A 68462-nucleotide genomic window follows, 5' to 3' on the forward strand; every position below is an offset into this window, starting at 1 on the left:
TACTTTCCAACAAAGCTCATTGGCAGGAAAAATACAAGACAACGGCAGAATAGTGAGACATGCCAAGAGGGCATTTCGGATGCCATTTTGGAAAACAGTCTTAAAATAACAAGGTGAAAAAAAGAATAAAACTTTATTTTCATTTTTTACCATTGATGAGAAATATATCTTGCAGTGTGAACCATGAAATGACTTACAAGGGACACATCATGAAAACTCACTTTGTCAGTGCTGTGAGGGTCGCGCCCTGAACTATGTTATTTGATACATCTTACTGATTCAATACGACTGTGTCCATTTCTAATAATTTACTTTAAATGTACTTTAAATGTGTGTTGAAGTTGTTTATGTTTATTCAAATGTTTGAGAACATTGATTACCTGTACACATACTGACGGTAAAGGGAAGACAGTATTGTATTGACCCTTTTAGAAGAGAGCATTGTCTCTTTAAGAGAGGAGTAAAGAAGACGTGCTGTATGCAGGCTGACGACGAAAACGTATGCTTGTGTTTAAACTGGGATTTGTATAAATAAAAGTCGCAAAACCGAAGAAGGAAGTGTTTCTGGACAGTTAGTTTTAAGGGTGCAACATGTACATACATTTCAGGGACATGTGGTCCGGGGAGGCAGGTGAGGCAGAGACACTTTTATTATTTGTCCTTTCTTTCCATAGAACAGGTTGTGTATTCCACGTGTGTGTAGAATCTATTTAGTCTTAGTGATTGACAAAAACCGCAGTGAAAAAGCATGGAGGGAAGGCAAACAGTACCTCTGCCTCAATGAAGGGGGTGTGTGAGAGCCCACTTGTGAATGTTGCAGGCTCATTAATCATACCGGCCCCCATCTGAGTATCTCCACCCACGGCTTGAGAACTACACCTTTGCAAAGGTGCTCAATATGTGTCTGTGTTAGGAGAAACCCAAAATACAAGTATGTATGAAACTAAAACTAAGTGTCCCCTAGAAATAAGACCTTTTTTTTTGGAACATGGGTTGCTAAAGATGTAAGATGAAACTGACACACTTCTTAAATACATAGAAACACTGTAGCAAAAGCTACTGTTTATCATCTTTCTAGTCCACTGACATTATGACAGAGCTGAACACACTCATGCAACACCATGGCGGACGATGTTGTCTCTAAACTCTTTTCCTCCCAACACCTCTTCCCCCCCTCCCTGACCTTCATTTCTGCTCTCCTCCCTTCAGGCACCGATTTTTCTCTCCTCTTCTCTCTCTAAACCTGATTTGCCTGTCACACATCACCCTCCCTCCTTACTCAGTCCTTTTCCATCTCTTTTTGTACTCTCAATAACTGTGCTGCCTTCTTCTGACTTCGATATCTGATTCATTTGATACTCTGGGTCTTCCCTTTCAAAGTGGTGGCTCATGAGCCCAGGCTGAGTATTGCACCAACCCCTCTCCTACACATGTAGCTTCAATTGCACATGGTTGTCTGCATGGTTACCGAGCGCAGATAGAGTATGACAAGAATCCACAGTGACAGAACACATAGTGAGGGGGGAGAAGCGGCAGAGTAGGAGAGAAATTATAATGGGGATGGTTAGAAAATAAAGCAGATAGATGGAGGATGGACCAAGAGAGACATGTTTGTCCTGAGGTTCTTGAATCAGATCAAATCAGCCATGTTTTGATTAAACAAATTATGATAATCCACAGGGTTTGACAGTTACAGATCCAATTGATGAGAGCTATCTCTGAAAATACGTGGATATGACTGAGGCAATATTCTGATTATTACAACAGTCAAATATCACGTATTAAAACAAATAGCAGTCAAATATCACACTTTAAAGTCCTAATCAGAGAATATTGTTTGTCAATAACAGGCCACCAGGTTTTAGCACAACAGAGGATTGGCAGGGCACGTGTACTGTGCCGGACATAATTAGCTTGATGTTGTAAATGTAGAAGAGCAGCAAAAGTCATACTTGATTTTCAATATTATTTACTGCAGTTTTTTGTTTCATTTGGCCCATTTGGTCCTCAATAAATGTCACTTTGCAGTACAGCAGTACCATGACCTACTGTGCACTACATGCACTAAACTTAATACACTCTTCTACAGTGTTCGACTGAAAATGTATACATTCTGTAGACAGTTTTAAATACCAGAGAGGGTTGTGACTAAATAACTTCTGACTGAGAACTACATTAATTCAGACCAATTTGGAAGCATTCCTTTGAAATATTGTTTTGAGCTGTTACTAACATCATGTCATTGTTGATGATGCAGTTTTAGGTGATTTTAAAACAGCTTTTGACACCAAAAATGTTGAAATTCCTCAAAAATGTCATAATGTTTAGACGGAGCAATAAACCAAATATACTCATATACTGAGAAAATGGTCTGGAAAATGTGTGTCAATAATACGAAAGCTATTTTCCAAAGGATACGTACAGGTATTGCAGTTATGTACTTAACCCTCCTGTTTAGACATCTAGGAAAAATCTTTTAAAGTACTTTTTTTGTATGAAACTTCTTCTGCTTGCCTTGATCAGTGTAATCAACGTAAAAAAAAAAATCATGTATGGAGTTTGATGTTCCGACGTATGTGGAGTTTACACAACATGTATAAAGCAGAACTAGTGGTTATTTCCATGGTGGATGGTGGAAGCGGTATCCGTTTTATGGAGATAAGCCAAATGTAGTTCCTGGAGGAGTCGGTGAAATTCACCGAGCTGTGTGCGGCTACGGATGGTGTTATGAGGGCGTTTGATGTTCCGACATGTTTGGGACTTTCACAACAAGTATAACGCAGAAATAATGGTTATTTATTCCATGGTCGATAGCGGAAATGAAAGCTCCTTTCACGGAGAGAAGCGACTGCGATAAACCACGCCCCCTTTTTCGCATTTGGTGTAAGTACCTTCTTTTCACTCACGCGATTAAACTGAAGCGGTAAACGCGGCGCGAAAAATCGTGTTGCGTTTGGTGTGAACGCAGCATTACTCCCTCCTACCATGTTTCACCACATTTCTCACACACACAAACAAACAAACACACACACACACACACACACACACACACACACACACACACACACACACCTGTTCACTGTTCACATAAAGTTTTACACATTTCAAACTTCAAACAAAAAAATCAGGTGTTTGTTATGGGAACCATCTCTAACCTGCTTCATGTGCCCATCGCCCCAGGTGAACCACACCTTCCAGACTAAACAATGCTTATCTTCCCACTTTTACCTTTATTGGCCCGGGAACACTAAAGTAAGGGATTCTTTCATGTTTCTCCTAATAAATATGGTACTATAGGATTTCTAATAGACTGACTGAGACACTGACTGAGTGACACACACATTTCATCCCAATCTCAGACGCACGCACACTCTCTTTCTAACTACCCCACCTGTGCGAGAAATACAGATACTATTTTGAAAGGAACCTTTTTTTTCCCGCAGGAAAACTCTGAAGATGAAGACCATAAAGTTTACTTTCAATATAAATCCTTGTGACTCATTTGGCTTAATTTTGAGTGAGCGGGTCAATATGACCCTGAACAGCAGAGGTGTCTGATCTCTATTCATCTACATCACCCCATGAAAAAATAAAAATTATAAAATGCAAATAAAATTTAGGAAAAAATACCTGTTATGGTAGAATAATGCAATTTATATCAAGGTTTTTCCAATATAACATATGTTTCATTCAAACGAGTGAGTTAGCCTAATTGAACTATGATGTATGGAGGGGTGAATGAATCCATTCCACTAAAAACTGATTGAATTGTTAGTAATGGTGTTGGTAATGAGGTACAAACTATATTTATTAGGATTTATTGGTTTCTGACAACCTTTGGATGATTCAACACACATCATTGCTGTACCTAAGAAACAAAAATAACAGGGGGCTTAACCATTTAGCAACAGTCTTTCATTCAAAATGTAATGTATCAATATACTGGTATACTATTGATTGAGGAATTTTGACAGGGCTATTGCACAAAATAATCCAAGAGCAGAAGAGAAGTCTGAGAGCGGATGTTCCACAAGCACTCAGAAGTAGCCTGAGTGCGAGAAGAAGGGCTGAAGCTGGAGTGCAGGAAATCTGTGCAAGCAACAATATATCTGTATGCAAGCATCCAGTTTAAGCAGAAGCAGAGAAAATCTAAGGGCTATTTGAGAGTGAGGACAGGGTATTGAGGGAAACCAATCAATTATCATGCTCTCAAATTTAAAGACCATGCTCTTGAAAAAAAAAAAAATACAGTATTTTTTTTTAAAGTGAGTTTTCTAAATATATTTTTTCATACCGTAAAAAAAGAAACTGGCTCAGCCGGTTGGAAAAATCTTAAGCTTCAGATCACATGTGGATGCTTATTTCATCCAAACTATTCCCAAAATAGATATATAGTATATCAGAGAGAGAGAGACCAAAGGTGATGGATTATGCCATTATCTACAAATAGGTTTCTGCCCCCAAATTTGTCATATTCCTGACCTTGGCTGCGGAGATGAATAGTACCCTGAACTCGTCATGTCACCAAACTAGTCGGCTCTATCTTCCTACTGTCCTGTTACAACCATAAAATACCTCACAGGAATCCCAATCCCTGCAGTGTAAGATTTTAATTTCAGTTGAATAAATAAGTGTGTAGTACTCAATGCAGTACTGCATATTGCACTGAAGCCCAATGGGATCAAGATAATGGATTTGTTATTAGATCAAGCAAAATTGCAGTGCAGAAAATTATCCTTTCAAACTCCTAAAAGACTTCATGATTGAATAAGTTCCTGTTGAATAAACTTTGTTTGTACTCAAATTATATCTGTCCTGTATGCTAGAGATAACTTTATGCACTATGTTATTTAGTTTAAAAAAGCAACAGAAGATGTAATGCAAAAAAAGAAGCGCATTTAAGATAATGCTTTATAGTCATCACACACCCCAGAAAACTAAAACAGTGTCGTGTAGCTTGTCCTTTTACACAGCAGCCCCATTTTATCCAGGGCAGCTCTCACTACTTAAGTTCCCTTTTACAGGGCTAATCAGGATTAAACTGCTATAGGGATGTGATCATGTTCAGACAGAAAGAGAGCGGTTAAGGATGCACAAGGACAGTTGTTTTTAAAGGCACTATTTGAAGTTGCACACGTTACTCACACGTGTTAGTGCTCATTTGTATGACCTTCTGCTGGTAATATTAACATCCATGCAGGACGTACATCATTAACTTGCAGATTCCAATGTATTTTAAATACTGGTTACACAATTGGTGTTAAAGCCTACCATTTAATAGTTAATTGACGTCAGAAAATCTGCCTCTCGAACATGTTAATGTAAACATTGGACGTTACATATTGGCGAGATTGACTTTCTGCCTTCCTTTTAACTACCAATGTTATCTAATTCCTTCCTTTCTTCCCTTCTCGTTCTTATTCTTCATGCACCTTCTGTTGCTCTTTCTCAGCTTGCCATCACCACAGCAGTGAGGAGAAAAGGTGGTGTCGTCGTAATAAATTATAGCATTGGGCATTTCATGGGGGCATCAGTGTAAAATGCTTTGCAGTACCAGTGCAAAATCCATTTTTCTGGCACGGTTGTCTCCAGTGGAGAATAGCCTGCAAACCCTTTGGTGCCACATTCTCTCCATTCAGCTACATTTGTCATGCATCGTGCAGCAGGTAATGTGGTCTTTAAATGCCATAATGTGGGCGTTTATATGTATATGTCGAGTCAATGTGGTGGATTTTTAGCTCAAATGTGGGTGGGAAACAATCAAGTCAAGTTTCACACATGGAGTGGTGCTCAAAACAAGAATGGACACAATTCATCCACAACCACAGATTTAAAGGATAGGTTCACAATTTTTCAAGTGTGTTTCAAAGCAATTATCAGATGCCCATTGAAACAAATGTGGCGTTGACTTTCTGAGTTCGACAAAGCAAGTGGGTATCTTCGAAAGTTACAGGCTTTATAGTGAACGTAGCAGTTTAGTAATACGTGTTACTGTCTCTCCGTGTCATGCCTCAGCGACTGCGGGTTTGGACACAAAGCAGGACAAAGCAGATGAACATAAATGTGTGTCTCCAGTTGTAGTCAAAAACACAAACAGTGGTCAGCAAACCAGGCAGGCAAAAAACAATAGGCAAACTTATCAAGGTAGAAGTCCAGGGTACAGGCAGAATATAATGCAGCCGGACAGCAGGCAGAGGAAAAGGCTGGAAAACTTAATTGTGTAAGACCACAATAGGTGGAAATGGGCTGATGTATATGCACTGCAAGGGTAAATAGGGGAAATGGGAACAGGAGAGCAGGTGGGTGGGGTAGTTAGATGATGAAGGAATAGAGGGAACAGGCATTATTGCATGTCAGGAGGAAGTGGCAGGGTCTGAAACAACACTAGAGTTAGTATGCAGGTAAATGAACAGGCTGGGAGAAAAAATGGAAAGAATCGAGTTGATATGGTGACGCTGCATAACTCAGCATGAAAACACTGGAAACGAGGACATTTTGTACTAAAAGGACTCTAACATTGGGAGACACCTACTTGATGACTTCTTATCACTTTCATTGAAAGCACATTAGGAAGGGATCTTTAAATGGCTGGGTTAAACAGGGGAGATGATAAAAGTTTCACGTTTGGCACCAGACAGAGAGTTAACTTTTAAATAGTTGTTTCCAAACATATTGTTTCACATTCATGTCATATTGTTTCATGTCATGCATTCATGATATTTTGCAACATGTTTAAGTACATATTGTGAACAGTAGTCTTATATATAAATTATATTGTATAGTGTCTCTTGCTGTAAGCATGTCTAGGATCACATAGGTTGTCTGTTTCAATATGAATCTTACAGACCTGACCCATACGGCAGTGCATCAGTCTTGTCATCTCAAAATAACTGTTGTGTGTCTCGGCAAGATGCAGTCAATGACAGTATAAAAAGGTGTTTTAAGAAAGTGGGACTCACCTCAAGAGATCCTCGAGCAAGCAGCCATGACTAGCACCCAAAATATGATGCAGTTTGCTGCAACAGAATGTGAGATTAGCCGTGGACAGACACAGAGGTGCACACTCACTCAGTCACATACATCATCAAAGACTCCTTGGAGAAAAATACATTTAAAAAAAACACACCACGAGGTCCATCAAGTAGATTTAGTGGTATTATCATGCAGAAAAGATGGACATAAATGCTTTACATACACTAATGAAGTGTTCCCACCTTCTTGTCTGTCACGTGTAACATCTGAGGAGCTCCATACACTATGGCTGTCATTTGTTTTTCCTGCATTTGAGTCTCTGTTTCTCTGAGCCTCTCTCCTTGTCTTCTCTCTGTCTGATCTTCGCCTACTCGTTTCCTTTTTCACATTGTTCCACCAGATGTCTACTTTGAAATGTCAACTTCTCCTCCCTTTCAGATTTTCAATGAAACTCTGAGAAGAGGATATATAGAGCAGGTCGGTGGCTTCATCTTCCTTTCCACTCTCATCTCATCAGTTTTACATAAATATTTGTTAGTCTATCTTTGCCTCTATCTGTTTCTATCTTGCTATTTTTATCCTGCTATTTCTTCCTGTCTATCCTTTTGGTCTCCCCCATCGCTTTTCTGTCCTTTACTTTGTCTTTCACTTCCTCACACAGCTCTTAGCTGCACTAACGAAAGGATGACTGATGTAGCGGTTGGCTGGGAGATGGAGCCTGTCATTTATTTTCCGTTTTTCTGCGGGGCTACCCTCGGGCCACACTCACTTCGACCACAGACGTCACCATGAGTGCTTTTAGTCCATGCTGAACTAGCACACATGCGCACGGTACTGCATCTATACATATGCACGAATGGACTACATTACTATTATATGTTCAATCTTCCCGAAAGCAGTTAAAAACCAGGATGTGTCATATGTTTAGAGACCGTGGGTATTTTTAACAGCGGCAATGTGAAGCACCACTACAAGACAAAGCACACATCTTTTAAGCAAACGTACCCACTCACATCCGAAATGAAGGCACAGACAACATATACCTAAGAGCCCATTATGATCAGAATTCTAACATAACATTTTTAACTGTCCAACAAGGATGTTAACAGAGAGGGGAATAGAGCTGAAACAATTGGTTTCCATAACCATAGATATAGTCCCTGGACACAATTTTCTCTTTTTAGAAGATACAAATAATATAATATCAAGGCTTTTTTGGGTGACATCACTTAACACCTGAATTTGAAGCTGCAAGACAATTCAGTTCAGTTACTTTTTCTAAAATGAAGTACTTTATTTTAAGATGCAATCCAGTCCTTATGTTACTTGAAATGAGAGATCATTCATTTATTATTAGAGTAAGTATTATTTATAATTCATCCAGTTAAGTTTGAAAACTGACGATAAATATTGTTGAGTTAATATTTAATTGAACTTTCTAAATTTGAAAGGAGAGTCAGTTGTTGACCACAGACAGACGTTAAAACAACTTTTAAGCTACTTCAACATTCATGGGACTAAATCATGGCGCAGGTTAGACATTATTGTGATGTGCCGGATCTTTGCATGAGGAAATTCCCTCGAACTGGACTTCGTTGAATTTCAATTGAACACCCCTGGACACTACACACACATACTGCCATCCTGCTGTTGCCTCTGACAGACTGATGTTTCCTGGTGTCCCATGGAGCGGGAGTCAAAACAATACCCTCTAATTGAATTCCCTGTGTTGCTCTCTGTTGAAGGGCATGTGATCCTTTGGAGCATTAGCTTGTCTGTCTGTCTGTCTGTCTGTCTTTCTTCCTTCTATATGTCTTTTTACCTGCCCTCTCTCTTTTCCAACCCCCTTTCTCCAAGAGGTTGCTTTTGTCAGCGTTCACTATTTGCATGAGTGACTGGTATGGCAAACATGTATAAGTTAAGGCATCTCTGCTGGGTAAAATTGTTTAAATCTTTGTGTTCATTTCTCTGCCTGTGGTCATGTGTGCAAATTTGTGCCAATGCACACATTTATTTCTATGTGCAGATATTTGTGTATTGTATATGTCTGTGTCCTCTGAGCGCTGAATGACACCTCAGCCAGTCGGTCTCCTCCATGCCTCATCGCTCTTCTTTGTTTTTCTGTTCGTCTGACTGACATGTCATCCTCAAAAGATGTTTGCATCGCCTCGGAACTCTAGATTGGACACGCTTGCTCAATCCCAGCCTGGGCTGTGTTTGAAGAGAGACAGGCAGTTTGGTTCTGGTTTATTTATAGTCTTCCGCACTTGTTCACACTGAGGAGACTATGTTTTGATAAGACATTCCACACAGGGAGATCAGGCCCTCAATAGTTACACATTATCTGTTATATTTCTTTTAATGTTCTCGGATTGGTGAGGGGAGTCAAATCGGGTCTGGAAAGTTTCCCCATTATAGGGAGACTTGCTGGAGCTTAATGTTTGTTGTTAATGTTTGTTCTTAAACAGAATCACAGCACGCCACATTGCATTTGGGTACAACGTAAGCAAATAGTAACTAAGCTAATAATGTAATGTAAGTAGGTTACTTTGAACTAACACATAAACGGGCAGGCAAGGACCTCTTGTTCATCAGCATCAGTCACTTTAAAATGTAAAATAATCCAGGTCATAATTCCAGGAGGCTGAAAGGCACAACTGAGCTTGACGAAAGAGCTTGAATGTTGACTCAAACAGATATTCCCAGGGAATTAATTCCATGTTCTTATTTTTATTAGTTTTTCAACCACTCGATCAGCATCTTTCTAGAGATGGCAATCTCCAGAGATTTTTTGATAAAGTATTGGACGGTTGCAATGACTTATAGTATAGACATTGATAGTATCCAAGATACTCATGACTGTGGTGATCCCCTGACTATTGCACTATTGTATGGATTGCAGAGAAAGTCGGTAAACACATTCATTTCCTCATCAGAATGAATTTTATTTACTTTGTCCTTCGCTTAACTTTTCACAAGGTCAGTATTTTGATTCTTTCAATACTTTTGTTCATAACTAAATACTTGCAAAACCAATGGCATTCCCATCCACCTCAACTGTACTTAATGCTGAGTGCAAAAAGTTCCATTCTAACACAAAACTTTAAGATGCTGAACATGGTCAACATTGTATATGTATATATATATATATATGGCCGTAGACTCTGAAATTAACACTATGATCATTCAAAGTGCTGAGGTTTGCGGTTGGAAACCTGCACACATTATGTCAATGAGCGCAATAACGATAAAATGGTATGCAGTGAAACATTCCGCTACTCCGAGAAATTTGAAGGCATCTTCAGGCTTTGACTACTCTTCTCTTCTCCCAATGGAGGCAGTTCAGTTTTTATTTTATAGCGATAAGGTGGGTGGCAAAGTAATATAATTTACATAATCCAAAACAACACATTAAGCATGCAGTTTTTCCTGTACAATGCAATGTAACTCTCAAAGAACACTGCATGTGGGTGGGGGCAAGAGAGGAGTGAGGGATGAGGACAGGTGAAAAAGAGCAGTTACCCACCCGCCTGTAAGGAAAATCCTCTGCTCATATCTCTAAATGACGACTGTGACAGGCACACACACTCATCTAGAGGTCTGTGATAAGGTAATCCATTTACTGGGGGGGTGGGGTTAGTATCCTGCTAACGTGCTGAATGATGGAAACCATCTTTCATCTTTCAACTCTCTCCACCTGTATATGTATAACTGTCTCTCTTTCACACACAAACACAGTTTATCATTCGAAAGGATTAATCAGCTTATGAGTATATGTACTGTAGGTGGTGAGAAGAAAACTCAACCTCACAAAGATAAGCAGTTGAATATTTTAGCTTCAGCCAGCAGGCAGGTGTAATGTAATTCAATCACAGTTCTAATTTAATTCTGTACATGGTTCTCTGGAGGTTGCACATTATTCAAGGGCATGAAGCAGAGAAACATTTACACACACACACACACACACACACACACACACACACACACACACACACACACACACACACACACACACACACACATACACACACACACACACACACACACACACACACACACAGAACCAGAACATACAGAAACACACCATGACAGATGGACTAAATGGCTAAATTCAAAGATTTCCAAAAATAGACTAAATGTCAGAGGCCCCTCTTCTGTGACATACATGTGTTTGTTTGTGTGTGGGTGCATGCGATAATGAGCTCCACAGAGCATGGACATGGAAGCCGATTGACTAGTGTTCCATTCAGAGGACCTTACTCTGAAAAACATGTAACAGACAGCCTGTAGGTTAATCTCTTGATAATTCTTGAAGCAGTGAATCTGGTTTTCATCACTCTATGTGAATACGTGATTGGAAAAACCCACATCGACAAATAAAAAGCAATAGTTGAAAGGGCCACTTGAACATTGACTGACTACACTGGAGGACAAACAGAACAACGGTAAGGATACTCAGCATGTTCTTAAATTAGATCATAATTACTTCAACCACCATGACAGCTGTCACGTTAGAAATAGATGATTCATCAGACCACATTATTGTTTTTCATTGCTCATAGGTTCAGGTTTGCACCCCAGACACAGCTCAGAGGCCCTGGGAGTCAAGAGTATCAGTATCTGTGTGATGGGACTGCTATTCAGATTTCTCATTGCACAGTGAAATGACGTAAAGATATTCAAGCAAACTAAAGGAATGACCGAAACATTGACTTCAAAGTTGCCACAAGAAAGAAGCCATCATGACACCTTCAAACAAAGTGTCTATCCCCTCAGGGTTTCTGCTGGACGTTTAGAATTAGTGCTCCGTATTGACAATATAGCAGGGAGAAATAAATCCAGACCGTATTCTGAAAAACACAGAGCAGACAGCCTGCAGCTTGATTGTAATTCTTAGGAAATCCAGATATTGAATCAGGTTTCATCACTGGGTGAAGACGTGATTAGGAAAATCAGCAATCACAAACCAATGGTTGAATAAACATTAAAAGCATTCTCAGGATGCACTTAAATTGGGAAATAATAATAATAATATACTTTAATCAAATATGATCGTAATTGCCGTCATGTTATTTATTAACACTGTAAAGGCCACTAGCAAACTTCATCCAGCCGGGCTATGTGCCAATAAATAAATGATGGTCTTTCTCTTAAAAACACAGAACAGTCCACCCATGTAAACATTATAATTGGAGTGATGGCTGGCTCCTATTATTGGCCACAATAGTCAGCAGACATGCAGCTAATATGTTTGGAGACCAGATGAAGAATGTCTCTGGACCACGTCTGAAACTGCTACTAAAGTCTAGCATGTGAGCAATGAGGGAGGAGAGGACAGATGGAGCTAGGGAGGGAGTGTGGAGAGGGCTTGAGGATGGAGAAGACAAATCCCAAAGACTTCGCATCACTCGTTTGCACACTAACTCTCTCTCTCTCTTCCTCCCTGCATCATTTCAACCCCCTATGCACCGCACACCTACTTATTTTTCCCCACTTACTAAGGCACTGCAGACTTTTGACATGTAGTAATCACACACACACACACACACACACACACACACACACACACACACACACACACACACACACACACACACACACACACACACACGTTGGTTGTGCCAGATGAAAGAACACCTACATCAATGGCAGGACTGTGGAAGCATGTGTCGTAGAGATAAAAGCTCTATGCAATACAAGCCAGCCTGTTACAACCCTTCATATCATATAAGCTATGAAGCGGAGACAAACTACACAAACATACAGTATACACACACTTATAAGTCACGTGATAGTAGGTATAGAGAGACATATAGAAGACATGCGGTGCAGAAAAGCTAATGTGACAGGACTGACAGATTGGAAATGGCCTGTAGGAGTTGCCTGAGATGATGTGCAGAAACAGAGTTATTGACTAAGACTACATCATGATGCAACGAACCGATAATGTAGACTAAATATTAACGAGTGTGTTTCCCATGCATGCAAAATCAATGGTACATAAATCATTAACAACAGCGTAAATAAGAGTGTGACATTGGCAGGAACGCAGGTATGAAGCCAGATAGTAAATTAAAAGTAATACCTGATTTAGATATTTTATGTTTTTATCAAGGATATCCATCAAATTGCAAAATCCGAGATGTTATGCTGACATACTTGCCGAATAAGTAAGATGCCACTTTCCACAGCGTATTTCCTGGCCTACATGTTGACTGACAGTTGTTTTTAAACCTTCATTTATCCCAGTCAATGCAGCACATTTGACCTTTTACAGCAACCAGTCCTGCACAGATACCAGCTGATTGTACAGAGATATTACAGGGCCCAAGCCCCAGAGCTTAAAGTGAAGCATCATTCTGTCAGAGCTGCATGGCATCTACCCTCCTATGTCACATCAGCCAGCAGTAAATAGAGTGGATAATGAGAAGTTAATCTCCAGGGACAGTGTTAGGTCTCGTCTGCAATGACAGTTTCCACCAGTCTGTGCTGTTATGTGGAGCAACAGAATATTTTTGGAGTCTTATGGAATAATTTATTTTTATTTTTAGTTGGGGCTGTTTTGAATTCAGTGTCCTATGCAAATGCAAATGTAAATGACAATAAATTTAAAAAAATGCTGCCATGCCAGTTGTCATTTCCTGAAACTGCAGCCCGCATTTACATTAACCTGATCCGAATGGCAACAAACGGTTCTTCTAACGTGGTGTTTTGTTGTGTTTTGCTTTGACATTATGAGTAGCAAACAAATTCTAAAATAATTCACTGCACACTTTTAAAACAAATCTAATTATGTTGTGTTGAAAGCTCATATAAAAGCTGTATACATTTGTACATGTTTGTACATTATATTCAGTACAAAAATAGGCTATAAAACAAAACAAGTTCATGGGACACTTTGGAAATTCTTTCCGAGGCTACACATACTCTCATGTATGTGTGCTAAAAATGGAGATGAAGCCAGGATACGTTAAGTTTAGCACAAAGACTGGAAGTTAGTTTAAACCATAGCAAAACATTCATTATAAACTGTGATTTCACACACAGAAGTCACTGCCACTGTTGACCAAGAAATAGCATACAAGCGTTTCCCAAAATGTTGAACTATTCCTTTAAGAAAATAATACGTGCATGAGACAAAATCAATAACTCTTCAATATTTATGATGCATAAAGGAATTGGACCTGCGTTTTCTTCAAGGACAACTTCAGTTCACTTGTTTTTGCACTATAGCATACAGTTCATCAGCTGTGTGTCTGATATTTGACTATCTTCATAGGGCAAAGAAGTCTTAGAGGAATGAAGGAGGGAGGAATGTAGTTCACTGGTTTTAAATGGAAATTATGTTTCCATCTGGTGACTGAGGAGGCCTGAAGGACACTGGTATTTTCAAAACCATATTTGAATTGTTTGTGCACATTTGGGAATATTATCAGCTCGGACTATACCATCATCAAACTTGTTTGATGTTATTTCTATCAACAATCAGATACATCACAACTGGCAACTGCGATGAAGATGTAAATGTTTTGAGTGGAAAAATAGATGACTTATCAGATCACAAAAAAAATGTCATTGCTCATGGGTTTTAGGTTTACACCCCTCACCTCCATGGATGAATTTCTGAGAGAGCCAACCATATACAGATCATAGGCCCTGGGGGTCAAGGGGCCCCTACAAGAAGCGTCTCTCTGTGAAGTGACTGCTATTAAGATTCTTCATTGCACAGTGAAATGGCAAAAAGACCTTCTGGCCTAAACATTCACTTTGAAGTTGTCACAAGAAATAAGCCATCATGACACCTTCAAATGGAGTGTTTATCCCCTCAGGTTTTCTGTTGGACATTTAGGGCTCCGTACTGACATCATGCAATATTGGTCCTCCCAGCCAGCAGGTAGAAATCAAGGACCCTTCCTTTCATAATCCATGCTCACATGAAAAATATGCATGTTTTTATAGGACGAAGATTTTAAAAAGCCAGTGGTATAATGTGATAATTTGTGTGTCTGTATGGGAACTCCACAGGGGCTGAAAGAGATGGTGGCAAATTACACGTCTACAAGGACAGCGAGACGTGAATAATGCAGCATCATGGCACGATGAGTACTATGCAGGAGCTGACTTGAGATTTGCTGACTTTGGGACATTCAAACAAGAATGAGTGACATTCAACTGAGAGGCGCATCTGTTTGTTTGAACGCCCTAAAAAATGCAAGTGTTTTATTATAGAGGTATTTAATACTCACAATTGTAGGATGCCCAGGATTATTTTGGCACTCTCCCCTGCACACTAGGTAGATAAATTGAGACTATTCCCGCAGTATATTTTAAGGTATACTTCTGTGGAAGAAATTATCCGGATAATAATTTATTTTTTATTCACAAGTTTGCTCTCTTTGAACAATAAGGATGTGTGTTTTTTCTCTTCAAGAAACCTTATAAACTATTTGGCTTATGTTTCTTGCCTCACATTGCTTCAGCTCCCATATAAATGTGGTCAGACCTCCCTTGAAGTTGACACGTACCCCTAATTTAAATTTTAACTTTGAAGTCGAATTTGGTGTTTCTGCCTAGTTACATATAAACGGTTTCATCATTTAGTTAAAATGTATAAATCCATTCTTCGCCTCTGGGTAGTATGTCCAAAATTAACATTGGACCAATACTAATCTGCAGCTATTGATATAAGCAATGTCTGAATTAATTAATTAAAACTGCTTTAATGTTTTCAAACATGAATTTTTCTAAAATACATCCAAATAATTGTAAACATTGCCCATATTTGTTTATTTCAATTAATGCCAGAGTAAATAAAGCCATCTGTCTTATTTTCTAGTTCTGGTTGCTGCCACGTTTTAATGACCTCAAAGGACCGACAGCTTACATGGTGAAAAAAATAATTATCCTCCCTTTTCTTGTCATCCAAGGAATTTAAGGATAAATTCTTTAGCAGAGAGGAATACAGTCCTGGCGTGGAACAAAAACTACAAAAGCAAGCAAATCTCTAGTATTATAATCCTTGTGTATGGTGGTGGTTTTTCAAGTCAAATCATTCCTACAATGAAATCCTCCTGAGGAGCTGAGCGGTGTCAACCATTTCCAAGCTTCCATCATCACACAAACACACAACCCAAATCAGGACAACTGCACTCAGTGGCAGAGCCTACCGACTCCCATACAAACTGCCAAGGCTTCTACAGCTGCAGCTGCAGGCGAACCAGCAGCTGAATGCACCCCGCCTCCCTCCACGATGACGATGGTGTGTGTGTGTGTGTGTGAGAGAGAGAGAGACAGAATGAAAAAAACAGAGAGAGACATAGGAAGGGCAAGGATTAAACAAAAGAGTATCACAGAGAAAGTTATATGAAGAGAGAGACAGAGACAGAGAGAGAAGGAGAGAGAGAGAGAGAGACAGAGAGAGTGTGAGTCAAGTGTGTGTTATGTAAACCCCAGGTGGGGCTTGTTGTCCTGGATAGAAGTATCACCAGGGGGACAACTGCTCCAGCTTTGCCGGTCCCTCCACACCTCTCTCTTCCCTTCTCTCGCCTCTCTTTATTCACAAACATACACACTAGCAGCAGTCGGGAAGAAGGAAAATAAGTAAAAGAGGGCAAAGGGAGGAGAACAAATGAAATTATTGAGGAGAAAGGGGGAATGGAGGGAAGGCAAGAATGGAAAGACCATCGAGAGGAAATGCATTCAGGAGGTATAGAGACGACAGAGAGGAAAAAGGGAAGTGAAATCCATTAAAAAGGCATATCAGAAATGTCCGTGTGTGGTGTGGGAAAGCACAAACACGCACACCTTCAGCTGGTTGTTTTGCAGTCACGTGGGAAGCTTGGCAGGGCATGATCTATCCCCCCCGAGCTGTGTTTTGTATGTTATCTGTTTACTGGTGGTTACTGTGTACCAATAACACCGCGCAATAAGCACAATCATGGGGAAAGCCTTTTCGGATGCATACTGCATATATCACACACATTTCCACACCCACACTAACACAGCTCCCGGAGGGGCTGTTGTCGATAACAGCCTGTACTCTACACCTGATGCGTCTGTGGGAATCGTCGTCTCCATGCTGAAACAGCAGGAAAGAACATCAGCAGAAGAGTTTTATGGTCCCTGTCCGACTGCTGACTTAGGATGGGCTTCACTGTTCCAAATCTTGACCTCTACGACTGCTGTGGAAATCCCAACTCTGACCTTAGATCAGCACTTGAGACCTAGCAGCTGTGGGAATATAAAGCAGGAGTCCAGATATGGGACAACACTGCCCCCTAAAGGTTCAGTCGTGGAAGTGTGTATCCGGTAGATGACGTAAGCCAGGCTGTGTCAGTGTGTGTGACGATACAGTGAACATTCAAGATGGAAATAGGTTTGAGGTTTAACTGTAAGCACACACAAGAGTTCCTTGTTTCATTCGTTGTATTTGGGGTTTTGTTCCATGAAACAGCAGTAAATCCAATGTGACATAATTAAAGGGTCAGTCCACCCCAAATTAGATAACAAATAGCTTAAACTGACTCATTAATAGTAGAAATGTGGGGCTGACTGGGCATACATTATGAATTGCTTAGGCAGGATAAAACTGCCTTTTATGGGGGCTTGGGAGAACATTTATACGTTCCTTGTTATGGTAGCTAGTACCTCGGAAAGAGCCGTTTGAAAATAAGTAAAGATAAATAAATGTGTAAATATAGATATAAAGTTTGAAAGAACATGTAGGACATTTTAAGGGTGTATTTGATTTGCAAAGCAAATAGCTTTCCAATCTACCAACTGAATTTAAAGCTATTGATGCTGAAGCAATAACATTTGGTCATTGCACAGGGAGGGAGAGATGTTACCACGGCGCCCGAAGGCAGCTTCGCTCGAGGCAGATCCTGCTCACTAACAACCCCCAGGTGGCTTTGAGCAGTGGAGCTGCAGCAAGATTTATCCAACTAGGGCTGCTCAGGAAACACTGGGGCCTAATGCAGACATAAGTAAGATACTGCTGACCTTATTACCACGTGGAACTTATAGTATGTCACAGCTGTCGTGCAACTAATGAGGATTTTTACTTCAACACGTAAGTGAGGACTGAAAATAAAACTTGTAAACAGCAACTAACATCGCAGGGATACCAGCTATTGTAGCATACCAGGGTTAGTTGTATTGATCTGTACCAGTAAATTGTAAATTTACAACAACAAAATTGAAGAAAAAAAGATAAATGTATATGTGAAGAATTGCAATCATTTATGCAGCAGATTAACAGTCAGTAAAATATAATTATATTGTATTATTCACATCCTGTCTCTCCCTTTTGAGACCAAATCCATTTTTCTCTTTTTCGGCAGCTGCCAGGTAGGGGACCACATCCGTAAGAGTTAACACATTACATATTTGCCCTTTAAGGACCTATCTGCTTTGTGTAGAAATAACATTTTCCACACTCGTTCTCGTTGCTCGGCATTTCGGGTTCAGGGAACCACAGCAATCAGAGCTGGATTGATAATATGATTGAATGCCTGAGGTGAACTAAAGAACAGAGGGATAAAAGAATATCAGAAATATGGAAAGGGGCTTTATTATCATCAGACTTTACTTGAACTGTTGACCGTAATCGCAGCAATGCAGCGGCCTGTTTGCCGGGTAATCAGACAAGTGGTTCTGCATACTGAACGGACTTGCACAATAGTTTTCATTCCACACTCTGAAATGAAGAAAACAACTCTCGAAATCAATGAGGCTTTTCTTTCACCAACCAAACCAAACCAAATGGCTGAGCACACTCAGCTTTTATGGGGTTCTCCTGCTTTACTTGGAGTTAGTTTTAAATGTGATGCTGAAAATTAGATTCAGTAGTCTGATTTGTTGATAGTGTCCCGAATGTTGAGTCATGTCCCATGTCAGTTCACAATTTGTTCATCAAGGTGTAGAAAGTTTTATGTTTCCTCACTTCATCGCCCCCTCATGCCTGGTGACCTTTGGAATGCGAGGCAACAAATTAAAGGGTCGGTTCGCCCAAATTACTTTTCTCACTTCATTTGTCACACTTTCTATAAATATTGTCACTGTGAGCTTCATTGAAGTACTGCCTTTTTGGAGTTGGGATGGAATTAATTGCGTGTTAGAAATAAAGATAGGCTTTCCACCTGCTTTTCACCCAACTCAAAATGTAGCTGATGAGTTCTTGCCTCTGCAAGAAAAGTTAAATATTGCTCCCGAGTCTATTTATAATATCCGCTCTAAAAAGAGGCCAAACAGCAGTATAACGGTATAGGTTTTAATTACAGCCCCTACACACTGATTCAGACTTCACAGCTCTTCTGTTTGCTGTTTATTGCGAAATGAAAGGTCAACCTTTCCAGACTTCTTTAAAAGTTGTAGGATAGGCTTGATTCACTGTCCAAGTCATTCTTAAGGGCATTTAAAACCTTTTGGTATTGATCATTTGTGCTATTCATACAGCACGTCTTGCAGTTGGCCATCCCCCGTCTCTGTTGCATTGGGAAAGGACAGGCCTCGTTTACTGGCTTGAGTTTCTTCACGAGCATTCGAGGGCAGTGGACACATGATAGGTCTGTGTCTTCATCCTCTGCTTCATCTCTCTTATCATCTGACATACAGCCAGAGGGTAACAGCAACACACTGTGGTCCAGTCCTCACACACACTTCCCTGGGGATAAACATGCGGACGGGCACGCACATACGTACATGAAAACACACAGAGAAGAAGCACACGTGTAGACACAACAATGCAGCAGGAACACGTCCAGAACCATGAGGTGCAGTACATGAAAGGACATGAAAACAGAAATTCACTCGCACGACTTAAAAGTGAACCATTTGAGTGCATTTAGTGATGTTATTGAATTGATTATCTACTGGTAGCTTCCGGTTTTCCATTTATTGTGGTGTCCAAAAAAAACATAGTTTTTTAAGTCTTCTTATTGGTGTGTTCAAGGACACTCTGACATGAAATCGCCACTTGCTATTGACACGCATGTTTTTTGCCCTTGACTAATAGGGTACACACACTCACCCGTATCTTGTACCGCTCCCTGATCCCAACTCGCATGGCAAAAGTGGATCCCGGTAGCAGAGGCATGCAGAGGCATTCGCCATACTGGTGCGCTAAACTCAGGTCTAAACAGCACGGCACCAGAGCACCGAGGACACCTGCAAGCACAGGGTAAGCACAATGTGTGTGTGTGTGTGATGTCTGTTTGCTAGTGACAGACCAAAATCCCACATAAAAGGTTTCTGAGTTGCAAGGCTAAACGAAAAAGAAATAAAAATTATAAAAGAAATACGCCATTAAGTTTTGATTGGTGTGGTAGAGCCCCGTGCTTGTGAGAGAACGGCTTCTGTCGGTGATTTCATGTTACATGTGGTCTTGTCTCCGCGGACGTCAAGCAGGCCGGTGGTCCAGTCTCCTCCCGTCTGTGTGATGGTGGTGATGGTTGTCGTGGTGATGCCGAGACCGGGCTGTGTGAGTACTGGGTCTGTCACTGCAGGGACATTGTTTGACCTCAAGTCTACTTCCCTTCCTGTGGTGCAGCCCCCCACGTTCTTCTCTTGAAACGCCGACGCTGAGCCTTGGCTGACTGACAGCCTTGGTCTGAAATTAGATTTTTTTTTTATATCACATATTTGTCTTTAGATAGATGGCTGATAAATGAATCATGGCGTGTCAAGCCTCTAACTGATGCTTTGCCTTAGGCTTAATGTTAAATTAGTCTTAATTTAGAAAATTCATTTTGTATTGCTTTTATTTTGTTTCATTTCAGGTGGCCTAATATAAAAGTGTACACTATTATCCCACAAGTATTGTCCTCCCACTAGTTGTAATAATTATTCATTCCTGCAGTCAAGTGTTTATTAAGGCCTTCAGTAACACTTAAATCACTACAAATGTTTTAGAATATTTTAGAATGCAGCAATAATGAATTTAAGAAATGTTACTGTTTGATCTGCATTATCATAGAGACATAAAAATAGAAAAAGATTAAGAAGAAACAAAAAAAAAACAGAGGAAGAAAAGTGAGCTGTTTGCTGTAATTCCGTTGTACTCAGTGGTGACAACAGTGTGTACCGGTAGAGACAAGAAAAAGCACTTACTGGTGTGTGACTGTCATCTGCTCCATTACTAGAAGCTGCTGGCATCCAGAGAGGGGTGAGGAGAGGAGGAGAGAGAGGACAGGGTGAGCAGGGGAGTCAGCAGGAATGAGGAGGTGGAGTGACACCTCCCCAGTGAGAGGGTGTGTGTCGGAACAGATAAACCAGCAGTCGAATGGTTCGGCCAGAAGCTGTGTGACAGAGATAAGTCTTGTAGTTGCCTTCTGTCTGTGACTTCGCTCCGCCCCCGCTAATGCAGCGAATGCAAAGAGGGCAGATGCACATCGGGGTGCATGAACATGAATGTCTAGCATGAAATAATCAGATGCGAGTGCAATCATACACTTAAGGTGAACCCACCAGCAGCAGGTCGGAACAAGCTGATATCTTGACACGAGTGATTACTTATTTACAGGATTAGGCTGAAACAAAGATACGCAGCGCATCTAAAATATCAAATTATGGATGTTGAATAAAAGCTCAAACACATTACGTCAATTCTAACAGTTTGTTTGACCTATGATATTCAAAGACATGCATCATTTAACACCCCAAAATCCTAACAGCATACGGATACACTTACCGGCAGATAGAGGCTGAAACACAGACTCATGCAGGAGAGAGCTGGGAAGTGAAAGATGCGTTTTACAACCAAAGAAATACCAGTGGCTCATATTTAGAGGGGATTGTCTGCGTTCATGCATTTCCTGCTCTGACTTTAACCTTTAAATTTAGACTGATGGTGTGTGTGTGGGTAAAAGAATAGAGAAGTGAGGGGAGCTTTACGTGGTGGAAGGACATATAGTGCAACCATTGAGGCCCAGACCGTTCACTCACATTCACAGTGGGTCTCAACCCAAAATGGTCTTGTCTAGCTCCTTCTCAGAATAAAAAAGGGAAACCTATTAAGGTGTCGATACTTTGTAGGCTGTGCATCATAGAAAGTATTACCAAAAGGATCACGGTTGAATGAAATCTTTGAAATAAAAATGTTGCTGATTTACATAACATTTTTTTGGCAGATGTTTAACTCAGTGATCCCTGTTGGAAAGCCTTTGAGGCAGAGAGCCGTAGAGCCAAACCCCGGGAACAACTCTGAAATAATACAGCAATAAAGATGTGATAGATACATTAACTTGAAAATATATTCATGAACAATGGCTTCTTTTTTAACGCAGGTGGAACATGACGCCTGGATATTTACTCACTCGCAAGTTGACCTGCAGCGAGCACCCTTTTTCACGTGATGTCGGTTTTACTGTTTCAGGTGACCGGAAATGTTGCTTTCCTGCCGGGACCTAGTTGTTGCCAGGCAACCAGCGGAGGCTAATTAGTGATCTTAAGGGGTGCTGGGAGGGAGACGTGGTGACCTTTGAACTGAGCCCTGTTTCCAGTCTGTATGCTAAGCTAGCCGGCTGCAGGCTTCACACACACACAAATATATATCATTTTGGGTAGTACCAATCATATCTAATACTCAGCAACAAAGTTGTATTTCCCTAAATGTATAACATTTCTTAAAAAATAAGTGTCTTGACAAATAAGAAACATTTTAGTTTTGCTAATTGTTCTGATTTATTCACTCGACTAAAGCATTTGTTGGCTTTTTCCTCTTGTTTGCATATCCCCACCCTAAATCACCAATAGGTTTTGCCAATGGATGTCTCCATACCAAATTCTTACAACCTCTAACCCCCCACATCTTGACTTGCTGCACATCGTCCAGAATATTGCTCACAATGCGGGATGATCCGCTTCCTCACTGAATAGGAAAACATCCAATGGCTTTACCGAAACCATTACTCACAAAAGTTGTATTCTTGTGGGAAACTTTAGTCTTATTTATGTCCCTCGAAAAAAGGAAACCCGCACGGAGAGGGTCGCACCAAACAATAAACAAGGAGGCTGAATATTTCATAAGTTTTATTATTTCTCTGGAAAGCACAAGTGAGACAAGTCCCATCCACTGCTAGAAAATAGGAAAGCTGTCTGACAGGATGACAAAACATGAGGGAATGGTATGCCTCACCTTCAATGTATAAAACACCACAGCAGACACATTACCATCTAAATGAAAACAACAGGCATTCAGGAGGATGCAGGAGCAGTCTCACAATTGAATATAATATGTGGTTGGCCAGTGAAATAAGATTGTTGTTCATGCCCTTCAGAAAAAAAATGATCCAAGAGCATAATTATACAGATTATTTATTGTGCGTCATATCAAATAGGAAAAAAAAAAGTCATTAAGAGATCCAATTTAAAACAGACAATGAAAAGACGAAACAGATTACAAATCCTGTTATCCTCCGATACAAAATCCTTAAGGGAAAGTATAGGGTATTTTCAAAACTGCTTGTTTTTTTCATTAAATAACCTAATTGTAATACTAAAAACAGCCTCCGATTTTCTACCATCTCTTTTTTGCACAGGCCAAAACCAGATCCAGATGTACATGTTTTTATAAGAGGACAGAAGCCAACTCTTGAGGTCCCATTAGTTTCAGATGCTCACATCCACAGAAACATGAATTACAAAACATACATAATGTTTGTGTCAGTGTTCTATGGCTTAGAGTCAAAATTACCCCTTTTTTTGTCAACAATTAATGACGCATTTTAACCTTTCACAAATAATTCACCGCTGAATTTGTCAACATATGTTTGTGTGTATGAGAGAGAGAGAATTTAACTCTAATGAACCAGATAAACCAGAGAGTTCCCGATGTCCACAGTGAGGCCGTTGTCGGCCAGAGTGACCCTTTTCTCCTCCAGATTGATGTTGAACACCGACTTGTTGGAGATGGGCAGTTTGCCCTGTTCCTCAAGTCCCAAGACGGGCACCCGGCGAGGCCCCAGCACAGGGTCCTCGTACCTCATCAACTTTACTCTGGACAGATCTGGTGGAGGGGAGGCAGGCAGAGTCAGAGAGGTGTGTGTTTGTGTGTGTGAGAGAGATAAATGGAGGAATTACACACTAAGAGAGCATGTGTTGGAGGCGAGACACATAGGAGGTATGAAAAAGATGCCAGGGAAAGAGTGCAAAGAATGTTAAAGGTAATGAGAGTAGTGAGTGATGAGGAAATGGAGAATCAGAGCAGAGAGGGAAGATGTAGATGAGGACAAGAGAGGAGAGGATGGATGAAGAAGTTACAGGCAGAAAGGAGAGAACAGGCTACGGAGCAAATTGGCTCACACATTGAACCGGAGCTCTGGATGGGATTGTTTTCATAATCCCACTCCCGCAGGATTTCTGACCTTTACGTCAGCCATTGGTTTGTGCATTGCCGTTTTGAACCCTCGAGATTGACGCTTTGATCTTCGCCAAATTGGATAACGGCCGTCGACATCTTGGCTTTTTGCATCTAGTGAACGGAACTGACCATATTTGGACTGTGGAGGACTGACGCCATGGTAGAGACACTATATATGGTTCTGGTAGCGACCTGACAATCACAAGTTGCTCGCCCTAAAGCATACCCTGCTTTATAGTCTATTTTACTCAAAATGGGACCATCACTTACTAAATAAACATGCTGTAATCAAGACTTGAAACTAGCGATCGTTTACTACAATGTTAACTGTACAATCAGACTTATTTGCAACCTTCATTCTTGTTTATACAGACTAATTTGGGGTTCTTAACCATAGTTTATGAATTTCTGCTGCATATCCATCCATCTTACTCACCTTTAATGAGTCTGTTGACCTTGGCCAACCTACGGATGATGCCGTCTCCGCTGTCTCCTTGTCGGATATCAACCGTTGTAGAAAACTGGCCATTACACGGCTGAGGGTTGACCAGGGACACACACACTCCAGGCTGGGGAAATGGAGGCACAACACAAGCACTCAATTTAATTGTCGTTATTTAAGTGTGCAAACACATATTTCATTCATCAGGGAGACACAAACACTCTTATAGAAGGGATGCACACAGGTAAACAAGCACCTACAGCGATAAACACATAAAAACATGAACATATTGCGAATTTGCAAACACAATAAGTTCACAAAATCTGATAAATAGGTGGCTGAAAAAGAAGCGTAGACCTGCCCTCTAATACAGACTCACTCACTCTGCTTTAAAAGCAACCAACAGAGCCCAAAGCATTTACCTCTGATCTGAAAATACAGAATGGTTTCCCTGGGCAACAGTCCTCCTTCACTTTGTCGTCACCCTCAGATGCAAACAAGATGTCAATCTGTTCCAACTGTAGAGGATGTGAAAAACAACGATTATCAGCCGAGATCAATCCACCATAGGATAGTGTGTATACAGGCGTGTTTGGTATGCACACTGGCAAACACTGGTGGCGTTAATCTGGCTCCTGCAGAGATCAGAGACACAACATCTGGCTTCGTCGCATGGCGTTTCAGTTTGAGATGGCACAGATTAACAGTATTGTAAACTAGTTAAACACAGGGAATACAAAGTAAGTAAGTTGAACCCCAGTAATAGTGTTAAGTAATACATCACTCTTTTTCAGTTATTCTTCTCTGTTGCAGCTTTTTTTATTATTTTTAGCTATGATCTATCAGAAACATTAGAAATGGATTCAGGGTATTAGTTTGACGTATATTATGTGTAGTTTTCTTTCTGCGGTTAAATATGTGCTGGTTTGGCAGAAGTATCTTCGGGACTCAGGTTTTACTTTGACTAAACTAAGCCTCTTTGCAGACAAAAGTATTAAGGGCTTTGCTGACTGACAACTGAGCTCGGGACAGTCTCAACTAACTTTTGCAAAAGTAGCGAAACTCGGCTTTAAAGCGGAGATATTTTACAGGAAACCAAAATGCTGCAACTGCATGTTACAGCTTGACATTTTGATGACAAACAAAACCGACTCAAGTGAACTTGTTCCGTTTATTGCTCACATTTGAGAGGATACTGAATCACAATATATTGCAAGAGCAGATTTTTGCTGCTTGGGGTTGTTGACTAACAAATGTAGTATTGTATCCCGATTTTTAACTCTGCACTTAAACATGCAGACCTCTCAGGTGTGTTTTTAGCTGGGACAGACATTTTTAGACTGAATGGTATGTCTGATTTTAGGAGTGATCCCAAAACATACCTCGAGAGAATTGGTTAAGTAGACCAGATTGTCCATCAAAACTACCCGCTCATCAAACTCCAGCTCCAGATCCAAGACCCTTGGCCCGTTCTTCTCCAGGTTCTCCTGCAGAACCCAAATAGTCAGAATCAATTATACAACATAAATGATGGACATGAATTTTTCCTGAGAAACGAATAGGAAGTTGACATTGCTAAATAAAAAAACAAGACAGCAGTTGAAGAAGCAGCAGAAGATTAAGAGGGAATGCAATATGTCAGACACCTAATGAAGAAATCAGGTTTGATAGGTTTAATATATAATACAGAATTATGGGGATAAGATAATAGTCATGGTAATGCTGCCATAATGAGATTCTTTTGTAATATTTACCAACTTGTCATGCCCAAATGTATCGAGTGAATGCTGTTATTTGATCAAAAGAGACACCGTAACTAGACTTGATGAAATTTGCAATTTGATAGGAATTTAATATAATCTGAAAGCAAATCAGCCAAAATGTGAAAGGTGGGAATAAGAATTGTGGACAAAGAGTGCTGCCAAGCTGTACTGGGAAAAACATTTTCATTTTCATGAACGTAGCAAACATACATAAGAACAAGTCGAGTCAGCCTGTCAAAAGCATTTTTTGTACTGTTTCAATCAAGAGTAAGCATCTAAGACATTTCTTTTGAATTTCCATGTACCACTGTTGTTCAAACAATATTGGCTACAATTTTGTCATTGTTAAACACAAAGAAGAAGAAGAAGAAGAAGAATAAGAGAAAACAGCATTTGATGATGCATACTCCAATCTTTCAAAAGAAGTACCAGGACAGACTTTGGACCACAAAAAACAAAGATAAGCCACAGTGAGGAGTTTCTTGGGTGGTAAACAAACTCAATGCAGAGCTAAAAAGGTAAATGTGTAGAATACGGACATTAAATCAAATATATAAAAAAGATGAGTGAATATGCACTAATTAACATTTTAGACTCTATAGAGCGATGGAGAATCAGTATGTGCCTTTACACAGACACAAATGCAATGTTCCCTTAGGTTTACCTTGATCATAGCTACAAAAGGCATGACTCTCTTCATGTATTTCTTCAGGTCAGGCAGGGCTCCCAACTCAGTCGCGATCACTTTGTTGTCTGGAAGGGCTCCGTTGTTGCTCTGGAAAGACAAAGAGAGAAAAGAAAAAAACGCCGCCAGGTAAACATACAACCGACCAGAAACATAGACACAGATGGATGTACTAGGTGAACTATATAGAATCACTTAAGTGATCATTTAAAACACAAGGGCAATTATTTCAGTGCATCACTATGCCATGGACACCTGTGCTTTTACATGTAATGAATGTGCAAATGTATGTATGTATGACTGTTTGTTAGTTTGTCACCTTGTAGTGCTTGCCGAGCAGAGATAAGGCACTGTGCTGCCATGGAGGGTAGCTCTTGGCAACATAGATGTTGCAGTGGGAAGGCTTGGCTGGGGGCTTTGAGTTGCTTTTCTGTTGGGAAGAAACCAGCATAAAAAAAAGGAGCATTTCAGATTCATTTTGGTTATCAATGGTCAGGTAAAGGACTCTGATGGTTTTTCCTTTTATTCAACACAGTGACAGCATATATGTCGGAGGTGGGCGGCCTCAACAGAAGCAAACAGTGAATTTTGATTAATCCAGAGCAGAGTGTATGTGTGTGTTCGTTCTTCTACAATGAAGACGAGCTGTGAATTTATTTTATGCAACAGCATTCTACTGCATTCAAGTCTACTGCTTGCATTTGGGTTTCCACCAACGGATCTTACTGCAAATGTATGTTACTACTATGAATTGAACTTCAGAATTAGATAAAGCTGCTTAAAAGGACATTAAAACCAAAAAAAAACCTTCATACAACCTTTATTGCATCAATGCTGTTAAAAAAAAAAGATCCTGTTGCTTAAACTCTTAGTGTGCATTGGTGAAGTTTTATGTTCACAGGTCGCACAAAAGGACATTATAGTGTGGAAAAATGAATTATCACTCTCACTTTAAGTCATTAATCAATGGATTCCTAAAATCTATTTTTAAAGGCTTTCGCGCATTCGCAAATGCATATGATTTGATATGGAAAATGTCCAATAATGGTTCCAGCTAGGGAGAGGTTAGGGTAAGAGACTCGTTTGCCAATTAAATCTATCTGCCTCCTTGACATAAATGTATGATAACAGCATTATTATTCATTATTATTATTATGATAAAAAGACAGCCGCCTCCATCTTTCCCTTTTTCTTCCTCGTCATTATCCTTCCATCTTGCCTCCATGGTAACAAAACATTTACAGCAATTCAATAACAGCGGTCTGGAAGCCTGCGATATCGCCTCTTTCAAATCTTGTCAATACTTGTTTTGCTTTTTTCCCCAGCTGCCTCGAGCCACTTATCGAAGAGCCAAACTGCTAACAAACAATAGACTAACTTTCCTGCTGTGAACAGAACACCGACTTAAGGGATAGTTTGGATTCTTTGGAGTAGAGATATATACGAGGTACTTTGTGTATTTATAAAAGGGAAAGACAATTTTAGTCATATAGACCAATAATACAAATAACCGTAGACTTATATCCTGAGAACTGCCATACACAAATGCCATGGCAAAAATAAAAAGGGCAACACCGATAATCTACAAATGCGAAGTGTCGAACTGTGAAGTACAGACGATTGAAAAGGTTATTCTTACATATTTTGTATGCATGGTTAAAACGGGGTCAGTGAATCTGGCCTGGGAATGGAAAATACACAGAGCAGCAAATAGACCTCATCTATATGCACAGTTTTCCAAAGGAATATATATATATATATATATATATATATATATATATATATATATATATATATATATATAATAATATATAATATAATATAATACACACATACATAAAGTTATATATTTTTTTATCCAGTTACAAGCAGATGAAATGCATATATTTGTTACACTCCAAGTCATATTAATACCTCCTTCCTTTATAATTTAATATTAAGTTTGGGTTCTTGGTTTTAGTTAATCTAATACTTTAATAAGTGATTTAACATGATTCAAAAGTTAAAAAGCAGATTGTCAGCAGATATGATGAAATGCTATTGAACATCAACTCTACTTTCAGCATCCTGCGTGACATTTTCAAGTTGTTTTATTGTTTTCCGCCTCATTGTGCTCCTCGTTACACAACTGTTAAACAACACCTGAGGCAGAAAAGACTGACTCAACACTGCTTCCGATTTAATTATCAAAACTTAATGCACTTTCAGACAAGTTTTGAATTTCATATCAACTATTAAAAAAAAGAAAGCAATCAATTGTGAAATCAATATTAATTTTCAGAATTGCTTTAAAACGGCGTTGACGTGCAGTGGTAGTGAAGCATGTGAAACAACACAGACCCATTTCTTACTTTGTTTTTGGGGGGCTGCATGTATGCCTTCAGTCTCAGCCGGAGGTCATGTGCGGTCTCCATCAGGTACTGAGAAGAACGGATCAGGATCTCATCTACTGGACCTGCCACAGGCCACGATGCCTTCATCAGAGAACTGGTCTATTGGGGGAGGAGGAAAAAGGGAAGTCTGATGACTGAAGGAGAAAGATAATGCATGTCAAGAAGTGGGGAATGTTTTTTTTTTTTGGTGGCGAACCAAATAGCAAAACTAGGCAAACACCACCTCTGAGTAAGAATGACGGATGGATGCGTGTACCACCATGTCCACCAAATCGCTCTTAGCTCTTTAGCTAGCGGCGCTGAACACATGATTGGAGAAAACCTGGTCGCCTAGCAACAACAAAAAGCCCCACAACCAACCGAATAAAAAAAAAATCTCCAGAGCAGCAGCACTCTTTCATATTCATAAATTCCAGTGTTAAAAATACTCTCGGCTCTCTGCTGTGCTGTTGGGGGCGTGCAAAAGTGATTGCATTCCTTTCACACTGATGCAGATGAAGCCTATAGTGTGAAGGCAGGCTGCTGGTGGACATGTACGCCAACAGATGTGTGCATTAGTTCAGACCAACAGTACATAAAGTATATCATCTTAGCTCGTTGATCCCATGTGTATTCATGAATGTAAATGAACACAGGAAGATAATTGCTTATTTCACACAATATTTCTCTTTTACTCGCAAGTATAAAAGGGAGATAAAAACGAGGGACCAATGGGACGAGAGGATGAAAGACACATTTGAACCCACAGTCAAAGTAAACAGGCAACGCGTAACATGAAACCCACATTATGAGGCCAAACCCATATTCTCTTACCTTGCCAAGCAGACCCCAAGTATATTCACAAAGGTGTGGGCAGATGGGGGCCAGCAGCAGAGTTTGCCTCTCTATGAACTGAAAGACGAGATCCTTGTGCATGCCCTCGATAGCCAGCTCACGATATTTATCTTTGGCTGCCTGCATACATAAACAGTTTAAAAAGTCATTGTCATGTTATTATGGTAGTTCTAAATTATGCCAGTGAATTCACCACCTGGTCAGGATCAAATATGAATCCTCAATCATGTTAAGTTCTCCCTACTGCAGTATTTTTTTATATTATAAAACTTTTATGGAGGATGAAAAGCATGCTTAATTTAAACGTGCCTTAGATAGACATTTTAGAATGGACATTTTATTTACCTGGAACTCAAAAAAGCCACTCTTCAGAGCCTCCTTGTACATCATCCGGTCATAGTGCTGCTCCGTCTTCAAGATGCCTGCATTCATCTCGCTAGACAGACGGGACACAACATCCATACAATCAGTTTGCCAAGCCAGTAAACCGTTCACTTGTTCAGTGCTGGAAAGTACAGTTAAGTAGAGTTAAAAAAGGTCAGGATTCTCCGAGGGCACAATCCAAACTCTGAAGGACTGGCTTACTTCTACTTGCCTGGTTTCATTGAGTGCCACCTGGCCACACAGTATATATTATTCTTACGTTAAAGTGGATATAGAGTACAGATGAAATTATTTGTAGACTCATTGAATAGTTGACTATAAATAAAATCAATGTTAATAATAGATTATTCTCTTAATTGATAGTTCCAATAATAATTTCAAACTTCCGTGTCTGGGTCTTAGGAGGGGCATTTTATCTTACTTTGACACTTTAGATTTAACAATTGAAAATAAAAAAATTATTTGATTTAATTAATGTCATAATCAATCATTGCTACATCTGTTGACATGTCAAATACTTCGTTGTTCAAGGTTGTGCTCATCAAATATGAAATTCAGCTCTAAATTCCCTGTCTCTTTGATCTAAAAAAAAACATGTATGGCCTTGCTTACATCCCGATATCCTGAATAATTTATGAGAGCTATGCAGTATATCTTGGTACCTTCAATACCACCCAGTCTCAATGAATACTTGCATCTACCTGTCAAAGACCCGATCGTTGAAAGTGTCCGCAGGTCCTGTCCTCAGGTTGTTCTGGTTGGCAATCATCTCCTTGACCCACTCCACCCAGGTGTAGAGGCGCAGGATGCCAGCGTCAGCCATGGTCTCCACAAAGTTTGCATCCTCCACCGTGTCCCCAGCATCAGCTAAAGCCAGACGCATACCTGAAAGAGGAAACGCTCAAGTGTGTTAAAAAAAACAAACACTGTATAGGTCCCTTTATTAGTAAACATTTAAACACGAAACATAGTTTACACAACAGGAGTTAATACTTTCCAAATAGTTTTAAGAAATCTTATCTATAAATGTATCTGTCGGGTTAATGACTCATGAATCATCTTGGCTTCATCAAACACAAAGTTGAGTACTACACGCTACCAGTCCTTGCTGTGGAGACATTGGTACAGCTGTCTATTTATAAGGCATTGGTAGGTATATGTATTTTAATTGTGCTTTTGTATATATTTTATTCTATTAAATGTTTTTGTACTATCTGGACCTTGAGTCTGAAATAAAAGTTTGATTGTTGATTGATAGCTAGCTTCTTTACTCTTCTGCAAAATACTTTGACAACCAGGTGAGGTTCAGAGTATTCCAGTCTGAGAGAACTTCAAGTACCAAGCATACTCCAAGCTCTTAGACAGGGAGTCTACTTAATACATCCATCTGCTGTCAGTCCATGTCATTTCTTTTACTCCCACAGCAGGGCGGCTTCTATAGACGCCAACAACACGTCTATCTATTATTCAGCTCGTTCTGAACATAAAAAACAGAGAGAGTAGAAACAACAACAAAAAAGGATGAATCAACTAATCCTGAGGTATACTGAGGGCAGGAGGAATACCAGGTTAATCTATGTCTTTACCAGGTATAGATAAAAACGATCAGATAACTATAGCTAGAAAACACCGCTAAAACCAAGTAAACATGGAGATGAACAGACTCAAACTCTCCAAAATGGATTATCATTAATTATGCCTCAAGAGGACCCACTTCACTCCCCACAAACATAGGGGTTTTGTTTAAAAATAAATGTTCACTGTGCATTAAGTCTTATTCTTGGTCTCACAACTCCTCAGTGAAAACCATGTCGTCCTCTCATGTTCCCATAAATATTTGATTAAGAGTCTATATTTTTCTTCTCCACTCTATATATTGTCTCGTGGAGAGAGCATCAGCAGGTACTGACTTACTGGAATGACGATCATGCAAAAGCATTATAAGTCCCGATTGATTGGAACCTTTCTATTGAAAAAAACATAATAAAGCTTCTAGACCTCAATAACTTGCCTTTGATGGGGAGATAAGGTTGCATATGAACTGCCTTCTGTTACACCTTGATTAAAGCATAGATACAACTATAAAGGAAGTCATCTCTGTCTGTGTGTCCTTCGCATATCTCGAGAACAGCTCATCCGATCTACATCACCTCCACTAATGAAATCCATGCTCTACTTAAGAACCACAGTGGGTATGTCAAAGCAAGTCACTATAAAACACCTATTTGTTAAAAACCTCTGCATTTCACGACAATGTTTTTTTCTGAAGTAGAAGTAGTTATTTAGTAGGATACAGATATACAGCATATTTTGTATGCGCTTTGGTGGCCTTTGTAAGTTATGTCAGGGTACAATGAGTTAGAAGAGTGGATATTTGGGCCCCAGGCAGTTGCCTTCCTTGCCCAACAGCAAAGTTTGCAACTGGTGTTTTTTCCCCCCCCATGAACCAGAGTGTATATTAACAATGTTTCTGACCGTAAAGTTTAGTTTTTACTTTCCGTAGTAAGGCTGGTGCGAGGAACGCACGCCACGTGATCAGGGCTTGCACGAAGTGGTCATGGCGCTTGGTAGTGCACCTTTGAATTGTTGTAATTTGGCGGGCGCGATCATGTGACTATTTACGTGTCTAGGGATTATACAAAGATGGCCAATTCGTTTTTTTGATGCTACAGAAACAGGAAGTCTTAAATACCTTTATTTGCATATATATTTGGGAGCCAAATCAAATTGTCTACAGGATATTCAACCTTTGGTTCTTTATAAATGCATGTAAATCTTGACTTCTTGCTTCACAGGGCTTGAACAAAGGCAAATCGTAGTTCATAAATATAAATTATGAGATTACAGATAATTACAATCTCTCCTTAGCATTGTGGAGGTTGTTTCAATGCTTTTTGCCAGTTACATCGACAGTCTATGCATTACACTCAGTCTTTTTGATTATTCACAGTTGAAGACGTTTCTATGCCCTCTGGCGTTTGAGAATAATACAACAAATGGCGCGGCACATTGAGGCTTAATGGCTCAGCGAATGCTCGGAGCTCGTGCGCCATCTACGGAGGCTCGCGCTACGGTGCCAAGCTTGAGTATCAATAAAGCTTAAGAGGCGATGACGTGGGTGTGTGACACAACTACTGTATTTCATGGCTCGGGACAAGGAAGCACAATGTTGAGTGTGAAGTTGTTTGTATGAGCAATCTGCAAGTAGCAACACCAAATGTCAAGCGTTTGGCCCGGTCTAAACAGGCACTTTTTAAACGAGCACTGCATAAATTATAAATTAGTACAGAAACTCATTACTTAAAGTCCCAAAAAAGGGATCCGATAATTACAATAGCTCATATCACCCAATAACAACACCTCAACTATCTTATGAAGATTGGGCGTTTTCTAATTATCTTCAGAACAGGATAATAGATGCATATATTATAACCAAGACTAATGGCTCATGCACTCTGAAAACACTTTGTAATCAGTTCTAAAAGTACACCTGATGTGTTTTGTCTCCCACGTTTCAATGAAACATGACAGATAAGAGAGTAAACAATCAGAAACAGAACACAGGACGAAGATCAATCAAGAAAAAAAAGTGAGTGTACCGTCCGCTGAGAACTTGTCAACAGCTTGGCAGAGCGTGAGGAAGTTTCCAGTTGATTTGGACATCTGGTGAACAGAAAACAGATGTTAGCAGCCAACATCTTTCAAGCATGCCCACCCACACAAGTTCATTACAATGCTTACTGGAATAAACCATCAAGTCACAGACCGTTGGTGTTTAAATCAACAGCCGTATTTCAAATTCTTAACAGCATCAAACACTAGTTAATTACCGGCACATAAGAAGAGAGGTGTTTAAATACAAAGCTTTACAGCAAAATATTAAATTAATATTGTATTCAATGTATTAATAATGCAGACAAAATACCACATCAGATGGAACCTGACCTTTTCTCCTGAGATTATAATCTTAAATTAAGAGATTCACATGAAGATATGTCCCAATATTAATAGTTGACACACCTTTTCAGAGTTGAGGAGCAGATGTCCGTTGGCTCGCACTGCTTGTGGCCACTTTCCACTGTGGACGAGAGAGAATGTTCTCATTGGTGTCATCTTCAATATAATCAAGTTCACCCTTATCCAACGCTCACTTTTAAAAATCAAATGAATTATAGTACATGCTAGGAATGTTTTGTTTGCTCCTTCTCTCCGTACTGGTCAATCGAGCGGGCAAACTCACTTGTCTTTGGGCCACATCGCCACATGGTTGTACAGGTAGTAAGACAGGTGGTTGGGCACCAGGTCTTTGCCAGACACACGGACGTCCACGGGGTACCAGTACTCAAACTCCCTCCTAAGCCGCTGAAGACGCTCTTTAGGGATGTCTGTCTTTGGGAAAGGGGACGTCTTGAAGAATATGAAGTCCCACACATCTCTGGTCATCTGCTCTGGCCTGTGGAGCAAAGAAAACAATCAAAGAAGGCAAAAAGAGGGATGTATTGGAATGAAGCAAGATCAAGAGAAGTAATTAAGTGTAGCATTTGACAGTGTTATCATTTTACCTCAGATTTGAGAATACTTAATTGATTTTCTAATCGTTTCTGAAATGCCGCATTTGTCATTGAGTGGACATTTTTTCTATTAATTACATTTTCTGGAAGAATACAAATAAATCGTCGACCTTGTCTGCAAAGAAACACCTGTCGTTTGATATTACATTTAGTTCCCACATTTTTCCCCACTGAGCCTACCCATCTCTATTGTTGTTTGAAGCCAGAAAGAGAAGGGCGAGGGAAGGAGAGGAGGCAGAGGGAATCAGTTCGGTCTTAATCCTCGTTTAATCTTGTGTGTGTGTCGTGTGTGTTGTGTCCGTACTTGATGCCCAGTGGTGAGGCTCCCTGTCCATTGAGCACACCCCCCTGGAGAAGGTGTGCTACGGTGTAGTAAGCCATGTAGATGGTGGAGTCTGATAGTGACTCAATCAGCCAATGCTCGTCCCAAGGCAGCCGCGTTCCTATGGTAACCAGGAGGTGTACACGCACATACACAGAGGGAAGACACACATGCACACAAACACGGGAGAGAAAGCAAAAAAAAAGACACAAAATTATTAAGAAAGACAATTGTCTCCTCTGAGCCGACACAATCTCTTGTTGCATTTACCATCTTGTCAAGCTGGTTAAATTCTGGTGCCAAGGAAAACATTAACAGAATGGAATAAGTCCTGTGCATCATTGTGCAATTCTTGACAAATAAGCTTAGAATTCAATCTTTTTTTAATCAAAAACTAAACTCAACAATTCTTCACTCGCTGATTTGCAGCTTGTCCTCAAATTACAATTTTGGTAACTTTAAAAAGTGTGTGGAGGGTGGGACATTAGTCAGCCAGCCTTAAATGCACTAAGCCCATGTTTCAGTTTTTTCATTGAGCTCCTATTGAGATCTTTTATCTGCTTTCGATGGTTAAAAAAAATAAATAAACAGAATTACTGCTAGCTTGAGCAGTAATAACATTTTTGCAAACAGGGGCAACATAAATAATACCTGAAAAACATAAAAAATATAAAATCTTAATACAATTAAATAGAAAATAAACACACAATTTAACTTAAATAATATTTTTTTTTTTAAACATCAAGAGGTTTTTTTTTTTTACACATTGAATATACTTTGTGACTGGGGTACAGTCTGTGTCTGCCTTGTGGGTTTCTCTGCATGAAAAACAGAATCTACATTACATAAATCACTTGCGTCTTTACTTTTAATCTTTCAGTGTATGAACTATGTTTGTTGAAGAAGAAAGTACACATTTAAGTTTGTTTTGCTTCTACAAGTGAGTGAGACAGAAAATAAATCTGCACAACATGTACCATGTAGTACAATTATGTTGCCTCACAGTCTGTCTGGTATGCTGGTTGGTGAAACTTTGTGCTTCATAATCTGAAAATGTGTGGGGAGATTTCTACAGTAGGAGTCTACAACAGGCCTAGACGACTGCACTGTGTGCCAGCTGGCCCCCAGTCTGCATCTATTCCTGCATGAACAGAAAGGCAGACTAGGTGCTTTGCCATCAGTCCTCTGTCTCCATCTATAGACCAAAAACATCAGTCACTTAAATAAAGTCCTGTTCATCTTGTCTAGGTTGTGCAATACAATAAACTATATTGCACTTTAAATATGCAGCAACAGAGTTGTATATGTCACCTACATTAACAACAGTCATGATACAATCATTCACACACAAAAATCAAGAGATAAACGCTCACCAAGTCCATAGGTACGAGAGCAGGCATGCTCCTGTAGCCAGGCCAGAGTTGCCTCAAAGTTTCTCCTGGTCTCTTCACAAAATCTGTGTGGTGTTGTGCAAAATAGGGCATATAATAAAGCCACAGGAAGTAGTGGTCTATGCTTTTAGACTTTGGCATGACTAGATTGGTTTTACTTTTTCAATATGATAGTTACAGGCAACAGAGTAATTTAATTTGTTTTGTACACTCCATACTAGATTGTTTAGACCTTCAGGAGGAGCACCTCACAAGCATGGACAAACACTGCACAGAGCAAAATATGACAGGGAAGGGAATTGGGTACATCAGAGCAGAGGTCAGTGTCTTACGTCTCCAAAGTTTTGAGGGCTTCGTTAGCCTTTTGCTTCCACTCTGCATTCCCATAGTCCAAATACCTGGAAGACACATTAGCATGCTGCTAAACAAAGAAATCCCAGGAGGCATGAGACTTTCTCCGCCTCAAAATAAAAACCATCTCCAATCATCTTAGTCATAAATTATTAAAATGTTTTGTTTCCAGCATTTACCAAAAAAGCTACCTTAAAAAAGAATATTCACTTACATTCCACTAGTTCCATCACACTACAATGCAGTTTCAGAGCCACTCTAATAATGTTGTCCTGTTACAAATGAACACACCGTAACCTTTAAAGTATGAAGATTTTAGTGTTTAGAATTGACGTGGCACTCACCACTGGTCACAGAGAGCCACCACGCATTCATCAACTGAACGCGACATGACCTGTTTTTCTGGCTCCATGTAGATCATGGCCTCGCCCTGTGAAAGATTGGTAAAGCGCCAACAACATTCCAGGTAAATATAGATCAACCATCTATCATACATGGCACACAATTCATTAACAGTGCAGCTCACAAACATAATTCAGGATTAACTCTGAATTTAAAGTGTTATTTTAATGTAGTTTATTTTGAATTCTTAAAAAAAGGAAACAAAGAATGTCTTACTCTCTCCACCATCATCTTCTGGATGGGTTTTTTGACATCCTGGACCTTCTGCCCCTTGAAGCCATCGACCAGCATGATCTAAGGCAGGAATTCAGTCACACACATTTAATTAATAGTGATGCATTTATTTCACAGTTTTGACAGTTCAGTCAACAAGAAGTGGGTCATATCTCTGCAGTGTATTCAACAATCATACATTATCATGAACTGCTCAGTGGGATGACACATACTCAGTGTACATACTGTATGATGTGTGCTGCTGGGTGGCCCCCTGCAGTGTGTACATTTACATTATTAGTGTTCAAATATACAATCAGCTGACAGTGAAGGTATGACTTGAATACTATCATGATATTGTTATAGACTAAATATAAATTATATGCCCATATCTGTGACATCTACAAATTCAGCTTGCCGTTATGCAGAGTATTTCATAGTAGACAGAACCAAACTGTCTGAGGGCAACACATAGCCAATAGCCAGTCAATTATTAATTTAGTCAACCCTGAAGTTGTGAATCCCTTTTTGTGTCTTGTCGCTACATCATACAAGCTTCAAACCTAGTTAAATCACAAAGGGGATTGCATTTTTCTGACCTATAGATGTATTTCTACTTAATACCCACTCAGTCGACTTACCCCTTCATAAAATCCCTTCAGGTAGACTTTCTCCTTGGCCTCGGCCAGCTTCTCCTTATCATTCTGGCTCTGGATCTTCAACTCATCACACAACAGAGGAGCGGATAGGTTACCATAACCTGGTATCTCTATGATGGGGATCTGATATGTGCACACACAAATACAAAACTCACACATTAAGGCTCCATTAGCCATCTTGGACTGAATTTGTTCAATGCAACAATCAAAGAGATCATGCTTACAGGCTCAAAAGGCAACACCATCTTGTCCTCGATTCCATACTTCTCCCGCAGAGCCTGTTGAAAATACAAGCATTAGGAGGCACTTTAATCAAACGTTTCAAAAATCTAAATTTCCAAATTGCACTTTAAGTTTCAGATGTGCTCTGTTTCTTGAGTTTCTCTGCATTAGATTTCACCTGAGGTATGAAGGCTTCCTGAATGGCAGCAGAGTAGAGATTTCCTCACCTGCTTTTTCTTGAGGTCTCTGAGAGCAGCGATGTCATCAGGAGCATCAGAAGGCACACTGGTAACTATCCCTGTACCTGATAAAAACATTGACAAGGCAAAAAGGCCAACACATACAATGTATTAATGCACGCCAGGTAGTATACGTCTCATTTACATGATACACATTCAGTGCTATTGCCACCACATTTCCTCAAATGTCGAGCAGCTACACTGGAGCAACTAACTAACTGTGAAGAACAAATAAACCTGATCTGAAAACAAAAAATGTCCCTGGCCATCACAGATTCACCCTACCTCATTGTTTTCCATGACCCATAAAACTATGACACACTGGACACTTATTGAAAAAATTCCAATTAAGGCTATTTACAAAACAATTCTCAACAGAACACATGAAGCCACTTAAGACAAACTACACCCCTGAAGCACCACAGACCTGAAAAATAGATAGTGCTGACTTCTAACAGAATAGAGGCCCTCTGGGTGCAATTAGATTAATTTAATATGTTTACAAATGTTTTCCCTCAGCTTAAAAAAAAAAAGCAGCCATCCTTTGACATCACAGCACTCAATACATTTTATGCGACATTGGCCTGCTATTATGAAACTTTTCTAAAAGCTCCTCCAATTATATCGAAGACAAGGATGGATAAGGGATAAAGCTCAATGCAGATTTTCCGCGGAAAGTAATACCGTAAGCAATATGGAGCATGAATAAATTATCTTTATTTAAAACACTGACATATATAAATACATTAGCGCATTTTAAGCAGCTTGTGTTGAACTACTCACCAACTGTCCGATACATTTCACTCAAGTTGGCACATAAAAAAACAAAGAAAAGTGTCTCCAGCTAAAGGTAATCTGACTGCTGTGAGTGACACTGGCAAAGAAACCTTTGAACAACGAAGCCACTTTAACCAATGTGAAACATTTCTGCCTTGAAATAACAATGCTAAATTCAATCAGCGCAACCACTTTGAATAAATTAATTTCTGCTATTGTTTTCTGAACTTCTTGACTCGTACCTTTGTCCTCCTTGATGGTGAGCATGGGCAAAGCATAGATGATCTTATAGGAGGTCAGAGGAGCACTCATGGCACAGCCAAGGATATCCTAGAAGGAGAAAAGAAATGTGCAAATCCTGGTTTAATTTCCACTGTAAATACATATCCTGATCGTGTTTGGCAAATGTGCCTTGCTTCTTCCCAGTATTTCAAAGGAATCAATTTTGCAAGTGGTTTGCACCATGGCCATGAAACCTTGTGCCTGATATGAATTAGAATGTATTTGCAGCTGAAAGCAAGAAACACAAAAAGTTAGTACCTGTCCCAGTATTTCCATGACCACAGGGACCACTCCATTCTCTTTGGTGAAGCCCTGGAAAGACATGTTCCTGGCAGACCTGCTGGTGCAGATGAAGATGTCCCCGCTGGTTGTCTCAAAGGCAACATACTTCATGTCGGGCCTTACCCAGCAGTTTGTCTGACCGAACATGGTCTCTGGTCTCAGAGTGGCAGCAACCACGTAGATGTTTTTGCCTTTCATGGCGCTGTGAGGAGGATAGCATTAGTGCTTTACTTCAGTCTTAAATTAGGACTTGGTAGTACAGTGTTTATTAAAATGAGAATTATAGTTAAGTGCATGTAAAACGTGTCTGTGGTGTAGAGACTGTCTGTTAAAAGTCAGTGTCAGGGATTGTAATTTGTTACCTGCTATAAAAGACTTTGGCCTTGAATTTTGCCGTGTAGGGTTCAATTATTTTCATCTTGATGAGAGTGTACTCCTGAGGTCCAACTCCCTGCAGGTGAAGACAAAATGGTAGTTGAAAGACAAAGAACAAAATACAGCTCTAAAAATTGTCTCAAATCAAAAGTGAAAGGCCATTTTAAAAAGGATTTGTTTTTTTGCTCAGTTGAATATGTGGAATTTTCAACATCCCCAATAAACTGCAGTTAGAGGCCAAATGGTAAGTCGAATAAAATCACTAATAATCACAAAGTCAAGTGTTTTGGATGCAAAGTAGTTTGGTAAATTAAGGAACAATCATTTTTAAATTTGCAAAATTGTGAAAACACAGATCCTTTTAATGTCTAATGTTAACAATTGATTATATATAGTCATATCACAATGTTGATTTTCACAACCAACCCATAATTTCATTGAGCAAGGTAAATTTACCTCTCCTGTCTGCCGGTCATGGTCCATGCATGGCTGGCCATCCTTGGGGGAGAAGATGGTATACCTGCAGAGGAGTCGGGGACAGTCACAATATATTAGTGAAAGAACATACAATGCCAAATGCAAATGAAACTGCATTAGACTAAAAAGGCAAACTTAAAAGATCAAGTTACCTACTAGTGTTTTAACTTTAAATATTTCCTTTGCTTTTACCCCATGGAAAGAAATGACATTGGTACAGGACATTGTTTTTGGCAAAACGGTTCAACTAATCCTGAAAGCAACAAAGACAAAGTGTACAACATTTTCATACGACATAATGTCGGGCACTTTCTACTTTACTTACGTTACAGTGCTACAGAGAAAGTTAAACAGTTACACGGTAACTCCTAAACCATCTCACCTTTTGCCAAACTTGATCTTTTTTCTCTCCTTTAGTGTGATGAACTGCCACCTGACGAATGAGTCATAAAAGGGGTTCACATCAGTGGTGATGAATGAACGCCTCCAGTCCACCTGTGAAGTGATGACAAGTAACAAGGATTTAAGCACAATCGACTAAATGAATAACGTGATGATCCTCAAGGTCGATTAATTCTGGCAAATTCTAGGTATACAAACAAAAGGATAACTCACTTTAGTGTATACCTCTTAACACATATGCTTAGATAACTTAGCCCTATGACATTTCCAGAAGGTTCAATCGTAAATTGTACACTATAAAAAAGTAATGTAGAATCAAAGCATATTTATGGAGTCATAGGCACAGAAAGAAAACAAACTCAGATGTTCGCTAGAGTTACATGTAAACAATTAGTCACCTTGACTCCCATCAGTTTGAGATCTTTAACAGCCTGAGGCGGAAAGTAGTCCAGCCAGTGTTCAGCATTGGCAAACTTGGTTATCTCCTGGTCCTTCAGGCCCAGAGACCTCATAATGTCCCACTGGAAAGTGGCGGATCCGGATTTGGCCACTGCTTTACTCTAACAGAGGAATTACAAAAAAAAAAAAAAAGAGATGAAAAATAATGCAAATTGAACACCCTTAGTTAGTGACTGTGACTGGCCGTTGTCCCTGCAGGTGTGCAGGTGGACGTGGCAGACAGGGTCGTCAGGAGAGTGGGGACACCTGCGCTCGTTAAGGGCAATGAGCTAAAAGGCCCTTGGGTTTGTTGCTCTCACTCTCTCTGCTGGTGTTGGGAACACGGTTTGTCCTAAATTTGGCAAGTTAATAAATATTTTTTTCTGTTAAACCGCTCATTGTGTCCGTGTCCCCCTTCTTTTGTCATGGCTGTGCGGCCCGGTTCTTGAAAAACAAACTGTATTTTTCTACATTCCCTACGTGAAAATTGTCATCAGTCAGTTTCCTCGAATCCTGACCTTCTTGCCCTTTGATTTGTCCTTGATGATGAATTCATCAGATGTCTCTGGCTTCTCTTTCTCCTCCTCATCTGGAAACTGTGGAGGGTTTCCATATAGCTCCACCTCCCTCTTCAGCTTATCCGCACAGGCCTGGTGGAAACAATATGAATAAAAGAAAGAAAAGGCAGTGTTTGTGAGAGGGTTGAAGATGCAGTAGTAGTAAAAAAGTAGAATATCAGTACTATTTGTCTTTGCAATTACACACATGTGTATGTGATGGACTAAAAATAAAACAATAACACTAACTTTGATTGGCATTCCTGTGCAGTGCAGCCCGAATGGAAAGAGGCATTTCTTCCCTTTCAGAGTCTGGTACCCAACAGCAAACTACGAAAAAAAAGTACCGTCAGTGATCATAATCATCAATATGTCATGTCATGTCATAGGTGCAGACTGAAGGAGTTCATTTTGTATGAAAACTTACCTCACACTTTGACAAGCTGAATGTGTGACCGAGGTGCAATCGGCCATTCATGTAAGGGTAGGGGAAGGTGACGAAGAATTTGTTTTTGCTGGAAGGAAAAATGTAAGTTTCATCAATTTATGTGAGGGTTACAACACAGGGCAACCCTTGGTTTCAAAGACTCACCCCGAACGACTGAATTTCAGAGCTTCACTCACACAGCTTCTTTTAAATGGCAAAAAGACACATTATGTACCTACTATAAAACCTATTTAATTACATCAGGAAGAGATCAATTGAAGGAAGTACACCTGCAAAAAAATGCTCTGGCATTGCTGAGAACAGCAATCTATGAGAATTGTTTTCGTAAGATATGGTCTTACATGCCTCAAGTGTGTAAAAGAGAGTGCCGAACAACTTTTGGAAATTAACATATGGTCCTTCTTCATAATAACAGATACTCACTTTGTGCTTTCCCCAACTGTTGTCGGTGCATCACATTCAAATGCCTTCTCCTTCTCCCATTTCTCCTGGATCTCTATCTCAATCTTTCTCAAGAAGTCCAACTTTGCTGTTCCCTTCCTCTCCTAGAATGCAATGGCGTGCAAGATTATAGATCAGAAGAGAAAATGCAGTACAGCAATAGCTGCAATTCAAATGAATAACTGATCTGATAACAAAAACACACTTTAAAGAAACTCTTAAGTACCCCAACATATAATGTAATAGATTAGAATAAAACACAATAACAACAAACAAGAAAACAGCTGTAATCTAGCTGATTTCTTTTAGGTATGCAGTTGACTCGACAACTAGCTAGCTAGCTTATGTTAGCTAACGTAGCTACTTGCGCCAGTAAGTTAATGAAGCCACTTCCTACAAACCAGCATTAACTACTTTAAACTGTAGACAAATGGAGCTTACGACCCACCGTCATTTCGACCCAAACTGCGAGCAATTAGGATAATTGTTCTATTGTTTAGACAGAAGAAACAGTACAAGTAGTTTCCAGTTTGACAAGAGAAACCCACGCCACCGGTGCCTGGCTGACGACACACACAAGCAGCGTCTTGCATAGCATTCTGGGAAATGCAGTCCGAAGAACTTTTCAGGAATCGTATTGTTACATATCTAGTAAACTATGATTTATATTCACGTGGTATTTGTTTTTTTGGGGTTGATCTTACATATTTTAATAAACAACTGGCCTAATACGCCGCTGATCTGAATTTCATGAACATCGCTGAATATAATGACACGACACGATTTCAACGTCCTGCGTTACGATAATTCAACTTGTGTTGCCATGCCGTAAAGCACTTCGGTCCGACCTGCCAGTGAAGAGGGACAGAACAGAAGGCCTTAAAGCTTATAAATTTATAGACGATGAAAGCAGGGTTATCGAAACGCACTTTCATTTTATAGACAGTATTATAGTCTTTCTCACAATGCTCATAGAGAATGTTGAAGCCCTGAAGTCGTGGCTGGCAAAACTCCTGGAACCAATGTGAGTGTTGAATTGAAATGGCATTTCGCTTGCATGGTACGTAGCTGCGTTAGCTAGCGAGCCGGAGCCAGTGGGTTAGCCAGGCATCAATGGGGGACTTGCTAGAATCTGATGGCGAATTCTTGCACGAGTTAGCAAAACCACCATTGCCGCTAGCTGGCTTTCTATAGAAAAAGAGACTGTGGGACTTCTCATCAACTGACGTTGAAGGCATTAATGTTGTGCACGACATTAAGGGTTTTGTCGCGCAGTTATTTTCGGTTAGTTAGGCACGTTGTTGGCCCACGATGATGTGACTTTACTGCAGCTTCTGTCGCGAGCTATCAAGCCACAACAAATAACTTGCACGCTGATGGAGTTACTTGCGATTAAAACAAGTGCTGACTCTTTTGAGTTATACATTTTATGTTTTACAACTTAATAAGAACTGTGCTCCATTGAGTTACCATAGTTACACACACACACACTTATTCGTAGTGCTTCTCTTTCAATATATAGCTAAATCATGGCATTGTGTTGTAATGAAGAGGACACATATGTTGTCCGAAAACGTGCACAGATGGATCCATTGGTGAATTTACGTATTTACCAAAGTGATTAAAGATGAGTTGGTGCATAGACTGGGAGGTGGTGTTGTGCACACAGATACTATAACAGTTGCCTAATGTCTTAACAAATAAAAGCATGCTCTCACGTTATCAACTTTACAAAAAATACTCTCACTGACAGCTTAGTTTTAGGCACAGTGATCATTGACCTTATTGGTTCCTTAAGTTTAAATGGTAGTAAAGGTAGTTTTGCGAGTGTATATTTAGCCATTTAGTTATGTAACTAGTAAATTATATATTAGCTTGAAGTTGTCATGAGTGTTTTCCTGTGGCTATGTATGATTGTGATGTTTTGGGATGAGGTTTGGCTGCCATTTTTGTAATGTATTTGTAGCAATGTTTTACAATGCAGGTATGGTTAGGGTTTCACTTAGTACTGACTACCTTTAGGTTTTGTTTTGGATATTTCTGCATGCAGGGTTGGGCACCAGTGGATGACAGACCTCACTGGCATATAGTATATTGCAGTTAATTTAACTATGAATTTAAATTTTTTTTTTTGTCTCCCCTATTTGAATAATTAAGACGTTTTGGCCAAATCTTCATTTCTTCTTAGCCTTTTTCATTGTGTTAAGGTAAAATTCTGGATTGCTGAATTTAAGAATGTTTAATTGATCCTACAGATGTGATGCTGACCCCTCTGCATTAGCGAACTATGTGGTGGCTCTTGTTAAGAAGGACAAATCGGAGAAAGATCTGAAAGCACTGTGTGCTGATCAGCTTGATGTCTTCCTACAAAAAGGTATGAATGCCATGTCACACAAATCTTCTCTGTGAATGTGACTGAATGAAACATGCAGTTTTTGCCCTCCACTTTTGTTGGTCAAGAAAATTGTGCAGAAGGTTTTTCTCTGGCAGAGATTTCTATTATTAAGCTAACAAGCTGACTTATTTTAGTTACTTTAAGTTATACATTTACTACCCGTGGATCCCAAACATGTTAACCAGAGCGTGTGTTGCACCATTATATATTCACTTTACTTTTAATTGCTCAATACAATCACTGTATTTGATTGGGTGTCTCGGCGATAACTTTATTTCATGTTGAGAACTCAGGTCTTTTAAAATTACAGTTTGGTTCTGTGGCCTGCAACATCATCCTAGTTTTTGTTTTGAAATTTAAATTCCTTGACACTTTAATCATTCCTGAACTAAAGCACAGAGCAAGCCCACACATTAAGTTACTAAGTCTCAAGCCTATAGCAACCTGTAATCTTTAGAAGATTGTACTTGAATACATGCTTCAAATTACCTCTTTTTAATTAACTTTTTTTGTGTGGACTTTGGATATATTTAGTTCAGCCAGTAGCAGATAATCCTTCAGGAGGAATTTCAGTAACTGTTATGCCTGAAGGCCAATAGTCCCTTTTCACAACAGCCTTTTTTACATAGCAAGGTAAAAACAAGGGTAATTGATCAAATTCATTACTGTCCCATTCTATTTAGTGGGTCACAGCCATTCATTCCAGTGAGCCAGCATGCACAATCCCAGGCCCCCTGCCCACCGAAATTTAACAGGACCATAATTAATGTTATAAATTGCTCATTCAGAGGAAATTGGCAAAACTGCACATAATTCAGTCAAAGACTAAATCTATTCACATGATTCTTGTTATCTTCGCAGAGACAACAGGATTTGTCGATAAACTTTTTGAAAGTCTGACAACCAAGAACTACCTTGGAAATCCTGTTGCCAAGGAAGTACCGAAAGAAGAAGTCAAACCACCTGTAGTCAAAGCTGATGGTGTGGAGGTAAGAAGAGCTGGGGCCTGTGTCCATATTGCATCATCTTCTGGCAGAATAACGTTCGCAGAGCGCTGCAGAGTGCTTCATCCCAGAGTTTTATCGGAAAAGCATGTTGAGCACTTTTTTGTATTGTTTCTATGACAAAAATAATTTAACAACATGTCACCGTTGTTGTTGCTTTTATACTTTGTATAGATGAGTTTTTCAATGCTCAATCTGACAGCCATAACAAGGAAGGAGGACAGTGCAAAGAAAGTACAACACTAATGAGCAACATTGTGTCTGGCTGGCCGAACTGCTCCCATAACTGACCTTAAATTTTTGCTATTTATTTTGTAGAGCCCAAAATTACAAATTTGCCTCAGGGGGCTTTACAATCTGTATATATGTATGTGTGTGTGTGTGTGTATATATATATATATATATATATATATATATATATATATATATATATATATATATATATATATATATATATATATATATATATATATATATATATATATATATATATATATATATATATATATATATATATATATATACACACACACACACACACACACACACACACACACACACACACACACACACACACACACACACACACACACACACACACACAACATCCATTGGCACAGGACCCCCCCATACCCCCACACCCCTCCTTTAACAGAAAGAAAAAAAAAAAAGGAAGGTCAGCGTCTGTCTGACATATATAAAGCTGAGGATAGACAAACGTGGCTAAAACAAGCCTCCTTTTTCTACAGTGACATCACCAGCCCGTTTCTGAAAAGTTCAGAGATTTTCAACTAGAAATGCACACAGTTAAAAGGCGGAGTGCTCAGAAAAAGGAAAGTGGGTGCAACAATTTTTTCCTCTAGGCAGCTGCATGTGTTTGCAAACGTGACATGGACAGAGACCCTTCGTGTAACATGTATCGGCTACAATAACACTCTAAAAATGAATAGCTTGCCACGCAGCAAAGTGTTTTTGAAGTACTTTTGTGGTTAAGTCGGTAGTGCATATCCCAGCAAATGGTGATTCCATATAAAGGACTTGAGATCAATGAATTTCTCATTGTATATTATAGAACACTGTGTATATACATCTTCTGATTTAAAAACACAAAATAGAGAAGAGTTTACAACAAGTAAATGTTTTTCCCCCTCAAGGCTGAAACTCAAGAGGAAGATAGAGAAAACAGGCGGAGAAGAAGTCCTCTGAGAAACCGCGCTGACTTCAATGATGCCAGGTATGGCTGTGCCTTTCAGAACGGCTTAATGTCGAAGCAGATACTATTCTGACACAAGACAGCTAGTGCCTTGATTCTAGTCTCAGTCAGGCACAAACTTCTAATAAACAGGTCCTTCCTTTCTTACTGCTGATGAAAGCAGTGACAATTAGAACATTGTTTTGCATTTTCTAGTTGTGTACAGATATAAACGTGTGGCTATATTTGCATGGTTACTTTAAAATCCCATGAGTCCTGCTTTTAGCTTGATGAAGGCCCTGGTGTCCAGTAGCCGGTCTCTTGACTATAACACACCGTGTCGGTAACGGATAGGACAAAACAATAACTGTCATGCTAACTTTTAGAACAACAGTTGATGTGTTTAGTGAGCTTTGGTCTGTGATTTATTTTCTTTAGCATTAAGACAGTGAACAAACATAATCATGCTCATACTCACCACTTTCTCTGTCTTTATGATGTTTATTCATTCTGATCAATTTTATTTTTCCTGTGCTTTCACTGTGTAAAGTTAATAAAACTCAACACTTCCTGTAGATTTTGAAGACTGAGATCCTTTTAGGGAATTAACAGGATTATGCTGTAATTGTTTTAATATAAAATACATTAAGAAACATTCTGAGTTTTCATTAACAGCAAGCTTCAGCGATCAGACAGAAGAGAGGCCTTTTCACTTTTTAAGATATGATTTGAATACACTTACAACCAGCTACATCCCTCCTAAATATGTATATTGGACATTCAAAACAGGCAGACAAATAATTATTGAAATATAATCCTTCTAACTCATCAACCACACAGGGGCCGCGATGACAGGAGGCGGGATGAGCGCAAGCGCCGCGACTTCGATCGGCACGCGAAAAGCGGAAGCGAATCCACCCGCGAGCGGGAGCGGCACGAGCGCCGACGGGGCAGCCCCCGTGGGAGGAGCTACAGCCGAAGCCCCAGCCGGAGCAGGAGTGGCAGCCGAGGAAAGAGCAGGGACAGGGAGCACAGAGGAGGCAGAGGTGAGAATGTTCCCCCACAACCAATGAAAACGGCTCAGGGGGGATCAGACCCAGGAGAAGTTCCTGAAGCTCCTGTCGGCACAGTTGAACTGTGCAGAAGTGACGCAGAAGTGCTGCTGAAGACATCCTCAGTGTGAAATGCACAGAGGCGCTTCAGGTTTTTCAGAGTAGACTAAACGGAGTTCTGGATGTAGCTGTTTGTATTATATTCTATTGGATTGTTGGTCACTGTTGGCTAGGAGGTTTTTTTTATCGATAAGGAACAATGTGGACTACTTTGAAATTACATCAGTGGGGATTCAACAACACAGCCTGGAATTGGCCATACACCCCACAAGGTTACGGTAATCTACACTAGTCTTTAAAGCTTAAAATTGTTCAGGCTTTGAATTTCTTCTATGGTCCAGGAATCTATTCTTAAATGTATTTGTGTTCTGTGGTTGTCTTTAACAGACTTCAAGTCAAAGTTTGAGTTGGAAAGGAAGGATACAGACTGCTTCAACTCTTCCAACACATCTGGCTCGCAGCAGCAGCAGCACCCATCGCCTCTCCTGCCCCTGCCCACATCTCTGCACCCGTTTTCCTCATCGTCGTCCACTGGAGTCTCAGTAGGGGGTCTTCCCGGGGGTCTCCCCGTAGTAACACCGGCTCACCTGCCTGATAGCACTACAGACAGCTGGTCTGGCTACTATAACTCCCAGAGGCAGGATGGCGTCCTCAAGCCATTTAGCAACAAGAGCATTTCGCTCAAACAGCGCTGCAGGGATTACGACGGTAGGAACCGAGATAATCATAATTTCCTCAATGCTTTTGATTTCTGCTTTTTTATCAAACATTTGATGTGGTCATTGTGTACGGTTTGCTGTGTAACCGTTACCATTATCTTCCCGTGAGGGTTATTGATTGCCTTGTTTAGTCTCATCACTAATGACCACTGTTAGACACTCCCTGACTTCTCCCCAGTGAAAGGCAGGAAAGCAAGCAGGCTCGCACTCACCTCACCCCAGAGACACACAAGGGTTTAAACTTACCCGCTGTCCCTAAAGCACACTGCTATCTGCCACAGTGCTCAAACACTGCCACTAGGGACCCAGTTTCTTAATGAGACTGTGGGGTAAATACATGTACTCTGTCTTTGCGCCTTTGAACTTGGACAAGCTTTCATCTTTTTTATTCATATTGCACTTTTCATTTGTTCTAATATTCCTTTCAGTCATATTTTTGTGAATTAATTTGACTTCCGGGGCCAAACCCCTGAGAAGGATTACAGTAGGTTACCTCGGTGCCTAGAGCATGTTTTTGACATGTATCTCCATGTCTCACACAGAAAAGGGATTTTGTGTACGTGGTGACCTTTGTCCATTCGACCACGGAAACGACCCTCTCATTGTTGACGATGTCAATCTACCGAACATGATTCCGTTCCCTCCTCCACCTGTCATGCCCCCTGCTGGCCTGCCCATGCCCCCAATCACTGAGCCACCCCCTCCCCTCCGGATGCCTGTGATGCCACCCTTTGGCCAGCCTCCACCCCCAGGTGTATTTCCTATGAGTGGTAAGTAGTACAACCACACTGGTGCATGAAGTGCGACTCCTAGAAATCACATATGGGGTGCCACTTGTTGTGACTGGCTACATTTCCAATGGCTAGTGCAATTGTGAAAGCAACTGGTGGCTTTTGAGTTATACAAACCCCTGCTGCTAGATACAAGTTTAATAAACAAGCATTTGATAAACAATTCTTGAGATAAACAGGTACAAATGCACTACCATTTTGTGTACGTTAAAGGTTTTGTTCTGGAAATCAAGCTTTGCTTCATAACGTGTCAGTATCCGTTTTTTGTAGAGACTACATTATGTGTGAAAACACACTTAACATAGTATTCACACTCAACCATAGAGAGTGTTTTGTTCTTGCCGGCTAGAAGGAAAAATACTTTCACTCGGCTGCTTTTCTTCTTACATGCCATCCTGTCTAATGCTATTGATTCTTGAACTTATGTTCTTAGTGTGAAGTCTGTTTTCTGGTAAACTATACATCTGATTAAATACCCCTGTTTAAGCCAACTTTACTGCAAACTGTGCGGCATGAAAAATGTTTTAGTAGCTCAAACAAATGATTCACTGTCATACCTGCGATATACCTGACGCATGCGCTTGGACTTGTACCCTTCCTTTAGGACCCCCACTGATGGCAACCAGTGGCATTGATAACCCCAACCACCAACCGGCAATCACTTCTTCTCCTCCTATCCGACCACCTGGTGTGGGGCTACCGCTTACTCATCCTCCTCCTCTTCCACCTCCACCCTCGTCCTCATCGGTGTCTCTTCGTCCCCAATATGTCCAGTCTGAATGTAAGCAGGGATGCTTTTTGTATTCAGATTAGGAAATGATGCTTGTGATGCACTATTATATTTCTTCATGCTGCAGTAACGGCGGTTGACCACATGGTCGCACTGTTTATTAACTTAACACAAAGTAGCTATGAGCAATTAACATGAACTCTGCCACATCTTATTGTATTGTGTGCTTTTCTCACACTTCAGCTCATGAATAATTCCAATTCAACACAAAACAGAGGTCTATTTTGAGTTGGTTAAAAACTTTTTTGTGAAACTTAGTGTCTCGGGATAAGAATTATCATCTTGTGATATATATTTTCTTCTATTAGTGTAATTATATTATTACTGCTTGATTTCATTGTGTAATTTCAGTCTATCTTCCTTGTTTTGTTTTTTTGTATTTAAAGTTAGTTTTTTCACATTTGTATGGCTGTTAAAACATTTTCATATTCCCTCTAAGCCTGTGTGTTTGTATTTATGTTGGTTCATTAGATAACTATGATCCAGAGGGCTATAACCCAGAATCGCCAGGCCTGACTGCAGCAGGTCGCAACCCGTACCGTCAGTTCATTCCCCGGGTGCAGACACAGCGCTCCAACCTTATCGGCCTCACCTCCAACGAAGGACAAGGATCCAGAGGTAGCTATTGGCCTTCTTAGTAATACTCCTGGGTAATGGGCACTGTTGGACTGATATTTAATCGGGAAAGTATGAATACTTGTCCAAACAAAAGTTCTGCAGAAAATTGCAAAAGCTCCGTTTTTTTTCTGTGTTTATCTTCTAGCTGCCAACATCGTGATTCAGACGGAGCCCGCCACTGCAGCCAGCACTCCTGCAAATAACCTCTCCCGTTTCAACACAGAGCAGGACAGCAGGAAGAGAACCATGTTACCCAGTACTGCTGAGGCAACAACAGTTAAAAAACCCTGGATGGAGAAGTAAGTTTTTTTTTAAAGATGCCCCCGTTTTAAAAATTTCAATCCAAAATAAAATTTTACAATTTGAAAGAGAGAACAGTTTAAGCTTGGATCGCATGTAAACTGTACTGCATCAGGATGATGTGCAAAGAGCCCATCACACAAATACCCATACCGCCCTCTTTTTTGTGGTAAAAGTAATGGGAGCCTTGTTTCAAGCTAAGGTGACTCATAGTTCAAGAGCCCATCTTTTGTGTCTGTTGTGGGAAGAAGGTGCACACAAACCTCATCACCATGACTATGTTGCTTCATTTGCAAAGAGTCTACTTGTAATCTATCTTAAGTGTCAACCAGGTTGACATATGTTACTAGTAATTCGTATGGGGTTAGGAACTTTAATATGAAGGCAGAAACTCAAACCTCAGGTCTTGAATCTGGGTTGCATTTCACTGCCATCATCATCAATATTGTGAACGGTCTCGCTCAAAATGTTGATTAGCTTGTCTGCTTTTATTACAAATACTCTGGCAAACTTCAGATGTCAGCATCAGTCTTCTTCTCATTTCAGGCCAAGCTTTAACAACCAACATAAGAACACTTTTCCCAAGCGGTATCATTATGTGAACACCAAGTTGGAGGTGCGCAAGATCCCACGTGATCTCAACAACATCACCAAGCTCAATGAGCACTTCAGCAAGTTTGGAACCATCGTCAATATCCAGGTAAAATGCATCACTTGCTGCTTTGCCCCAGTGCCTTAGGCAGAGGTCACTGAGAAAACCAAGTGTCAGTTGACCAAAATAGACCATTACTACTATACTTTCCTGAATACGCCACAGTTAAATCATACAAGTCTTATACAGCATGATCAGAACTAACAGCATGACATAGCCTGGCACGGTGGCCATATAAACCACAGATGGCAACGTCAGCATAAAATAACCCAATAAATGATATTATTATATTGATATTAATATGATATATTATATCCAGCTTGGAAACACCATTCACGTGTTAAAGGAAAACATTGGCTGTACATTGAATGAAAGAGAAGGGGCTGCTCGAAATCTGGCATTTGCAAAATTCACTTCTCCAAAACATATGCCCTGACGTATCAAAAAGCAAGAAACAAGACATTTTTGTATTGGTCGTAGTCAAATAATTTGACCTATGCCCACCCACTAAGCATACCTGCAAACGGCAACATTTGAAATAAAAATAATAATTTTGACATGTATAGGTACGATTTTAGTTTTAGAAGAAATAGTAATAGTCTAATTTATCAGCAAGTAAAGCAGAAATAATTGTAATTTAGCTCTTTTTTTTTTTTTTAAGACGGTCAGGATTCAGTGCAATATTCACACATGTTGCATGACAAAATGCAACAGGACGATATGTGACTCACATGCACCTTTTTAGACTCAACACAACATGGAATAAGACTATTTATATAACTTTGTAAATTGAGTGTTTTATATGATTTTTAATTAGTTTACATGTAAAGATTTATGGCAGATAGCGGCTCAGATTGGACAAAAAGTGCCATAATGTTACAGATCTAACTGTTCATAAGAAAACTAAGGTTTTTACTCAGATTTTATGTATATGGTGGTGTGTTCTTTATACTATAACAGTTTTCCTAAAATTAGAATAAAGACATTGCAATGTATTACCTTGCTTACAGTATCACAATATCTTGCAATGTATATATTAAATTGTTCGACTCTGCAATTAGTTTCGTCATTTACAGATACCTAATCTGCACGCTCTGCTAAATCCAGGTGGTGTTTGGCGGAGACCCAGAGGCGGCGTTAATACAGTACACACAGAATGAAGAAGCCAGGCGGGCCATATCCAGCATCGAGGCGGTCCTCAACAACCGCTTCATCCGTGTATATTGGCACCGCGAGCCCGGCACCAACGCAACAGGCCTTCAGCAGCAGCAGCAGCAGCAGGAGCAGAGTTCAAGCAGCCAGGTGGCCGGATCAGCACCATGCCAGACGCTGCAGCACAGCAACATGCATACGGTTCGTATTAAGAGAGGAAACAAACAGAAGTCCATCATCTTTTAATACTGATCTCTTCGTCTCGCCACACGTCTGCAACCTTTCATCAGATTAACTTTTTTCTTCTCCCTTTTCTTTCATCAGCAGGGGATAAAGCAGCATAGTCCAGCCGCCTATGTGTTGAACAAGACTGTACCCAAGCATCGTATGCCAGGGTTTCCAGCTACAATCAAGCCTGACAGCCTGAACCAAGACGCTTTCACTGTACGTTTTTGGTCTCTACGCCAGTGTAGGGCTGTGCGATATACCGGTTGAACCGGTATACCGGTTCAACCGGTATACCGGTTTCAGTTTTCTGTGCGGTATGAATTTTTCACATACCGTCATACGGTCGCCGCTGTTTGGCAGGCAGCAACATTTAATGTTCACAGCTTGAAGCTGAAGGAGCAGCAGACCGAGCTACTTACGTCTCATGTTAACTCAGTTGACTCAGGGTGTGCAAGAAATGACATCGCCAAAAGGCATGCTGGGTAAATTACACAGCCCACACAGGAAGACTTTTCTTGTGCAGGAAGAAGTCTTTTCCTGTGCAGCAAAGTGGGCGGGCTTTACCCATCATGCCTTTTGGCGATGTCATTTCTTGCACACCCTCAAGAGTCAACGTCTATCCGTGAGACGTAAGTAGCTCAGACCGCTGTACACGCATCTGTGACTGTAAACATTAAATGTTGCTGCCTGCCGAAGAATGACACTAGTCCTTACGGCCTCGCATGCGCCAGTAGTATCAAGGGATTCCCCTGGGTCCTAAGTCCCTCCATGTTTAGCTCCCTATGTACCAATCAAAACTGCTGCTGGCCAGTTGTGAGTGAGTGGTGAATAACGATGGCGGTAGCGGTCCTTTTCGGCGTCAATAAATTAATGTATTTATTTGGGGAAAAAATACCGTGAAACCGCCAGAATCTTACAAAATACCGTGATATGAATTTGTGGCCATACCGCCCAGCCCTGCACCAGTGTCTGTCCGGTGATGCCAGACCTGGGTGGACTGGCAATTCAAAATAATACTACACTTTTACATCTTCAGCAGAATCAGAACCAAGAATGCACTCTTGCGCGTGTTTATTGCAGCTGTAGACGCGCTCATTCTGGAGACTTAAATGTGCTTCTCAATCTATCGCTCACTCTCTGTGACACTTAGGTGGCGCCTGCACTGATGAACACCCAGAAGAGCCCTTACACTTCCCCAGCCCTCAAGTCATCCTCAAAGAGCTTTGGGAAAACGGGAAAAGCACTAGAAGCACAGGAAGTCCTCAAGAAGAAACAGGCATGCAGCTTAATTTTTTTATACGTATTTTGACCTGTACGAGAATAGCAGAGCTGGGAGTAACCTTTTATTTCCTCTCTGAGGCCACTAGTGAGAAACAGGCTACCATTGAGGAATAAAATTTCCCCAACAGCAAATGTCATATTTTTTACCTCAGTGAATGTATTTTATTTATTGTTTTTTTTTCTCCATTTAGGAGACATTAAAACTCCAGCAGGACATGAGAAAGAAGAAGCAAGAGATGTTGAAGACACAGATTGAGTGCCAGAAGGTAAGACCGGCCTTAAACCAGTCCATCTCGTCTTTTTTTTCGGTGATCTGTCTCCCTCCACTTCATCTCTTCTACGATCGTTTACACTTTCTTCTCTCACTGCTTGTCCTTCTATCTCTAGGCCTTGATAAACCGCCTGGAGAAGAACCGAGGGATGAAACCTGAGGAGCGAGCCAACACCATGAAGACGCTAAAGGATCTGACGGAGAAGATCGCACATCTGCAGAATGAAATGAACCCCGTCTCCCAGGTAGCCAGTGCTAAAGCAAACCACGGCCAGTCAAAGACAAAGACTGATGTAAGTTTGGTCGGGAGCTTGGCGGTTATGCTTCATGTCCTTTACACCGAGACAGAAGTGAAGTTCTGTCCTCCCACTGTAGATGTACAGTATCAGAATCAGCTTTATTGGTCATCTGTGTGTACACATGCATGGAATTTGAATCCGGTTACACTCTTTGTACATATTATATACAAATAAGCAAGAAAAATATTAAAAAAGACATTAAAGACAACAGAGTAGAACACGGAAACTAAGCATCAACATTAATATATAACTAATATGTACAATATAATATATATAAACAATGAATGTATGTTGAAACTCTTTATCAGTCTTTTATTGCTTTTATGTATTTTTTTTCTGAATTAAGTGTATTTTATTTGACATGATATGTGACCAGGCCCAGAAGGAATTGCTGGATGCTGAGCTGGACTTTCACAAGAAGATGAGCTCTGGAGAGGATACAACAGACCTCAAGAGAAAACTGGGACAGTTACAGGTGGAGGTAATACACACACACCCCTGCAAACTTGTCACCTTTCGGCAAAAATCGCCGTTTTGAAATGAAAATATGTCATCCACGTGAATCGTATAGATCTGAAGCGTTTTTGTTTTGGGGAGGGGGGGGGGGGGGGTCAACTGGCCGCCCAGCGTTTCTGAGTTTCTGACACGGGGAAAAGCTGATGATGTGATCTTCGCAAATAGAACATCTTTGATGTGTCGAGTCTTGGCCAATCAGCGTTAAAATGTCTACAGCGGCTTCATTTCCCTCCCGGCAGTTTTTTAATAGCAAGCTAGTCAGCTTGTTAGCTAACGTTTTTGGGAGAGACTGCGAGTGCGATTACTGGCAGCGGCGAGTCCGTGGCAGCGTGTGGCGTCAGCCAGGTGCAGGAGAGCGGCGAGTCAGCGGCGACTCAGCGCACTGGCAGTTCTACCTACCGACACCTGACTACATAAGGAGAGGACAAGTGAAGATTTTATCCAACTTATATTTTAATTGAAAAACAAGTGGCCGAAATGAGTTTCCTCCGTAGGGTGGCCGGGCTCCTGTTTATATTCAAAGGTTAAGGTCTACGTGTAGAAAAAAAAGTGTATCCTCCAGTTAATTATAATCTATATAGTTATGCGGTTATAATCACTGTCACACTCGAGAGAGGTGTGCATGTTCAGATTTACCTGGTGGAAAGATTATTCCAGTGTTTATCTTAGACCAAAGTAAAATGGTATAACAGTATGACATAATGTGGTCAAAATAAAAAGGCTGGTACATTTTACATATTATGGCATATAAGTGTAATATTATGAAGTGAAATGTAGTAGTAGCAGCAAAACAATATTCAGTATAGTACAGCAGTATTGCATATTGTAAGTGTTAAGTCTACAAAAATACTATATATATTTATTTGTACACTTAGGTATTGACAAAAAAAAGAAGAAAACCCATAATGATCATAGTTTGTCAGTATCTCGGCGAGTGACGTTTGCTTGCCGCTGTTCGACACTGACTCTCCGTCACTGCACTCTGTCGTTTTTTACATGTCTCTCACACACACACAAAAGGTACTTGAATCTGTGAATCTGTTTCCTGAGGCTGTTCATCATAAAATGAATTTTGAAGAAAGGAAAAAAAAAAAGTCTCTCAGCGACATCCAAAGCTGTTAGTCGGCTCAGACTTGGCCCACATCTCAAGCACACAATCACAGACGAGGTCGGCTGTGTCACAAGATCAGCCTAACAAGAACATAGCTTTTGTTAGCAACTCCCTGTCTGGCATGTTTTTCTCCCCCTCTGCCCCTGTGGGTCTTAAATTAGCTAGTTATTAAAAATGCATATCCAACCCCCACATCCAACCCCCACATCCAAACCCAACCCTCCTTCTGCACATTAAACTGCAGCCACTTAAGCAAGCCCAGAGGAACAGTCGCTAACGAAGCTAAATCAGACACCGGTCCTACTCTGATGGAGCCCGCTTCATTAAAGTTTGAGCTGCTGGTCCTTGTAGAAAATTGTGGGGTGACAATTAGAGGGAGAAGTGAGCATGGGACAAATGGATGAGAGTGGTTGTGGGGCTGTGGAATGCTTGGGAAGCAAGGAGATGCCACTTTAAAAATGTAGGAGTGACAACTAATGGTAAAGGGCAGAGAGTGACGGAGGAGGATGCAAGAAAATGTTTAAGCTCTTAGGATAAGATATAATTTTTAAGTTGTTTATTGTATGAATTAAGATTGTATTATGCTAGACACATGATAAGCAAACACAATGTAGTTTACATTGCAAAGCACAACACATCGGCACAATTTTTCCACATCTGTTCGTAGTGATTATTTTAACACAGCCAGGTGGCTCCCATTACTCTTCTGTGTCTGTTGGGGGAAAAGGTGGCAGCCAATCAGTTGTTTTATAACATTGAACCTCCCAATCTGTCTTCCTTTAGGCGACTCGGTTGGGTCTGATCCGACCCCCAGCGGGTCGAGGTCGTGGCCGAGGGAAGATGGCGCTGGAGCCCGGTTCGGCGTATGTGGGCCGCGGCAGGGGACGAAGCCGGGAGATGATGGCTCGAGGCGGGACCGTGAACCGTATGGTGGTTGACCACAGACCCAGGGCCCTTTTTATTTTGGGGGTCACGCAGGAGGAGAAGGAGGAGCTAATGCCACACTTTGTGGTGAGGACTGCGTTACACTGTTCTGTATAATTTAGTTACCGCGAGTTGAACTAATAACTGTTAGGCAGAGAACTGCATTGATTACTGAAGAATTGCACTGAAATGAATACTGATTTTTTTTTTTTTTTTTTTAACGTTAGAATTTTGGTGAGATTGAAGATGTCCGTGACCAAGACGCAAACAGTGTTGTCATGACCTTTAAGACGCGAAGCGAAGCAGAGAATGTAAGTCATATTACGGGAAACCAGACCAGTCCACCTTTCCCCTTTCTTTCTGCCTTTTCTTATCACCTAAAATGATTATAAATAGGAACTTACTAAATAAATATATAATACGTTTTTTTTCTGGTTTAACTGGAACAAAAGCAATGGAAACTTTAAGTATAACTTGCAACTGTCCTCCTTTTGTGTTCTAGGCAGCTAACCAGGGAGCTAAGTTCAAAGGTCGTGTGCTGCAGATTTCCTGGTACAAGCCTAAGACGCCTTTGGTTACAACAGAGCCGGAGGAGGAAGAGGCTAAAGATGAGGACAATACGGTATGTCACGCACCACTGGCTTCATGCGTTGTCATCAGTAAGCTATAGCCACCTAGAAACCATGAAGTCCATTTACAATACATCTGGAGATGGTGGGATAAGTTTCGAAAGTTTTAGTTATATTCACAGATTTTACTTGTACATTTCTTTCCAGTGCTTCTAAATCTTTCACTGCTGCTCCCAATGGAAAATCAGGGCAAGCCTCTCAGTACTAAGAGCATCTTAGCCCTTTGAGTAAAACTGCATTACTGTCAGGTGAAATCCTCATACTGTATTTTCATGTGTTTTTTTTTTTTTTTGAGGTCTCAATCTTCCTTCTGTGCAAGTAAGTTTTTGTGACCATGGGGCTGACTTTTTCTGTGTGACAGGCACCAAAATGATTTAACAGAGACGCCATTGATAATTGGCTTTACGTTGAATCCTCTGTTGAACCCAAACCGTCTGCCAGTATCTCGAGCTTCAGAGAGAAAGAAACGGAAGCTTTCCTTTTGACTGTTTAGCAAAAACCAGCAAGAAATGTGGTTCATGTGAGAAAACTCTGTTTTTCATTGCAAAACGTCCTGAATGTTTCGCTTGAATACAGCCTTGTCTCGGACAAGTGGAACAAAATCTTTGTACAATTCCAAGCTGCAGCTCATTTAGCTTGTATTCTAATCAGCTAATACATTATTTTGTCCATCACATATGTGCCTAGAAGTGGGTTCTAGCAAAAATTTGAAAACCTTCTCACTCATTAAAATCTTCTCACTGTTTCAAGCAAATGTGTGACACACAATGTAAAGAAACATCACGTAATGTTGTTGTCTTTCACACAGAAGGAAGCTAGCTCTTATTTGCCTGGTGGTGAAGAAGAGGAGGAGGAGGAAGACGACGATGAAGATGACGAGTATGAGAGCCGGTCTTGGAGACGATGAGGCCGTTGTGATTCGTCTTGGCCTGCTCTCCAGCAGAATCGTTTCTTTTCCCCGTATGCAGAAAAAAATCAGTAAAAAATGGACTTTTCCTTTCCAGTATTTTCAAACTAAATCATTTTAGACTCTAATCAAAGTAAAAATGTATTTACTTTACTGTGCATCAAAAGAAGTTTAGAGAGCAGACAGTTTTTGTATGCCTCGAACTGAACAATTATTTAAAGCGTCTCACTTTTGCTGAGAAAGATACATGTTAAGTTGTTCTTATAGATAGAAATACCTATGTAAGTTTCAGTGTGCATACCAGATGATTAATATCAGTAATGCACAACATTTGTGTCTACTGTGAATAGGTATTTTTATACATACTGTATTTAAGATCTTTTCTCCAGTTTTTTTTTTTTTTTTAAATCTTGTCCTCCGTTCAGAAACAGCCATTCCTTCACCAATAGAACGTTCTCTGTTGCTACCAGAGAGATATTTATTTATTTTTCCACTGCATAAATGCCCTGTGCCGTACCTATATTGGCACAGTATGGTATGGGTTTCCATTTCACTTTGCTCTTGTTTGGTTAGGTATGGACAATCCACAATATGTTTGACAGTGACTCACTGTGGTGGCATGAATACACACTAGTTTGCGCATGTTGTATTCTAAACAAACAAACTAATTAACAGCTCAGCACCCAAGTGTGCCGATGCCCTAACCATATTAGAGCCTGTAGGTACAGAAGGATACCAGTGCAATAGAAAAATCTAAACTATGTTTACAAATTGCCGTGTCCATGCACGTCAGATACAGTCTTGTAGTAGATCTTCAATTTTTCCCCCGCTTGCGTTTTTGTTCCTCACTTAAATGTCCGGTGCCACTCGGTGTAAATTTGAACTCGGGAGTTCTACATTTTCTAAGAGTGTGTAACATTTTTCACTTGTTTCATTCTGTCTCCTGGTCATCCAAAGGGCCGGGCAGGACAAGGATCAGATCACCCATTTCAAAAATGTGAGATCGCTAGACAGGTGTTTGAATGTAATACTGAACAGTTGATTTTTTACACACACACACACACATATTTCTTTGCCTTACACAATCAGCGGATGGCTGAATTTTTACAAGATATGTGATTTACTTTTGTAAATTTTGTAAATGCTTGAAAGAGAAATTACCATTTTTGTTTCTGTTTTCTTTGAGTTTCTTTTTCTGTCATTCTAAACAAATGACAAGGTTCAGTCAGGTAGAACAGGTCAAGCAAGAGTGCTCAGCATCTCTGCTTATCGGTGAGAATATTTCATTTGTGTTAAACCAGTCCATGTTATTTCACTAAATTTGTCATCTAAGTAGGACTTTTTTTTTAAATGAACTTTCTGAGCTGTGGAAAACACTCGCAATATAATTTTTACATCAGTGCAGCTTTGCCTGCATCTAAACATTGTCAGCCAGTGCGCTAAACCCACTCTACAAGTGCACGTGTACACCTTTCATGACAAAAATAGTTTTTATTTTGCCTTCTTTAAGAATACTGTATTTTAGAATCCTTAGGGTGGGAGGAATGAAATTCATTAAAGTTTATATGAAAATGTGCTAATGACAGTTTCGGAAGTTTTTACTTTTGGGGCGTCCCTTAATTAAACCAATAACTGTTTACACGCAGCCTAATGTAGTGTTAGGCGTACGCTTATCATAACGTTAACTAGCACTACATGGAAACTGTTTTAAACGCATTAAGTGATTTCCTCCCACCTACAATGTGCTCTTGTTTGGATTCCATATCTCACTGACTAATAACTCAGAAGCCTCTTGCCAGTGACCTCATTGTCCCATTTAAACTATTGAGTTCTGTGGCATTCAATTAGGTTCAGGTGGGCAACAGGAAGTTGAAGCTGCTGTCTTTTGCGCTCAATAGTTTAATATGATTTGCCCATGTAATATTTTTATTTATATGAAGTCACTGGCATTCGTATAGGACAAACCTATACAGCCAGGGTTCTTGTTTGTAAGTGAGGATACGGCGAAGGTTTCTCTCCAACTTTTTGTACTATCTTCTGTACGCTACTATCACAATGGTGTAAAAAAAAAAATGTAAATGTTTATTGGATAATAGTTTTGGATTTGTTACTGTTTATATTTGCAGGATGTGGATGTATTTTCTTCATGTATTTTGTTTGTAAAAAATGGATTTCTAATTTACTAGCATGTTTGCTTTTGCCAATAAAGATCGAGGAATGGGGTGCTTGGAAAACGATCAAAACAGAAGAACGGGAAAACAAATACAATTTGAATTGGATCTGGGGGGAAAAGAAACATTAAAAAAAAAAATAGACTGAAAAAAGATGTCAAAAAATGCAAGCAAAAGCATTCCAGAAAATATGACCTTTAACTTGTGTGTGGTCTCCTTACTTTTTGCATGTTATGGTATGAATGTTAAAGCATCAACGAGCTGACCTGAAGCACCGCGGCCAACTACGCAGAAGCCTCTGTGACAAGTTGTCCTTGTTTATAGAAAATAATGGTGTCTGCCTCATTCACTATTTTCATATGACAGGGCACCTTGGAGTGCCCAAGGCTCTAAATATTCCTCAAAACACAAGTATTGCATGTTTTAGAATTAGTCTATGATTACAAATATAAAGAGCATGTAACTTGTCAATGTATTTCATTGCCTTCCAATGTGTCTGGAATATATAAGAATGACCTCCACTTTGTCACCCACACCCCCAAACAAATCCCACCACATCAGTACAAATAGTGACCTTGGTTTAATTACAGTGACACTGACCTATTGAAATATTGCTGAATCCGTAATCCAATAATAATCCCCAATGCAATAGTGTTATATTTGTTACTTTCGGAAGTCATGTGAGTCTGTTCACTTTAATTTCGGCTCTTCCAAGGGGAAAGGATTTCAAAGTAGGGCGACAGCGGTGCACTTACTTGTTCTGGGCAGATCCCGCAGCGGCCTGCTAACTGGGAGGTGAGGGAACCAGCACTTGTAGCCCAATTGTTCTCTGCGGAACTACCCAATTACCAGTACAATTTGATATAGCTATAAAACGTATGAATAAAAACAATTTGACAAAAATTAGAATGGATATGTTATTTTATGGCATAGGCTAGTATATTATTAATAAATTGACATGTTAAAATTAGAAGAGGGAAATTTGTTCGCAGCAGCAAAAAAAGTTAGAGTTAACAAAAATATTAAGTATGAAAAATACTCAATATATACAATAAAATAGCAGAGCAAAACACATTACATTTAAGAAAGTTTAATAAAGGAAATGCAAAGTATATACAGTGTACATAAACTATAAACAGTGAAATAGAATAGATATTACATAATTAAACAACAAAAGTGGTGCTAGGTTTATTGATATTGATTAAATTGGAGGATCTGGCCAGAGGTGATTTATTATAAAGGCTTATTGCAGTTGGCAGGAATGTTCTGTATATGTCCTTGTTACAACAGAGCTGAATCAGAAATTACTGCAAATTACTAGGAAGCATCGAAGGAATGGTTCCCTAGGAAGTCAAGTTATATATGTATTTTACATGACCTTGTTTTAAATATATATACGTTTAAACAAGTAAACTCAGATCTGACATTGTCAGGAAAATCCCATAATCAATTAGAATGGCAAAACAATGCTTTTTTATGAAAATAAATTGTAAAACAGACTCATATCAGTTATGATTAATTGAGAAACATCAACAAAAAAAGGCTGCTAAATTGTAGCTAGCCCAAATTATTAGCCTACTAAAACCAAGGAATGCATGGTGTGACAGTAGTGGGTCATCTGGTGGGGCTTATGTCGGCCAGATGGGGGCCGAAAAGAAAAGAGCCCCTCTTACATCTGGCCACAATGTGACAGCACTCTTCATAAAACATGTCGTATTCAATCTTCAGAATATGAAAAGACAGAGAGTAAACATTGGCCTCTAAATTATGAATGGTCCCCAGCTATGTAACGGCTATTAAGGGGAAAGAAAAAGGGAAGGGTGAGAAAAGGGACTGCAGGCTTTATTCAGACTAACATATCATACATTCCATAGGATCCCTGCACAGGCTTCTCACCGTTTCTCACATGTTGCCTGTTTTAGAACACTTACATTATCTTTCTCTCACTTAAAATATTTTAAAGAATTGTATTGATGCTATATTGTAACATTTCAATATGCACTCACAGGTACAAAATCAAAACGTTCAGGCTGTGATCAAATATCTCAACTTTTCGTTTTAATTATTGAAATGTCTCTCCATCTGTAAAGTGCTAGTTAAGTCTTTTCTCTCCCCGATCCGCATGCAATAGCTCAGCCTACACGCAGCTCTTAAAGTTTGGCTCCCCAGACTGCAACAGGTCTGCGTGGTGAGAAAAGACCTCGGCTGTTTTAATCTGTGTAATGAATAAGAACATGCCAGCGTGGTAATGGATGCCTGCCACCGTGCAGCTAAATTATTCAGAGTCTGGGGAACCAGAGAGGCGGCTAGCAGGATCGGATGGACCCGCTGGTGTCATCGGTCTGCCTGCGCCCGCCTGGCTCCTCTTTCGGCCCGTCCACCTCGACTTCGTGAGTTAAAGCAGCCACACGAGAAGGCTGTGAAAGCGGCCCCGAGGATGGGCGTCCACATGCAGGCCCAGGCCCTCAGGGTCAACTGGTCAGCAATGCAGGGCTTGTTACTTCGATGTAGAATGTAATATCAAAACTATGGATCAATTATTGTGGACTTTTATGCACTTTATATTTTATTTGACTATATGTGATATAAAACTATAAAGGGAATCCTGTCAGCACCACGGACAGCGCTGCAGCAGCCTGCACTATTCTCAGCGGTCCTGCGCTGTCCGTGGTGCTGAAGCTATTGGCGCATTGTAGTGCCGTGGTTTCATTTGTGTCACGCCCAATATCCTCATCAATAAAACTAATAAAACACAATAACGACATCACGACAAAAAAAATCAACGTTTTATTAGAAATATCATGTTTGGGTTCATTTGACGCTTGCGCACATTTTTCAACTTGTAAACCGAGCAGGTGGGAGGGAAGGACGTAGAGGGAGGCTGAAAGAGGAGGAGGGGGAGGAGGGGAGGAAGAGGGAGAGAGGGATGCCGGGAGGCGCTGTCGATGTTAACAGCTCAGTCTGGTGAAGCAGAGCAGAGGAGCTCTGTAGCTGTCCGCTCCCCCGGATTTCATGTCAGGGGCCACACTGCTAGCGAGGTGCTCGAAGGGAGGAGGATGATGACCATGAACGGCAAACAGCATTTCTCCATGCACCCGGCTCTGCACGAGCCCAAGTATCCCGGCCTGCACTCGGGCTCGGAGGGCATGCGCAGAGTCTGTCTGCCCGCCCCGCAGGTACGTTCGGGTCAGGGGAGAATGGCTGTGGAGTATACTGGGGGAGAGGAGGGGAAATACCACACTGGGAATGTCTGTAAAGTTGATTTGACAGGACTTTGTTCTATCCACTCTCTCTCTCTCGCTCTCTCTCTCGCTCTCTCTCTCTCTCTCTTTCTCTCTCTCTCTCTCTCTCTCTCCTGTCTGTGTCCCCCGTCTCTCCATCCCACCCCCTCCCTCCCCCCTCTCATCCACATGTCTTTTCAAGCAATGCTCTTGCTTCCATATTAATTTTTATGACCTGCGCTTTGAGGAGGGTTCTCTCCTCTCCTCGGCGCTGCTTGCCTTTGGAAAATGTTTTTTAGATCCTGAGAGCTGCCTGACAGAATTCCCCACTGACTCCAGTATGCGCACTCTTGCTTGCAGCTGCAGGGCAATATATTCGGAGGCTTTGATGAGAGCCTGCTGGCACGGGCAGAGGCTCTGGCAGCTGCTGACAGCATTGTCTCTCACGGCAAGAGTCACCCGTTCAAACCAGACGTGACTTACCATACCATGAGCAGTGTCCCCTGCACCTCAGCATCCTCTTCTTCCTCCACCACCGTGCCCATCTCCCACGTCCCCTCCACCATCGCCTCCCACCACCATCACCACCACCTCGGACAGAGCCTGGAGGCCGGGGACCTCCTCGAGCACCTCTCCACCAGCCTGTCCATGACCGGGATGGGCGCTCCGGAGCCTCCCGGGATGACCACGTCGGCGCACCACCACCAGCACCCTCACCACCACCTGCAGACCATGGGCCAGCTGCACCAGGCGATGGCCAACATGGCCCATCCTCACTCTCTGTCCGTGCACGGCGGCATGGCGTGCGTCAACGACGTGGAGTCGGATCCCCGGGAGCTGGAAGCCTTTGCCGAGCGGTTCAAGCAGAGAAGGATCAAACTCGGGGTGACCCAGGCAGACGTCGGGTCGGCGCTGGCCAACCTCAAGATCCCCGGAGTGGGGTCATTGAGCCAGAGCACCATCTGCAGGTTCGAGTCCCTCACCTTGTCCCACAACAACATGATAGCGCTCAAGCCGGTCCTCCAGGCCTGGCTGGAGGAAGCGGAGGCTGCGTACCGGGAGAAAAGCACCAAGCCGGACCTTTTCAACGGGAACGAGAGGAAAAGAAAGCGCACCTCCATCGCCGCGCCGGAGAAGCGCTCTTTGGAGGCTTACTTTGCCATCCAGCCCCGGCCTTCCTCGGAAAAAATTGCGGCCATCGCCGAAAAACTGGACCTGAAAAAGAATGTGGTCCGAGTGTGGTTTTGTAACCAGCGGCAGAAACAGAAACGAATGAAATACTCCGCGGTGCACTGAGTTTCACACTTCATGAATAAAATAGCCTACTACATTTTTGATCGAGTGATTAATAATAGCCTAAGTAGCCTAACTAACAGGGATTCATCAACAGCTCTTCACGTCTCGTCTGGGATTATCTCCAAAAATACTTTTCCTTTTTTTTATTTCGTGTCACTCACTCTTCGTTGTTGCACTTTTTTTTCTTTCGATTTACTTATTAATATGAGACTCATACACTATTGCGTTATAGATCTGTGAGGAGGGTGATTTTAATGTTGTTGATTATGTATCTTACACAGTAAATATGAACTTTCAGCAAATCCACCCTGACAGTTTGTCACATTCAGGGATATAAACTCACTTTTTTTGTTTTTATAATGAAATGGAGATTAGAGGCTAATGTATGGGCTGTTTATTTGTCAGTGGTGTAAACTGATGCTGTGTGAAGATTTTAAAAGAGAAAGAGATGATGATAATGGATAATCTTTTGTAATGTTGGTTGAGTTGAACCTCCACATCACAGCACTGGCTCACATCATATCTTGAACTGTGTTCTCACGTATTTTTGTATCTTAATTCAGACAAATGTGAGTTGAAGATGAGGGGTTAGAAGAAAATCCACATTTTTAAACCACGATTTTGTATTTATTTGCAAACTAATCTGTTCTCCTCGTGAACTGTTTAATGGTCATTTACGCACAAATATGAATAATTACAGTAATTTCACGACACACTGAGTCTGTTTATCTTGAATTATTTAGAAATGACACCTTCATATGAGGCACATATATGTGGCTTTGTCTGCTGCTATATTTTAGTATTTTGATGTGAACATGTTTTGGGGCATTATAGGTGAGCTATAATTATTATGTTGCCCAGATGTATACAGTATCACCGAATTTAAGTATTTGTTTTTTCCTCACTCTTGATTTCACTTTTAAAAATGTGTGAAGTTTAAACTTAATAAATGATTGGTTATTTCTATATATATATATATATGTATAAAAAATCAATGGGGCAGCGACTTTTTGTGTTTTATTTAGTTGTATTAATCTAAATATTGAGGCAAATAAATGCCACAAAGGGTGATACAATCTTTGTTTGTTTAATAGAAATTCGCCCGACTGTTTTATTTATGACTCCCCAAACCTCTGTTGGGATTAAAAATGTATCGTTGTACATGGTACATGATATAAACGCTACAGAAAATAAAGGGCCTC

At 40.4% G+C, this 68462-nt stretch overlaps 4 protein-coding genes across 4 annotated transcripts; 2 read left to right on the forward strand and 2 right to left on the reverse strand.

The window, feature by feature from the left end:
* Window positions 1-19267: 19267 nt before the first annotated feature.
* Window positions 19268-21129, reverse strand: plac8l1 (PLAC8 like 1). The gene is made up of 4 exons (XM_079235481.1): window positions 21082-21129; window positions 20349-20581; window positions 20003-20139; window positions 19268-19636 (listed from the first exon to the last, which is right to left on the reverse strand). The coding sequence occupies exons 1-4, from the start codon at window positions 21105-21107 to the stop codon at window positions 19505-19507; spliced, it is 528 nt and encodes a 175-aa protein (XP_079091607.1). The 5' UTR covers window positions 21108-21129; the 3' UTR covers window positions 19268-19504.
* A 1870-nt stretch (window positions 21130-22999) lies between these two features.
* On the reverse strand, window positions 23000-43285 carry lars1b (leucyl-tRNA synthetase 1b). Its single transcript, XM_079214099.1, has 30 exons — window positions 43220-43285; window positions 43042-43122; window positions 42754-42885; window positions 42196-42357; window positions 41778-41890; window positions 41375-41438; window positions 40906-40994; window positions 40520-40745; window positions 40222-40309; window positions 39191-39267; window positions 38966-39019; window positions 38724-38864; window positions 38086-38163; window positions 37812-37897; window positions 37449-37514; window positions 37099-37181; window positions 35708-35846; window positions 35073-35285; window positions 34853-34910; window positions 34432-34495; window positions 31534-31717; window positions 30794-30884; window positions 30428-30568; window positions 29573-29713; window positions 27541-27651; window positions 27201-27311; window positions 26156-26260; window positions 25196-25291; window positions 24768-24900; window positions 23000-23977 (listed from the first exon to the last, which is right to left on the reverse strand). The coding sequence occupies exons 1-30, from the start codon at window positions 43268-43270 to the stop codon at window positions 23772-23774; spliced, it is 3384 nt and encodes a 1127-aa protein (XP_079070225.1). The 5' UTR covers window positions 43271-43285; the 3' UTR covers window positions 23000-23771.
* A 1361-nt stretch (window positions 43286-44646) lies between these two features.
* On the forward strand, window positions 44647-60572 carry rbm27 (RNA binding motif protein 27; the record flags this gene model as incomplete). The annotated part of the gene is made up of 21 exons (XM_079214108.1): window positions 44647-44705; window positions 45937-46055; window positions 46938-47065; window positions 48235-48314; window positions 49113-49318; window positions 49772-50092; window positions 50646-50873; window positions 51499-51675; window positions 52156-52302; window positions 52448-52601; window positions 53149-53302; window positions 54362-54607; window positions 54731-54850; window positions 55785-55910; window positions 56107-56181; window positions 56303-56479; window positions 56862-56966; window positions 58896-59123; window positions 59264-59347; window positions 59539-59658; window positions 60474-60572. The coding sequence occupies 21 exons, from the start codon at window positions 44647-44649 to the stop codon at window positions 60570-60572; spliced, it is 3153 nt and encodes a 1050-aa protein (XP_079070234.1).
* Window positions 60573-65799: 5227 nt separating this feature from the next.
* pou4f3 (POU class 4 homeobox 3) lies at window positions 65800-67260 on the forward strand (the record flags this gene model as incomplete). The annotated part of the gene is made up of 2 exons (XM_079236041.1): window positions 65800-65919; window positions 66325-67260. The coding sequence occupies 2 exons, from the start codon at window positions 65800-65802 to the stop codon at window positions 67258-67260; spliced, it is 1056 nt and encodes a 351-aa protein (XP_079092167.1).
* Between the last annotated feature and the right edge of the window lie 1202 nt (window positions 67261-68462).

Source organism: Taurulus bubalis, assembly GCF_910589615.1.
Source record: "Taurulus bubalis genome assembly, chromosome: 2".
Classification (NCBI taxonomy): Eukaryota; Metazoa; Chordata; class Actinopteri; order Perciformes; family Cottidae; genus Taurulus; species Taurulus bubalis.

Bases quoted from the DNA above. Each gene is read 5' to 3' on its own strand.
- plac8l1 (XM_079235481.1), bottom strand. From the start codon at position 21,107: ATGGAGCAGATGACAGTCACACACCA. The intron at 20,582-21,081 runs GTAAGTGCTTTT...ATCTAATTTCAG, and splicing joins CAGATGACAGTCACACACCA to ACCAAGGCTGTCAGTCAGCC. The intron at 20,140-20,348 runs GTAACATGAAAT...CTGTGCTTGCAG, and splicing joins CCGCGGAGACAAGACCACAT to GTGTCCTCGGTGCTCTGGTG.
- lars1b (XM_079214099.1), bottom strand. From the start codon at position 43,270: ATGAATGGCCGATTGCACCTCGGTCACACATTCAGCTTGTCAAAGTGT. The intron at 41,891-42,195 runs GTGACTAATTGT...ATCACTTCACAG, and splicing joins TCAAACTGATGGGAGTCAAG to GTGGACTGGAGGCGTTCATT. The intron at 25,292-26,155 runs GTATGTTTTGGG...CATCCTCTACAG, and splicing joins ACTTAACCAATTCTCTCGAG to TTGGAACAGATTGACATCTT.